Genomic DNA, 72,089 nt, shown 5'->3' on the forward strand with positions numbered 1-72,089 from the left:
GTTCTCATGCGTCACTGAATAGTGTGCGGTCACAGGTCACTGTGCCATCAGCCCACACTGAAGGGCACTATGATAAGCAGCACCAGGAAATCACTGCTGAGTTTCCTACAAGATATGAGAGAATGCAGACCCACAGTAAAAAAAAAATCTCCCTAATCACAGTACCAGAAATAACTGAGCTGCTTCTAAGCAGTTGGAGTTTTTTTCACCTAATGAAGACAATTGTGTAATCAGAGTTTTTCAACCTAATTTAAGAAAGATATGGGATGATTTTATAAGTTGAATAAACCTAAGCAAGAAAGATATTCCCTTTGCATTTTTCTTTCAGTTTTACTAAAGTGATCAAGAGAGCATTCCTGCTTGGTAGTGATACGACTAGCATTTCTTTATCTCCCCAGGAAGACAGAGGCTGAGACACAGAGCCTTGGAAGGTGATAGTTAATATCTAGTGAGATTTCAATAACTCAGTTTTATTTTATTTTATTTATTTTTGTAATTACCTTCCATCTATAGCCAACTATACTGATTTTCCATTTATAAGTGACATAAGTTTCCTTTTTAAAGTTATTTCAGTAAAAATTTGAGTTCATTTAAAGAAAAATGTTAGGTAAATAGTGGTACAGGTGGTAGGAAACCTAACAAGGAAACGAAAATCATGAGAGTGTTTTGGGAAACTCTGACTTCAGTGCCCTCTTTGCCTCAGACGCTGGAAAGACCAGAGTTAATTCACGGGTCATTGATCTCCAGGGTGCAGTGCCAGGCTCCATGATTTCACCTTTTAATCTAACTCCTGGCTTTCTCTTCTATCTCCTCCCTCACTTTCCCGTCTGCCTTCCTGTCTTGCTACTCTATATCCTTTCAGAAAAAAATACTAGGGGTGTGGGGGTGGGGTGGGGGCGAGGGACACTCCTGTTCTTGGACACCGTGCCCAAAGAGTAGAAGTGACCCGGGCTACCTCTTCGCTATGTAAGGAGCAGGGAGCTCTCAGAAAGCCCAGCGCATCAGATTTCCTCTGGTCCTGGGAAGTTTTAGTTCTTCAAACTGGGCAGGAAACTGCGTTTCTAAAACTGCTTGGACAGCGGGTTCTTTGGCCCTCCTCGGTCCCAGCTTCGAGTCACTCTGAGAGCCTGTTCTTAGAAGAAGCGTGAATGAATTCAAGTCCTGCAGTGTTTGAAAGGCAAGGAGGAGGTGCCACAGATGCATGCCACTCCCCTTTTCTGATTAAGCTGCATCCTGACCTTCAGTCCACCTCCCTCCTCTTTCCAATCCCTCAGAGTGGGGGAGTTCTTGGGGACCCCATGGAGGCCTGGGGGTGGGGTGGGGGTAGAGGGCAGGGATGGAGACTGGCTCCCGGGATTGGGAGGGGGATGGGCAGCGCTGGAGAATGACGCCCAGAAGTCGGGGCAGCGCAGCCCCAGAGTCTCTGGAAAGCCCAGCAATCTAGAAAAGCGAGCTTTAGATTCTCCCCCAAGAGTTCTCAGGAAGTTTGGGGGAGGGGCGAGCCGCCCTCTCCTGCTCCACGGCGCGGGAGGGTGCAGAGGGACGATTGCAGCGGCGGGTCTCGGAGCTGTCACGTTCCGCCCAAGGGCGGGCTCGGGTGCTCCTGGCGGGGTCCGCCGGGCGCAGGCGAGGGGCCGCGGGCAGAGCGCGCCGGCCGGCATGGAGGGACTGGTGCTGCTCAACGCCCTGGCCACCCGCCTGCTGTTCGTGCTTCACTCGCTGGTTGGGGTCTGGCGAGTGACCGAGGTGAAGAAGGAACCGTGGTACTGGCTGCTCGCGCTGCTCAACCTCTTGCTCCTTCTGGAGACTGCGCTTACCCTCAAGTTCAAGCGCGGCAGAGGCTACAAATGGTGAGCGTACCCCGGGAGAGGGAGGGCGCGCGGGGTCCCCAGGTACCGTCCCCCATGGCACTCGCAGCCCAAGAGCCCATCTCCTAGCAGCCCGCCGATTCTTTCCTCGGATTCGGACCCCCTTTGTCCTTGCTGGGAGCTTCAAAGGAGCGCGAGATGCTTGCGTGTCTCGTGGGCAAGCCAGGAGTACCCGCAGGGTCCCAGGGCAACACTGGGAAGGCTCGAGCCGTGAACGCAGCCGCGCGTCACCCAGTCCCAGGTTTGGGAACTTGGAAGATGAGAAAAAAGAAGGAAAGGGCTTGCCTGCTCTGCAGAAAGTGCTCCGAAGTGGGGGAGTTGTGGGGCAAGGAGAGTGGCGTGTGCCTTGTTCTTCGAATTGGGAATGTGTGGGTGTGCACGGGTTAGTCTGCGTTCATGCAGATGTGGGAATGCCCTTCGCTGAGCATCAGTGACTTTTGCAAGAGCTTGTCGTTTTCCGGCAGCCTCCCAGGGCGAGAAGCCCTCGCAGCACGTCTGTGATTTCAGACTCTTCGCTTCCTTCCAGCCTCTGGCGCCCTGGCATGGCACCAGCCTCAGATGTCCCCGGTTGGTTGCTTCTTCGGAGCTTGGTTAATAGGCCATCTTGTCAAAGACGAGTTGGGACGCTGGTGGAGGGACCAGTAGGTAGTGGTTCAGACTTAACCTCAACGTGCAAGGACTGTTGGAGGCTCTGCATGGTGCTTTATTTCCTTCCCAAAGACTTGAATGGCAATAGAAGAATTGGAAAAAGATTCTCTCGCCCTTTACAAACAGCCTCCACCTCCATCCCTCCACATCCAGTAGATTTTCATCCCAAACTTCTCCAAGTTAGTCCTCTTCCTGTATTGATTTTTAAAAACAACGAGGCTGTGTTTTCTTATATGTCAATACTTTTTAAAATACCTAATGCTATGAGAAGGAAGAAAATAGTATTAGCCAATTCAAGAGTTACATATACTATGGCATTATACTTAGCCACCATATTCAGGAAAAAAAACCAACAAAAAACCCAAACTTTCTCTACCGTTTTACGTATTAAACTGCAAAAGGCGGTGTATTTCGTGACAGTCCCAGGAAGAGAACGTGTCTCTTAAAATGTGAATCTTGCTTAAATTTTCCACTGTTAAAAAATTTCTAGAATTATCAATGAAAAAATTATTCAGTAGAATCCTACTTGAATACGATGAGCATTGGAATGTTACTGTTCTCTACCCCACGCCCCCGGTGAACAGCTTACTAAACAATAGAGATCTGAGGTACTTTCCAGTGTGTCTCCTGGAAATCTCAAAGAAAAATGGCATTAGCTTCCTAAATAAGCCTTAGGGTTAAAGAAACAAAATGAGTGAAAAGTGTTCACCCAGCAGGTCAGATGACATTGATTTACTTTTTACTGAGTAGCTTTAGTATGCTAGGGTAGAAATACCTTCAGTAACAGGAGGATGAACTCTGAGGGTGAAAAATGTTGCATTTAAGTAGTCCTGCTACCAACCATCAGAGCTTCTGGGAGAAATGTCAACCTCAGAAAAGGGACCAGCTCAACAGCACCGAAATATTCCACCTCCCTCTCCAAGGGTAGACCACAGACCTTAGCTCAGGTTAAGTCAAAATTCCACTCCAGTTATGTAGAATTACTGTAGCCAATGGAAGTTTACCTCCATGTCTATATCATCATTGACAGCTGACTCAGACTGACGTGTAATTTACAAGCAAGAGTGGAAAAAAGATTGGGGCAAAGTGGGTGATGGTCAATGCGACAAGTTCAATAAAGAACTGAGGACATCGTTGTGTTTAGAGTGTGGCCTCAAAATCAGAGACACAATGGAGTAAAATCAGAGCTTTTCTACTTGCTGTGAGGCATTGAGCAAGTTACTTAACCTTTCTGAGCCTCAGTTTCCTCATCTCAGAGGTTATAAAAGAATTAAATGAAATAATATATCTTGATGGTCAACAAATAAAAAAGAAATGGTCTTTTCTAGATCCTAAGGTTTTTCTTTTTTTTTCTTATTAAAAAATATTCTGTGTCAACTGGACACATTTTCAGTCTGCACAAGTCAAAAAAATTTACTTGAGAGACTGGCCAATAAACCATTAGTTCAGAGCCAAAAAGTAGAAAAGAAATTCTCATCTTTATTTCAGAACAGGCCCATGATGTACATTATAGCACTACTTAAAAAAAATCTTGCTGGCTTAGTATCTAGGCTAACATTTGAAAATAAGCAGAGAAACAAAGCTGATAGATTTGGCTTATTATAAAATTTCAGGAACAAATGAGTCTTTGTAAATGATCTAAATAGAAGTACGATGTAATGCTTTGTTCTACTGATGTTACCAAATGCAACTAAGTCTGCAGATATGGTCATTTTTATGGTGGACAAAGCCCACATGCCATTGTGTCACAAGTTTGAAAAAAAATTAGAGGATAGAGTGCTAAAAAAGAAAAAAAGGAAATTGTCCTTGAAATAACATGGCAACAATTAAAAAGGGTTTGATTTGGGGCATATTTCATTTCTGAGTCCAAGTTTTCTGAGTAAAACAAGGCATAATGTTTTGTTGTTTTTGAGTGTTAAAAAATGTTTTCATCAGAAAATCTAGGCCGATAGAATAAAAAAAAGATAAAGTAAATATTATGGCAGTATCTATAACTTTATACAGGAAAATGTTAATATATAGAGATCTAGATAAATATAGATATATAGATATGTCTTTCGATCCATTGGTCTTACATTTTGGAATCTACATTATAGAACCAAAAGTACCAATGTGTGAAGACATATGTATAAAAATATTAATTTCCATCATGTTAGTGGAAACTAAGCCCAAAGCAACCTGATTATCCATCAATAGAATGGTTGAAAAATTGTATTATACCCACACTATAGAATATTTTGCTGGTATTAAAAATAATGAACTAGATTTTAGCTATTGACCTAGAAGGATGTCCATGGTATGTTGTCAGGAGAGTAAAGTTACGGGGTTATGTATATTATGGTCTCATTTTCTTAAAAAAAGGACTTGTCAAAGAATTCCCTTTGTATCAACTGAATACATTATCTATTAAGTCAAGAAAAAGAAGAAGGAGAAACTCCCCCATACTGAAAATCAACCAACCAATCAATCGATCAATCAAATAATGCCTGAATGGTAGACTAAACTCTGTACACACATGAGGTGAAAATTTCTTTTCGGGAACATCAGACCCATGAACCTCCTTTAGACTATTCCGGGCTAGTTTGAACATTGTTCTTTTTACTAAAATTTGCACCTGGCCCCAAACAAATCAAATCTACAGACATCATGGAACAATAAACAGAGCTATAGAGGAAAATGTGAGCCAAATTTCTTGAACTGTAGCAAACATATCACACTTGTCCAAAGAATGTTTCTTTAGCTATCCTTTGGAAAGGAAAAATGGAACTAAAGCTGCTGAACTCAGCTGTCCAGGGACAGGCAACATTACGTCAACACTCATAACTTGCCAGTTGGAGAAGTTTAATTTGCTGAAATCCTATAGGATAGAGAGAGTAAGCCAACGACACGTCCCTTGTTAAGTCCTATCAATGTGTGCTAGCGAAATTTGCTCCTTTTCACCTAGTATTTATTTATTTCACCTGCATTTTCACTTACATTTCTATAAGATGGATATTAGTATCACTTTGCTTTATTTTTTTGTGATTTTATTTTCTATGGACTGGGCAACAATCCAATGGATCTGTGAATTATGATTTAGGTAAAGTCAAATAGAAGACAATATTTTAGTTGCTTTCCAGCCAATACTGATAAAATATTCCTTAGGGGATAGAAAAATTACCAAGAATGTGACAAGTTTGAAGCCTGTTCACTTGAACGCAGGAGGTATCTGAGAATAAGTAGAAATCTAAGTTGAATTTACTGGCAAAAGGACAGAATTTTAAGCACTGAGTTTTATTCATCAGAATTGCAAGAATACAAGGGAAATATAATTGAGTTAATACAAATACCGCACCTATGTGGTCACCTTTCTTTGTTATCTCTCTTTCCCTCTTCCTTTATTAAGTTCAGTCAGACAACTGTTTGTTGAATTGCCAACTAAGTAAGCATGATACTGTGCTAGACACTGCGTGACAAGGCAGAAGAAACAGAAAACAAACACATTTGAAATTTTAAAATAAAAGGTAGCATTTTGATTAAGTGCTCACGTGCATGGGAATAAGAAGGATTATAAACATTTAGCATTTACTCTGTTTAGGCTCTTTCACATGTTCTACACTGATAATCCCATTTGATCGTGATAACATTTGTAATTATTTTCTGTTTCTCTGTTTCCTCCCATTTTTAGTTGAGAAAACTGAGGCACAGAGCTATTAAATCATTTTACCTAGGATCATTTAGTTGGCAATTGGGAGAGCAGGGATATTAAGACTCCAAGCTCACGCTCTGACCCACTGCTGTCTTTAACAATTTAAAGAAAAGATATGATGAGGAGTACTGTGGGGGGGGGAGCGAAGAGATGAGACTTTAGGGCATCTGAGCTGTAGCATGAAAAATGGATAAGATCTACATCTGGAGAGAGGAGTGCAAAGGCTGCGTAGGTAAAAGACGTCCTGAGGGAGGAGAGTGTAGGGAAACATGAGCAGATTTCTCTCGAGGAATCACAGAGCTCTATCATTCTTCATTCAACACATATATCTGGAACATATAATATGTGTTAGACGTTGTTTGAGTGCCAAGAATATGGAATTGAATAAAACAGGTAAGATCCTGCCCTGAAATAACTCACATTTTTGTCAGGGGACTCAGAAAATAAAGTAAATGATAAATAAAGGAGCTAATAAGTAACAACAAGCAAGTAAACAAATGAGTGACCAGAACTGTGAAGGCCTAGGTGATGTGGGTTATAGAGGGATGGAGTACCCAGGGAAGCTTGCACTGGGTGGTCAGAGGCCTCACTGGGGAGGTGATATTTGAGCTGGGTCTGTTAGAGAAGAGAAGGAGCCAGGCATGAGAAGAACCAAGTGTGCCTTGGGACATTCTGACATCGTCCCAGAAGACAGACAAATACTGACTTTCTTTTCTACTGTTCCTTGTCTCTTCTCCTCCCCATGTTCCCCTGCCTCCAAGTGAAAAATTCCTTCTAAATTTTATGTCTTTACCACACCTCATTTGAAACATCATATGTTAGGAAATGTCTGGGTGGCTCCTGACTGAAAACAGGAAATAAAAATTAGAAATCAGAAAAGATTCTATCCTAGATTGATTTCAAGTTCAAATAAATTTTGTAAAAGCTCAAAGAAATCTGTTTTGATTACTCAATTGTATTTAGAAGGTTCAACAGTAGAAACGAAAAACCTAGACTTGACAGATACCATCTAAAGTCTGATCTTGAACAAGTTTTGAGTAGTGTAGGAGAACCTCTTTGTATGATGTAATTCTGTAGTATTTGGTAATATATATCTTCCTCCACCAAAACTGTCTACAGAAATGCCAGAGAGAAAGTTGGGAAATAAAAGTACTCTTCTGCTGATCTTTTTTAGATATCAGAGAGGATGAAATGGAGGGATTTGGAAGGAGATCCTGTGATTTCCATATGGCCAACTTGGGCGCTGGCAATTCTCCCAGCAGATAGACTATTTCTCTCCTTGTTCACACTTGCTGTCCATATTTCCCAAAATCTCTCCTTAGCTTTTTAGTTATTCCAGTAGCACTTTACACTGTGCATTGGGTTTATCAGCCCTGCCTGCAGTGTGCATACAGTTTAATTATATTCATTATCCTCACATGTGTTCGTGTGTATGCGTTTTATATCCTGAGCCTTGCGGTCAATGCAAAAGGGTAACTTACATTTGCATCCTTTTTAGAAGCACACACCGAATAATACCAGAAAATGACTTTGCTTTTCCTTGATCTGAGTCATGGTTTAGGAGGAAGAGTCTTAGCCTATCTTGAATTACCAAGAAAAAGTCATATTTTCATTTATTTCACAAGGGACTTGGGGTCAAAGCAATAATTATGTCTGTATTTAGAATGGGACTCCCAAGAAATTGAGCCATTGAATGATGTCCATGCTTTCTCCATGGGTGTGTGGACCCTATGACTGAGACATTTAGAACTGAAAATTAAAGTTATAATATTTTGTAACTTCCTCTACTTGACTGGAAGAAAAACAACATGCAAATTAGTGTGGGCAGCTCCCATGAGTCGGCATAAATATATCCCTACTTCTAAATTTCACGCATTTCTCCTTCTCACCTCAGTAGCATTATTATGCATACAGCAACAGGACAAATCTGAATAGTTGAACTTCTTTTCCGACAATGGAAAATTCACCTTTACGTTAAGATTCATTCTCCCCATGTGCGTGTCCCTTATTACTCTGGAAATTCCTCTGAAGGACTGGTATCGGGAGAGTTAGACCCCATGTGTATAAATCATTTTGCTAAAGAAAACCAGTGTTTTTTTTTTTTTTTTTTTTTAAATAAAATAGTTTTATATTCAGGTATCAAAAAATGAACTTTCTTTGAAAGTCTCATTGAAATAATACTAAGGACGTACACAGATTGTTAATATAAAATGCCAAGGTAGGGACTGATTTTGTTTCTTTTCTCTGAATATAAACCTACCACCTATGGTTGTTTAGGGAAGGGGTTTATGTTTTATCTTTCATTTGTCTGACTGACCTCAAAGAGGTAGCTGGTGTACCACTGACTGAATGTTCTATGCTTATTAGAATAAAAGTTAGTAATCTTTAAGAAAAAAAAGGTCCTCTCTACCATGAGTGCTGCTGCCAGCCCTGGGCAGGTCCTACAGTATCCTTTGCTTTCTTATTACCCTGATGGAGCCTCCTGCTCCACACACCTATTTTAATCCACCTGGAATAACTTCCTAATAAATTGGCTACGCCATTTTCTGACAGTCTGTTAATAATAGTAATGAGAATGATGATGAAGGTGATGGTGATGGTGATAATGGAGGTGGTAACAGTCATCAATTATTGAGCGCTGACAATGCTCCAAGCCAGCTTTACATCCATTATCTCATGTAATCCTCACAATGACCCTATGACTTAGTTTTCATCTTTATCACCCTTTTATGATGAAGACACTGCTGCATAGCAAGGCTAGATCACTTATCTAAAGTCACAACTAGTAATAATAAATTGTAAAAACAATTCCTAGCATCTGGTGAGCAGTTATTGAGCCAGGCATTTGCATTGCATGCATTACCTCATTCACTCCTCACAATAGCACTGGTGGTACTGTTCTTGACTCCTACTTGTACCTGAGGAAGCCAAGGTTTAGAGAAGATTTCCCATCCCAGGACTGAACTCCATCAGCCTATTGTGCTCTGCTTTCAATAAACAAGCTGGGTTTTGCTTGTGGACAGTACAACTACATCAATTTTTAGGGTCAACGATTCCCTATATTGGAGAAAGGGTGGAAGCATTTTTTCTTTTTCAAAATTGGGTAGGTAAATCCCAGATAACCTGCCAATGAGCACTGAGATGATTTTGGTTAGAATAGAATGTAGAAAAGTTCAGACTACACACGGACATGGCTCAGAGACGCTGCCGTACAAGCAGACATCCTGATAAAAGCAAACAGGAGGGGGCCGGCCCCCTGGCGTAGCGGTTGGGTGCGTGCGCTCCGCTGCTGGCGACCCGGGTTCGGATCCCGGGCATGCACCGACGCACTGCTTGTCCGGCCATGCTGAGGCGGCGTCCCACGTGCAGCAACTAGAAGGATGTTCAACTATGACATACAACTAACTGCTGGGGCTTTGGGGAGAAAAAGGGAAAGAAAGGGAGGAGGCTTGGTTAATGGATGTCAGCTCGGGGCCGGTCTTCCTCAGCAAAAGGAGGAGGATTGGCATGGATGTTAGCTCAGCGATGATCTTCCTCACAAAAAAAATGAAATAAAATAATAAAATAAAATAAAAAAAGCAAACAGGATATAAAAGAAAACAGAAGAGGGGGAAAATTCTAGATTGTCTTTATTTTTGGTCCTAAAGTGAAGAACAATTTCTTCTACAGAACAGAAATACACACCATTGTCTTTTGTAGAATGAAATAAATTAAAACATTACAAAAATAATTCCATAGTGCATTTTATCCTCTCAGAGACCATTAAAATTCCAGTAGTCATTAGTGCTTAAGTTCACTTATTCATTAAATAACCATTTATTGTATTAGGTACTATGATGGTATTCTTGAAGGAATATAAAATATATGCAGTTATAGGAGGACAGGACAAAACAACACTCTGAGAACCAAATAATTTCCCACAAATTAGGCCCAAGAGTGCAGAAAGGCTGAAGAATAAAGATACAGTACAGTAGAATAAAAATCAGTACAGTAGGCTTGTTAGACAAGGAAAATTTCTCAGGTAAGTGATTTATGTACTGCCCTTTGAAGTAGCTGATGGTTTACCAGAGTGGAGGAAAGAGAGAAGGATTTTTCAGGTCGACAGAATATCATGATGGCAGCACTTAGAGTTTCATTTGGAACCAATTCTTTTAGAAAGATGTCATGATTTTCTTTGCTTCAGAAATTTTATGAGAAAAATAGGATGTAGATCCTAAAATTGATGCATATTTTGTTCCTATAACTAGTTTAGTCATACTGAAGCATCCTGCTAAGGTTTGAATATGAGCAACTTTAATTTTAATAAAGCTTGTTCTTGCTTTAGATATACTCTTGGACAATTTTAAGTTAAGTGAGGTATATAGTACTAATATTGCTACTGGTTTATATCATAGTTTGGGAATATGACTTTATTAAAAAAAAACTGGCAACATGCAATGAAAACTATCAGTAAGACCCCTAATATTCACCCTCAGAAGTGTTTTCCTTTTTGCAAAACCTAAATGTGGGCATTCTTCAAAGGCTTTGGAAGTATAAAAAATGATTCCATTGCAGTGGATAGTCCCAACCCATTTGAAACTCCTCCCTGTCTCTTCTGTTCTTGTTGTTAGTCTGCTCCCCTGCAAGATCAGGGACAAAACCTATCGTTTGATCTTGGCACCTATTAAAACATACACACTCCATATTCAATTTTCCCTTTTGGAAGGAGTTCTCATGGGCTTATGGCCATTTAGTTGTGGCATTCCTCCCTCCCCAGTGGGCAGATACAGAGAAAGGGCTCTGGGAGAGAGGTGATTGTCAGGGGCATGCTAGTTAAGAAGACATATAGGTGGTGGCTGGGATCAGATTACTGACTTCCCAGGCGTTCAGGGGTTGTGTTCTGCAAAAGCATTGGGTGCACTTTGAGGGGCTGCAAAGTGGTAGCTGATACGTTGAGGCTGTCATTTTGGCCACTCTTTCCCCATGTACTAATAGAAAGCCCTTGCTAGGTAGCCCAGGTGGAAATCATGGATGTTAAGGCCTACTTAGAGAAAGCAGTCTACATATAAGGAGGACAGACAATCTTTAAATTATTAGACAGGGTTTAGGGGCTCACGAAAGGGTGTCCTGACCTAGTTTCTTGATTTCCATGAAAGTAGGCCTATTATTATAAAGTGTTCCAGAAATTTTATTGAGGACACTCAAGGAGGTTTAAGGTAAGATTTTGAAACTTGGGTCTAGTATCCTTACAACTCCACTCTGCCTCTGTAGAGTAGGAAATACTGAGACGTGAAATACAAATAAAATTACAATTCACATCAAAGTAATTTTGGAAAATTTTGGTTCACTTAAATATTATCTATTTTCAGATTTATGCATATTATTAGAAGACTAGAATCATCTGTTCGTAGAGAGAAAAGTTAAACAGGGTAGTGGGTGATACTATGCTTAATTTTTCTTCTGTTTGCTTATTTATATTGTTATATGTTTCTAAAATGTTACTTTGGCTTCTAAAAGTAACCAATGTTACTTTTTCAATGTGAAAACAACAATAACTGTCATTTTTAGAAAGAGGAAAATGGAATCCTAATGCTAGAATAATGGTGAGTTGAAGTAAATAGAATCCATTGCAGGGCTAAATTGCTAAATGTCATGACATAATCATTTTGTGAAAAACATTATAATTTGTTGAAATCACAACTTTGTATGATAAATCATATCTTATTTTTGGATGAAATGAACTGAAAAAAAAACAATGGGTATAGCTCTTTAAGAGTGGAGTGGTGTCTAGCATGTACCAACAACTATAAACATATTTGATTAGTAAACAAATAAGTACACAAACAAATAAAGAAAAAATCCTTTAGGATGGTACTCCTGCTGTGTACTTTAGAGATAAGAGGTATGTTGGCTAAAGGCTGTGCAATAAAAAATAAACAAACAGAAATTTACATGGAGAGAAAGACTATCTTTAGGAAGGTTTTGATTTAGAAAAAATAGCTGAGCAAAGGCCAAGTAATTTGGCATTAAAGTATTAATATTGGAGATCTTCTGTATTCTGACAGGATTGTGGTAATTGGTATTCTAATAAATCTGAGTCTCTAAGGGCAGATAACTCATTAGTAATAGGGTATTATCAATTTTGTAAAAAATTCCCACTTGGATGTGACTTATTTAATCATACATTTATCAGTTTCTGTTAGTCTATGAACAGTATGTCTTATTTTTATAAACAAGTATCAAGAAAGCTGATTTAAGTTATTTCTGAGTTGGCTAGACCCTTCTATGGTATTAGTCTTCACACAAAGTACTTGGCATCTATTTACTTCCGATGCCATTAAGATGTGAAGACTGGAGTAAAATGATTTGGTAGCTCCTAAGAAAGGGCATACAATTTGATTAATTACACAGAAAAGAGTGGGATCAGGCCTACTTTTTATTTTCTAAAATTCACATTCTCCTTGGTTCCAAAAATGAATTGCACTGACAATGCATCATCAAGAATATGGCAAACCTTCAAAACAGTAAGTAACGGCTAAAATGTCACCTTGAAATACTATATCTTTCCTAGTAGCAAAACAATATTAAATTCATACGAGAACAGAATAATTTGTTTCCCTCAGTAAAACTTCTGATAAGAATCAGTTTATCAAGATATTTCTAGAAGAGATTTTTAGTTAAACCAACCACAGAGCATCAAGAAAGTAGGAACTGTAGGGCCGGCCCCGTGGCTCAGCGGTTAAGTGCGCAGGCTCCGCTACTGGCGGCCTGGGTTCGGATCCTGGGTGTGCACCGAGGCACCACTTCTCCAGCCATGCTGAGGCCGAGTCCCACATACAGCAACTAGAAGGATGTGCAGCTATGACATACAACTATCTACTGGGACTTTGGGGGGAAAAAAAAAGAGAAGGATTGGCAATAGATGTTAGCTCAGAGCCGGTATTCCTCAGAAAAAGAGGAGGATTAGCACGGATGTTAGCTCAGGGCTGATCTTCCTCACAAAAAAAAAAAAGAAAGTAGGAACTGTAAATCAACTGGGGCCTATTCAAATCACTGAACATTTGTGGGGAGCCCACCATGTGCTGGGCCCTGTGCAAGCTGCCGAGGGTGTAATGATGAGCAGACAGACACAGTTCTTTTGTTTGCACTACTTAGAGTTGCTGGGAGACAATAAAGCAACAGCAAACATACACACACATATACATGTGCACATATATAATTATGAGTTTTGAAAATCTATGGGTAAAAGTGAAGAGTCCTATGGGACAAGCATAACAAGGAGATCTAATTTAGACTGGAGGGATGAGGAAAGTTTTCTGTGGAGTCCCCTATAGCTGACAGGAACTATGAGAAGGAGATAATCAGGTGAAAAGTGAGGGAGAGAGGCATTTCAAGGGAAAGAAACACATGCGTGAAGGCCTGAGTTAGGAAGGCGCTTAGCTTTTTTCCAGAACTGAAAGAAAAGCGCTGTGATAGGAACACAGTGAGGAAGAATGGTAAGCAACAGAACCCACGAGGTGGGCAAGCATTGTGCAGCATTTTATAGGTCATGGTGGGCAAATGGTCCATGCAAACCATGAGGGCATGACAGCAATTGCCTTAACGTTGAGTGTGAATTTAGGCATAATGACATCCTCAGCAGTATAAACAACTCCCCTTTATTCAAGGAGTCTCAAATAGGTTTAGTTTTGAGAATCACAGTTTAAAAATAGGAGTGATTGTGAGTTATTTGAAGAAATAGTGTTCTAGACTGGGGTCCTCTGGGTCCTCTTTAAGTGTAGGTACTAACTATGCAGCTGTGAGTTTATTTGCAGAGTGGAACCTAGAAAAGGCAGCTACTCACATGCACTGAGCATGTAAAATATCAAGCCCATGGCACACACTGCCTCATTTAATCTTCACAACCACCCTATCAGGTAGATATTATTATCTCCATGTTATAGATAGGGACATTGAGTCTCAGGGAAGGTAGCGAATGTCCACAACCTTGGAAGAGGCAAGATTCAAATTTGGGTCTCCTAGGTTTGTGAAATGTCTACTGCAGTGTAACAATTCCTCAAGGGACACCAGGAGCGTACTTGCTACTAGACCTCCTGAAATGGAAATAAAATGTCCTTGTAGAGGCCAGTAGCCTCCATTCACTTCATTTGCTCAGTCCTCTCTTTATTCATAAATTAAGGCGTTCAAGCATTTAAGCATTTGCTTAATAAGCATTAACTAAAGACTTACTAAGACACCTGATATTCCTGAGGATAAGAAAAGATGAAGGAAAGGGAAGAGGAAAGAGATGTAAGACTCAGGATCTGCCTTTAAGGAACTTAGTAGGAAAGCTAAGTCATATACACATAAATAGAAAACAGTGGAGAATGTGTTGGGTCATAAGGTAAATATAAGTTAAGATTAACTCCTGCTATGCCTTTGAAATACAGGCGGGATTTTGATGAGTAGAGTTGTGAGAGGAGAGCATTCCAAAACAGGCAGTCATAATTTGGAGGGACATTTGCTCTGAAGCCATTTCAGAACCTCTCTTCTCAGATCAACCAAGCTGAAAAGACAGAGAGCACTTTGTTCTTAACAGGAATCCATGGTTAGTTAAACAAAATGTGTGCTATATATGGCTGAAACTTATTCTTCATATCCAAAATAAAATCTATTTATCCATTTTTCAATACTTCTTCAGATAATGGAGATTTTACGTTCTCCATAAGCTTTTTAAAGATTTCACTGCATAACTACCACAGCCTGCTACTGGGGAGTTAGAGAGAGAGGAAGTAGAGAAGGAAACTCCTGATTCTGATCACTCTGTGGCACTATGTACTTCATTGGTAACTCTACCTGGAAGCCACTTGAAATTCCAGCGAATCCTCTTAGGTGTAGCGTTAAGAGGTGGGAAATATGGGGAAAGAGTCTATGGACTGAGTCGAATATCATTAATTCTTGCGCCCTCAATGTGATTCCTTCTTTCTAACTCTCTTTTCATTCAGGTCAAAAAAGTTTAATAAAGAGGCATTAAAGTGAGGGAAACTTTCCAATACATTTCATTTCTTTTTTTTGCTTTAAATTCACAGTAGGTTGGAATTACTGAGTTGCTCAGCTTGATAGGATGTGGTGAGGGAAGAGTCAGGGGAAGTGGAGGTAAGACTAGACAATAGAGCCTTCAAGTATCAGACTATGGAATTTAAGTTTTCTGTAATAGGCAACTCAGAAAATCTTGGATCTTGAAGTTTTTTGTTTTTGATGTAATCAGACAAATTGAAACAGGATGGTAATTTTTTTGCAATTATAGAAATAAATCTTATACATAGAAGATGTTAAGGGTTATTGTTTGTTTTATTTTTAACCTCTTTCAAGAGCTATTATATGTTCAGTCTCTGATTTCCCTAGATTATTATTCTAACAGTACTGTTAGGGGAGTTAATCCCAAAATTAATCCCCAAAGAGTCAACAAAATTGCAGTCCAGCCAACAGATATTTACATATTCTAACTGTTCCTCCTACTAGTATTCATTTCCTTTCCCAATTTCACGAAGGAAATATTCTCTCCTGATATTTCCCTTGACATGTAAGGTCAAAGAATTAATTGTTCCTTTTCTTTTTAAGAACATGTTCAACATGGGGGTTTTTGATATCTCTCTGCAGCCCAGCCATTTTCCAAGTCAGATTTTAATAATATCATAACCCATAACCTTTTGTTTCAAAATTGCTTTTTGCAGGAAATCAAAGGTGGGGTAGTGTTTATATTAAATATTGATTTTTTTTCAAGACCCTTCTTTTTCCTACCCTTTTTCCCTCCCTCTCCCCAGAAGTTGAAAGGAGACATTAGTGAAAGGGTTAATAGCTTTAAAAAAGTCTGTTCTAAATGTTCTCTTCCATTTAGGTTGGTTCACTTTTCCCTCCTGGCTTATAATATTATGGTTTAGGACCATTTCATCTTAAATAACTCTATTTGTTGAACAATTAGCATTTCTATTTTTCAGGCCATTTTAAACCATCACATGTGTATACTAAAGTATTTTAATAAAATTATATGAATAAAATAAAATTTAATAAAATTACAATTTTGACTTTGAGATGGTCTATAAAGAAAGAGTCCAACCTAAAATAAAATAAAATTTGAAGGAATAAATTTGGAAAGTGTATTATTTTTATCTTATTTCAAATTTCTAAGAACATGATTTCATTGCATAATGTCCCATAATAATACTAATAACAGCTGTCATTTATTGAATGCCCACGTCTGCCAGGCACTGCTTTATAGAAAGAGTAATAAAAACTCCTGTGAGATAAATATTGACTTCTGAGGACTGAATTGTGTTCCCCCAAAATTCAAATGTTGAAGCCCTAACCCCCAATGTGACTGTATTTAGAGGTAGAGCTTTTAGGAAGTTATTAAGGTTAAATGAGGTCATAAGATTGGAGTCCTACTCCAATAAGATTGGTGGCCTTATAAGAAGAGAAGAAAGAGAGAGAGATCTCTCTTTCTCTCCTTGTGATGTGCATGCACCGAGGAAAGGCACGTGAGGACACAGCGAGAAGGTGGTTGTCTACAAACCAGGCTGAGAGCCCTTGCCACACTCCCACCATACCATACTGGAATCCTCTCTTGGACTTCCTACTTCCAGAAGTGTGAGAAAATTAATTTCTGTTGTTTAAGCCACCCAGTCGATGGCATTTTGTTATGGCAACCCAAGCTGACTAATACAGTGACTGTCCCCATTTTGTGGATTAGGAAGCAAACTGAGAGGTCAATGGCAAAACTGACATTTGAAACTGAGCGTGTCTGACTACAGAAGCCCACTCTTTGGATTGCCCTCTGAATTTTGAGTCCGAAAATAATGAATATAGATAGCCTTTTAAAAAAATCCCAAACCTCTCATGTGCTGTTGTTTGTTGGTATTTTTATTTTTAGTAGGTTTAGCAGATACACATAAAGCCAGCTGACTTTTTCTTATTCCTATTCATTATCATCTGATTTTTGTGTTCTAGCAGGATGTTATTATTGGAGCTCTCAGAATTCCAGGTTAATGTTGAAAAATGTAGCAAATCTTCCTGAAATTGCAATGTTGAAAAATCTAAGATTTACTATTGCTGTGTTTGCTTTTTCTAAAACATATTAAATACAAAATATCCAGTTTTGTGCCTGAAACTAATTGGCAGTGTCCCATTAAACCTTGTTAAAATTAACATCTATTAATTGGATTAGAAATTCAGTGAGAATGACAGCTGCTAGTGCCTTTTACAGTTACTTTGTTTCTCTATAATCCATATGGCAGAAATCACATAATGCTTTCTTCCTCATTGAAATGAACACGAGGTAAAAAGGTTTGACACAGTGTGGTCAGGGTATGTGCATTTGTTCTTTCTTTTTTTAAATTTCTTGTAAAAGCTGAACTATCTTTTTCTTCCTCTTCACAGGTTTTCACCAGCCATATTTTTATATCTGATTAGCATCGTTCCATCATTATGGCTTCTTGAAATGCACCATGAGACCCAGGTATGTCTTTTGAAAAGCAGGAAAGTGGAATATTCAGCAATAAACTACTTTCATATTAAAATCTGATTTGTGCCAGAAATGCACTTTTCTAAGGAACTGGAGTTATCAAGAATTGAATAAATAAGAGGCCATCAGCAAAAGGAAGTGAATCCACGATCTGTCAAAACCAATAAAAATATTATGTTCATTTAAGACTTAAGATTACATAATTAATTAACAATTTGTCTTAGAGATCTTGTTCTTAAGACCCTCCTCCAATATGCTAGAGTTTATTTACATGGTTGGAGTATGTGTAAAAATTTGGTTTTAATCCTTGCAGCTTCAATGAGTTTCTATATTGTGCTAAGAATGGGCAGGGCTCAATAATCTAGAATCTATCAAATGACATTTTCAGGAACAACGAAAACAAAAGAGAAGCCCCATAATCTGTACTCTGCTACATAAATGCAATCAAACTTAGAGGGGCTATTTGAAATAGTCTGTCTGAAAATACAGGCTTTGCAGATTACAGGAGATTCACTTTTAGGGGTCCCATGAGCTGTCTTAATGAAAGAAGAATTTTACTCTAGAGCCCAGAAATAAGGATAAAGGAGGGGAGTCATGGGACCTAGCATTGGGAAAGGTGGGCTCTACGTATTAGGACCACATTGACCTAGAAAACAAACAGTGGCTTCCAATAAGAGTCCCTAATCCAAATATATAGAGAGGTACTGATTTTTAAGTGAGTTGCTTCTTGCATGGGTAACCCTAGGTAGCAAGATCTAGACTGGATTCTGCCATTTATTGTTGGGAATGCCCTTGCACAAGACTGGGGAGGTCAGTTAGTAAAGTCCATCAAACTCCAGCCTGGATTTCACATCTTCAAGGTTCAGGTACAAGACTATGTTTTACAGATAAATCGTAGTTTTGATATAATATTATCATATTACCTTCACTGATAAAATCCTTTAGGCAAGATCTGTGAGAATTTGCCCCTATACAGATTTCTTTGCTACAATCGGTCATTTCATAGCAAAGTTAAGCCTCTCATACATGTTCCAGATATTCAAATCTTATTTGGAAAGTGCTCGCTCCAAATTTTAGGCACACAGAGGGGAATTTCGCTCTGTGCACTATTTCTGAAGAATTCCACAAGCACATACTAGTAATATAGGCTTGAAGGAAACATTTGTTGCCTTAAATGTCCTGTTTAAAAAATATTAGTCATAGGCTCTGTGTCTGTAGCGAAAGTATTTTTGTAGCAGCAGATTGGTTGGTTCAAGTTACATGGCTTTTAAGAACTGTACAATAAGGAGTTAGGGGACTGTTTCAATTTCTTTACTGCTTACTACTTTCAGGGGTATGGAAATCAGCTCTGGTGATTGGAACCATTTTTTTCCTTCCTATACAATTCTGTGACATGGCTATCCTCCACAATAAAAATTCATTTCCCCAAATGCTTTTATAATGTAAATGCGTTGCACAGTTAATTGATATACAGGTCAAATCCCATTACAACAAATAGCATGCAACCAAAAGCTCTCTTTTTAATAAAAAAAGATTTTTGAGCCCCAGGCAGTGGCTCTCTAATTTTCATACTACAAAAGAAATTGGACCTTTAGTGGTAATGGTTTTTGACACTGAAAATTAAAATGAAAGCCCAGAGACTGAATTGGGCAGGGTGGGCAGAGATGGAAGTAGAAAAGGGTGAGAGAAAGAGAGGCAAAAAAGTATTGGAATTGTGTTTAAAGAGATAAGAAATGGCAGAATAAGGGGAGGTACAGCAAGTCTCTTAGTCCATTCATTTAGGAAATTTTGGTTGAGATAATAATCACTTTTCTTCGTAGAGCCCCTTTGTTTCAAAGTATTTTCAGAAACATTTTCTCATTTTTGAGCCCAACAACTCCAGAAGTTAGTCATGGTTTACATATTTCTATTTTATAGAAGAGGACCTGGACAGTCAGAAAGGTTAAGTAATTTTCTCAAAGCCACACAGCTAATCAACAACAGTTCTAGGGCTTAGAAGCTAAATCTTGACCTCTACTCTGTTAAACCACTCTGCCTTTCTCAGTCATGTGTTCTGTGTTTTAGAGGAGTTTGCATCAAAATCATCTGAATTTTTCATGACAGGAAGAGTAATTTAATTTCCTTTCACATTTTCCACTTACTCTGCATCCTAAATGTTCTAATCTATGACTTGGCATTAGGAAAACATCCTGACCTATTTCATGAAGACATTTCTCCTAGATGATCAATTCGGTACCTGCATTCCTGGATCTGGCTTGCTCTACACGAATGGAAACAAAATGGTTATGATAACAGTTAGGACCTTAACTCTTAGTCAGGTCTGTTGATGAAGTGTCATAATTAAAGCAATGGAAACTTTCTGGTCTTGATGGTGTCACAGTCTGGTTTGGCCCAAAGGAATATTTTTGAAGCTAGTAAGTGTTTTTAAGACAGAGCCCATGGAAAGTGACTTGGTGGCACCCAGACCATCTACATGAACTCACCTATACAATTCTGAATGTAAATAATATTACCATAAAAACACCACCAGTCAGGTTAGGTTTTAGGAGTCAAACCAGTTGTTCTTCATGATCTTACTGCAGCTGCCACTTAAAGGAAAGTCTCATCAATTTATAATAAATAGAATGACAAGAGTGGAGAGGGACTCAGGTCATAATATCATAATGTGGACTACAAAGCTATTTGCTACCAAGTTAACTCATACTGCAGTGCAGATAACTTTTTTTTTTAAATAACAAGATGTCTATGGATTTTTAGTGATAAGGATGTAAAAAACATATCCAGGTCACTGCTTTTAATAGACAATCTGCTTTCCTGCCTGCAAACAAAGTGGTTGAAGTTTGTTTCCTATTGACCATTTGGTTCTTAGATAGGGTCACAAAACCACTCTGCAGTGAGGATTTGTTGCTTAGTTCAAAGATTCAATTTTTTATCTTTAGTATCTTTTCTTGGAGCCTTAGCTGTACCAAAAAAAATGTGTAAACAGCTATATTTTTGCTCTTAGAGATATGGCACATGGCCATTTTTCTTAATTATTCTTGTCATTTCACCCATGACACTAGTTATTTTGATGAAGGGCAGGAAAAAATAGCTTCTTGACAGACTTTTCTGTTTTTTCAAGTAGCTCATAGAATGACCGATGAAGTATCCAGAATAATTAAGAAAAATATACTTCTTACAGCTTTAGCACTGAAAAAAAAATAGTTTCTCTCTAAATCCAAATGTGTGATGTGTGGTGCTGGTGGTGGTGGGGTGTGCGTGTGTGTTTTAAAAGTATGTTAGCCCTACAGATGTTTTAAAAAATCTTCATGCTTATTTTCTTTTTTTACTCATTTGTGAAATAATCATTGGCTACAGTTACATTTTCAAGTGCCCTCCTTTTTCTCTTTTATATACTTTTTCCTTCTCTTTCTCTACCTCAGATTCCCAGCATCTGGCTGGATAAAAATCTTGCACAGATCACTTGCAGAAATTTACATGCAAAATGAAGGAACAAGAGGGGAAAATATGTCATTTATTTTAGGCCTATTGTCAAATTTTCTATAGCTTAAAGTGATTTCTAAACTGACACTAAAATGTATATTTTGGTGGGGAACATGTTAATTTATCTGGTTGTTACAGTGCTTAACAGGCAAGATTGAAAGCAATTGGATTATCTACTTAAGTAAAATGGTATTTTAGATAAAGAGGCTTTAGGACAAGAAATAAACTCTTAGTATGAATGCTCTGACCAGGATCATACATGTTTTAATGCTGTCATTGGTCGTTGGTTTGTTTTACAACTGTTTCGGGGTTCAAGAAAGGAGCCCCAGCTATCAATCCATAAATTCTACAGCCCTCCACAATGAACTCAGAGAGTCTACATCCTCATAGACTTGTGGAAAAATAAGATATGTATAGTTGACTCTCTTCTCTTATTAATTTAAAAGTGCTTTTCTATCTCAAGCCTATAATCTGATTTTTGGAAATGTTTATGCTTACTGTTGAAAGTCCACATATCTGCTCATAATCTGTTAGCTACACCGAAGCCATTTTAAACTCTATTATGGTATTTTTTGACGTATTGCTTTTTTACAAAATTCCTAGTATTGCAGTAGCCAATCTGAAGGAATGTCACAGAATACCAGCAGCAAAGAAGACTTCAATCAAACTCTGATGTCACATGAACAAACCAACAGAGCAGATGATATCATTAAGACGGTGAGAGCTTTTCCTACCATACACTAAAGGATCTAGCAAAGCATCTTTTCACTGGGTGGGGAGAACATTCTGTACACCTTTCAGTTCATTCTTTCCTAAGGAAATTTTCCAATTGTTTAATTTTTTGGCTCAAGAATTTGCAAAAAGTTATATTTTTATATTTATTAAACTTATTTTACATGCATAATAGGCATATGTATCTTATATATATTAATAGATATATTTAACTTGTAGCCCTAAGGAACTTTTAACACTTAGGTCAGATAATATATGCACAAAGAGAGATACATATATTTGTGAAGGAATGATTTAATTAAAAGATGGAGATCTGCCCTATGTATTTTTTAGAGTGTTTATCTTAATAAAATAGGGAAGGTTTCCAGCCAAAATAGAATCGATTCTTTGTTCTTCACATGCCTGATATTTGGCAAACTAACCATGGCCTATTAGAAAATGGTACACAAGAGAGACTCAAGGCCAACACGCCTACCACTGAACCGTGTTTCAACAGTAAGATAGGCTATCCATTCTATGAGGTTTAACAGAAGTAGCCTTGGGTTCTAGTTCAAGCTCCAATCACCCTTTGAACAAATCACTTAATCTCTCTGTCTCTCAATTTATTATCTGACAATTGAAAATATTAACATTTACCCTGCTGGTCTGCTTTCTGTGAGAGTTAAATAAGATGTATGTAAAGTCTCCTAGAAGAAAAGTAAAGAAGTGTGCAAATGAAAGCTTACTGATCGTCTTGCATGGCTTCAATCATGTTGACATCCTGCCTCGTCTTTTATCCACCCTTCACTTTTATACTTGACATGAGCAAGTAATCAAGAGGCATAAATAGATTTCGCACAAACATAGTCAAGTCACTTGTATAAATCAGGTGGAATCACTATCCAATCCACTTGTGACCTATGCCCTTGTAGTCTTTAAAAGATCACAACCTATAAGGGCCAATAACATACTTTAAAACTTATTTAGAAGTTAAGTGGTCAAGAGACATCATCCAGAATACATGAATGGGAAGTAAATTTTTCTGAGTCCAAGAATAAGGGCAGAATAAAATTTAGATTCTAGCTTATGGGGCTTTGAATAATATGTTAAATATTCAGAATAAAAATAATTTTATAGTTATTCTCTTTCTTCACATTTAGGTAACGAATAAACATTTTATATATTTTCTTATTTGATATGGTAATGTTTTAAAGCAATAAAAAACAAAAGAGAAGATTTGTACCACACTAAAATATTCCCAGATTAGTAAATTCAGACTTGAAGTCTCTGAAAGAAAAATATAGGAATTTTTGTGTTTTTAATATGGGATTTAAAAATTTTTGCTATGTGTTATACTTTGCTACAGAGTATAATAAATTGAGAATTGATCTTTAAAACATTGTAAAATTGGCTCTTTAAATATCATATGGCACAATCCCACTAGCAAATGTAAGATTTAAATTACTTCTAGTTATAAAGCTACTCCATTTTAAGGACCACGTTAGTTTTTTTTTTTCAGTGTTCGGTTGAAAGGAGTTTTGCTTTCTTTAGTGAGTGAAGAATCATTTTCTGAAAATGACCTTCCGTAAAAGCTAACTCTTGATTGAAAGCCACGGTAAGAAGGCCTCTCTCTCCAAGGTGGTAGCTCACACTCCTTTTGTCTGCCTGACTTTTCTATTCAACAGGCCAGAGTTTTTGTAAATAACTTATCCACAGTATGTGAGAAAGTTTGGACTTTGGGCCTCCATCAGACGTTTTTGTTAATGTTAATAATTGGAAGATGGCTTCTACCCATCGGAGGCGGGATCACTCGGGACCAGCTCTCTCAGCTTCTCCTTCTGTTTGTGGGAACAGCTGCTGATATACTAGAGTTCACCAGTGATACCCTAGAAGAACAAAATGTGAGGTAAGCAGGCCCTGCAGGGGAAAGACCTTCCTTTCAAGGTCAGGCCCACACACCTATCTCTTTGTTCTATCATTTATATTCTGCATGAATAAGGATTTTCAGTATATCAAATGTCCAGTGGTAGAATCACAGAATTTGCTGCTCTTTAGATACGTATTACATACCAGCCCAGTTTATAATTATATGTATAATTACATATATATAATACACACACACACACACACACACACACACACACACATATAAAGGAAGTTTCTGCTAGAGAAAAGGGGCAAATAATATTTCCCATGGGTAGGAATAGAAAAGCTCTGCATGTCTGCATGACCACAAGTTAGGTGGAGCCATGGATATCTGAAAACCTTCTGGAGGTTCAGTGACCCTCCCTGGGTCCTCTTTCACATTCTCCAGTGTCCAGGAATGTAGCCAGTCATAAGACTCTCTTCTAGAGCAGAGCATAGCTGCAAGTCCAGGAAAGCACCTAGCAGAGACCTGGAGAAATGTTTCCACTAGCCATTTGGGGAATTATATTCCGTGGTGTGAACGGCAAATTGGGCAGATTAGGTTTTATTTTACTAAATTTTATTTTTAGTCAGTTTTGTTCAAAGTGCCCAAAGGCTTTCTGGTGTAGATGCCTATAAATTAAAACTTATTGAGTTGGTACTTTTATTTTTTGCCACAAGCAAATAAGCTCAGAATCCATGATCACATCTGTTTGTGGAACTACTTTCTTACCTTTAGGGATTTAGGTCTCAGTGCCCGAATGTACTTTCAGCTTGGGTTGTTTTGCACAATGCTATAAAAATAAATTGCAATGAGGCTGGCTTTTAATGCTACAGTTTACTTTATGTTATGTTTCTCAAACAACGAAACATAAAGCTGAGCAAAATACACTAACTTACTCAGTAAACTTAATATCCCAATTATAGCACAAAGTATATCTGTAATCATCGGTTACCTTTACATGATAATTTTCAGTTTCATTTATACTCATTTTTCTTATACCTTATTAAGTAGACATAGAATTTTAAAAAGAATTCAAAATAAGTTGATTCATTGTCCTCAAAATGTTGATTTTAGTTTTGTAGCTTTAATACCTTATATTTGTTCAGTGCTTTACATCGTATAACAAATGTTCAGAAACTTTAGGACACTTATAGTATGATGAGGTTACAAGAAAAACACGAAGAAATCATGACCAAGCACATAAAAACAATAAATAACTATAGGCACAGTGATGGGGAAATGAGAATATAAAGATGACTACACCTACATAGAAATAAACACATTCATGCTAAATATCTAGGGAGATGGGAGGGATATAGGACAAGAAATGAGGTATTCAGGAGGGATATATTTTGTGGGGCTGGTAATAAAAATGTGAGAAATGCCAAACTTGGCTATTTAATGGTATGCTTATTAGGTCCATCCACAAGTGACACCAAGGGGCATTTTATAGATCCGTGTTTGCCACTAGATGTTGAAATTAAATAAGTTAATGATTAAAATCTTAATTTCCCAGGGGAAAAAGAAAAAAAAAACCTTGAGAATCACGAGGTATTCATTCATTCACCAGCTATTGATCGATTATCTAGTATGTGCCAGGCAATATGTTGGTGAGACACTGGGGAGCAAATGGTGAGCAAGTGATGAGAGAAAGGACACACAGTCCTGTCCCAGCCCAGGCAATTTCAATTCAGCAATTTCTTCTGCCACCTACAAATTAATCCAAACGTTTCATAAATCTTTTTTATTTTCTCATTTTAAAGTTGTATCATGTCCCAAGAATTCGATAAAATAAACTATGCCATGGTTTTTGTTTTTAAATTTCTTTTCAAGTTTCATGGTCTCAGACTGAAGTCATTTTATTTTTAACACAACTGTGCTGTGTCAGTGACCTTCTGTCATCTCTACTCCACTCCTGTATGTCTCTATCACTACTCAAAGACCCCAAAATCAAGGCCCAGAAAGAACCTCAAGTTTTTTCTCTCTCTTAAAACCCACCTCCCGAGCTCTGATTTGCTGTCTCAGGCCCCGTCTATACTGCAAGAATTGACACTGCAAATGTCTGTCTTTTCAAAGATGACACAAACTCTCCTCACTTTTGGCCTCAAAAAAGACAATCAATCATGAAAAATGAATTTATTATACATGCAAAAGATGTTTACATGTAATAGCAAAAAGGGTTACTTCATTATAACCTATTTAGCATTACCTATTATCACCACATTTTATTTTCTATTTTATTTTATTCCATAATTTGGGCTGATAAATTTAGGAGAAACCCTGCAATGATGTCTACATCACAGGATGTTTACCCCTCTTTCTTGCATCCTGGCTAATACCTCAAAACCATTTTTTTTAACCTAAGTCAGTTTCCTTCCTTATGCCCACATTGAAGTTCATCTGCCTAATTCTTGTGAATTTACATGGACTCATGAGATGCTGTTAATTTGTCTTAAAACCTTGACCTTACACACCATAAAATTCAACTACTGTGATTCTGTGGTTCAATGATATTTAGTGAAGTTATAGATTTGTGTAACTATCATCAGAATCCAGATTTCCAGGACTATTTGCAGTCAATTCTCACTCCCACTACCAACCCTCGGCAACCACTGATATGTCTTCTGTCTCTATAGATTTTCCTTTTCTAGAAATTTGTTTCTTCTGTGGCACATCTGCTAGCAACAAATTCTCCTAGTCATTCTCCAGAAATGTGTTTATTTTGCCATCATGTTTGAAAAATAGTTTTGTTATATATAGAATTCTTGGTTGACAGTTTTTACTTTAGCATTATATGTATATCATTTTACTATCTTCTGGCCTTCACTGTTTGTGATGAGATGTTAGCCATTGTTTTGTTGTTACCCTGTACACAATAAGTCATTTTTCTCTTGCCGTTTTCAAGATTTTTTTCTTTCCCTTTGACTTTCAGTAGTTTGACTGTGATGTGTCTAGCTGGGGATCTCTTTGTCTTTAATCTTACTAGGCTTTGTTGATCCTCTTGATCTGTAAATTAATGTTTTTCCTCAAATTTAAAAATTTTCAGCCATTATTTCTTCAACCATCTTTTCCACTCCATTCTCTCTTCCTCCTTCTGGGATTCCTATTACAAATACATATGCTTGTTTGTATTTCACAAATCCTGAGGCTCTGTTCATTTTTCTCCCACCTGTTTTACTCTATGTTCTTCAATTTAATCATTTCCATTGATCTATCTTGCAGGTCACTGATTTTTTTCTCCTACCATCTCAAATCCACATGTAGAGTCAAATTGTAGAGTCCACCTAGTGAATTTTTCATTTCAGTTCCCATAATTTCAACTCTAGAATTTTTATTTAATTCTTTTTCATAGTTTATATTTCTTTATTTAGATTATCTATTTGTTGAGTCATTGTCAGCATATTTTTCTTTAATTTATGGAACATTTTTTTTTTTTATTCTTTGAACATATTTATAATAGGTGCTTTGATGTCTTTGTCTGCTAAATCCAACATGTGGACCCCTTTAGAATCAGTTTCTATTGATTTTTGTTTTTCTGAGTATGGATCACACATTCCTGTTTCTTTGCATATCTCATACTATTTTGTTGAAAACTGGACATTTGGATTATATTTTGTAGCAATATATTATCTCTGGCTTCCCCCCACCCTCCAGCTTCTTGTTGTTTTTGTTGTCTCAATAAATTGCCTGAACTTAATCTGAGTAATCTATCTCCCCTTGGATGGTGGCCGCTAATGTCTCTGCTCTGTTTTTTATTAATTTGTTATTCCTATTTTTGTTTTTAGCATGACTTGTGAGGGTCACACCTATAACCGCATAGGTTATGATCACCCAATGATGTGGGCAGTGTTTGTGACCAAGCATTTTGAGCCTTTATGACTTTCACCCTCTGCTAATGGATCTGTGTATGGGTTGGATAGCGCATTCAAAGTTCATAAGGTTTTTATATACACGTTGGTTTTTAATTTCTACTTGGCTTTCTTGGGTCTTCCCTGCACATGCCTGGCATACATGGAGACCTCATCTAGCCCTTATAAGTCTCTCTTATTTTTGGAATCTCTCCATTAAATTTCAAGTTAGTCCCCCGCTCACCCCAACTGGGACTGCAACCTCAAAGTAGCAAAGCTGTGGGCTTTCCCATTCATTTCCGAATTTGTTCCTTTTCCTGACCACACCTCTAACCATGGGATTTCACACTCCACTGCAAATCAAGTAAGCACACTCTGGCCACAAGGGGCTTCTGTTTTCATTGCCAAGTCTTTCCTAGTAAAACTACTGCTCTGGCTGACCGAGATGGCCTTAACATTTTCCCCAGCTTGACTAAACTTTGGAAAGGTTTACTCCTGAGTATAGGCTTCTGATCTCCCTTTCCTTAGAATATTTACTTTAGAAAACTTGAAAGTGTAAATTCTTTTCTGCCCCTTTGAGATGTAAGTCTTCTCCCAGGCTCTTTCCAGTTTTACCACCCAAGAACGTCTTTCTCAAGGATCTAGGAGCCATCCCTTTGAAATGTGATCCTCAAGAAAGATGGCATCCTATCTCCCACTCTCTTTGAGAGGATAGGAGCCTAACTTAGAGCAGTGCCAATTAGCAAACACAGATGTCCTAATCACATTGACCAACCTCCCTCTTTAATGTCCTCCAATACTTTCCCAATAGTTCACCCCAGTGCTTAATTCTCCTGCCTTTTGTTTCAGTGGGGATGAATTCAATCTCTCTCACCTTTTGCAATAGTCTCTTTCTCCTATTGTAATAGTCTTGAATAAAGTCCTCCTTGCCTGTTTAGCTTTGTCTGGTGCAGTTTTTCTTCAACATAGCCAAACTGGATGGATATGAGCACAAACATCCCATGGGCAAGAATGTCTCAGACTCCCACTCTTCTTAACTGACGTTCTATCAGCTTTTCATGAATAAATGTTACTCAATTTGTTATTTGCCTTTGGTTGATTTCCAGAGACCTGAAGTAGTTGTTTTTGACAATTTTGTCCAGTGTTAACATATGTTTGCTGGGGAGAGGATTTGCTGACCTTTTCATTCTGCGACAATCACCCTCCAACATTTTAAGAAGTCTGAATTTCAATATCATTGCCTAGAAGAGTTGTGATTATTTATAGCTTTGGAGATCACTCTTTGCAGTCTTTTTGTGAACATAGATCATTTATTAAAAAGAAAAAAAATATGTTCCCATAGCAGTACTGTTACTTCACTGTAAGCATTTGACCACAAAAAGTAGAATTTTCCTATGTTTACCCTGTGTTTTCTTTTTACTTAGCTCTTTTTGCTTGGTGAAACATTTCTTCCAGGCTAGATTAATACTTCCTTTTCTTTCTGTTTCTCAATCTCCTTTATTTTATTTTTATTTTTTTTTGCTGAGGAAGATTCACCCTGAGCTAACTTCTGTGCCAGTCTTCCTCTGTTTTGTATGTGGGTTGCTGCCACAGCATGGCCACTGATGAGTCGTGTAGGTCCGCGCCTGGGAACTGAACCCGGGCTACTGAAGCAGAGCACACTGAACTTAACCACTAGGCCACTGGGCTGGCCCCTCACTCTCCTTTATTTTTTTCCCTTCTCTGAAGAGATTTGTTGGATGCTCTTTTAAAAGCTAGATGAATTCCTTCCATTGATTATCTCTTATCTACAGGAATATTTACACTTCCAAAAAGAAATAGTTAAGCAAATTAGTGATGTATGACTTTATTTTTAATTTTCACTCAACAGATTTGAGCTACCAAATGCCAGTCTTTTATCCTCCCAGTTTTTCAAGTAGAGAAGTGATACTCACATCTATAATTATTCTTCTCAAGATCTTTTGTCTTTTTATGAATAGGGTCCATTGTCTGCTTATATGCTTCTCAGTTGACATTTATGAAGACAGATTCCACGTGAGAAAATAGGGAGAGACAATTGGGGGAGACAGTTACACAATGGAGACAATGTTGCATAAATTCACTCCAAAATTCCTTCACAAATTTTGAGTGTTCGCCATTTAAGCTCAGTGATTTATTTACATTCTAACGTTTAACTTTCTTGAGTAACTTTTACCATCTGATTTAATAATACAAATTTGTCTGCTTCCAAATTCTTCTGGCCAGCTTGTCCAAAGTTATTTTTGACAACTTTACTAATATGTTTCTCAACACCCACATTCTCCCATATTTTGTATGTGCCCAGATAATACTTGGATGCAAAAGACATAGATTCATTATTGTAGGGTAGGAATTTGGCTTATTTAGGGCTAGGGTTAGTTTATTATCTATCCCTATTTTGCACAATGATGAAATTAAAACACAAGGAGTTTAAGAAGTATGTTCATATAATAATAATAAAAATACTACTACTATTACTACTACTACTACTAGATAATGTTTATTTGTCACTTGCTGTGTTCCAAGCACTGTTCTAAGGGTTTTAATTGTGATAACTTGTTTAGTCTTTACAATAACACTATGAGGTAGATACTATCATTATCACCATTTTATAAGCTGAACAGTGGCAGGCAAGAGAAGTTGAGAAAGTCTCAAGGTTATGTGGTAATAACAATAATAACTAACGTTTAGTGAACTACCATACTTAGTCTGTATCAAATGCCTTTCTAAGAGCTTTGTATGTTTAACATATTTAAACGACATACTGAATAAAATTATCATATAAAATCCAACAGTTATTATTATCGTCATCTTCATATTGAAGATGGATAAACTAAAGCATGTAGATGTTAAATTACTTATTCATATTCGTCTAGCTAGCAAAGGATCAATTTGGGATTGGAGGCCCACATCCTATCTCTCTGGAGAGGACTGGAGCTGGTATTTGAACTCCAGTAACCTAGCATCAGAACTCATGCTTTACTTCTGCTTTCTGCTGCCTTGCAGACAAATTGCACATGAGTTTTTGGTAGAATTATTGAAGTTTGAGATGAGAAGAAACTTCAAAAGTGACCATCTATTGAAAAATCTATTTTACATCTGTTGCAAAATCCTCTCCAAAATTTTCTTACCCAGTTTTTGTCCAGATTTTCTTTGAAAATTTTCACTAATAGAGAATATACTAACCCCAGGGGCAACTCATTCTATTTTGAGTTCATATTATTAGAAAGTACTTTCCTCTATTGTGATGAAATTTGGATTCTTATAGGTGCCACTAAAATCCTTTGAACCTGAATTGGCCCTCTGAAGTCACGAGAAATAAGTTTAATTCCTTTTCCACATGATAGCTCTTTAAATGTATGAAATCAAAATTTTAAGGAATCTTCTCTAGTTTTCAGTTTCTTGAACTATCTCACATAGAATGTGGCTCTGAGTTCTTTCACCATCCTAGTCTCTCTCCTTTGGACCAAAAACTTTATAAATGTTTCTCCTAAAACATGAAGCACAACACATAATATTTCAGATATATTCTGAAGATCATAGAATAGAGCAGGGCTAAAACTTTACATTTCATGGAAATAGTATAGTGTAATGGTTAAAAATGTGGATGCTGTAATCAGCTATCTAGTTTTGATTTCTGCTCCCAACACTTATAACCACATTGCTGGGGACAAGTTTCTTCCTCTCTAAGCCTCAGTTTCCACACTGGCCAAATAGGAATAAGTGTACCTACTTGGTAGAGTTGGTATGAGGATTAAGCATGATTATAGAGTTCAACACTTAGAAAACTGCCTGGCACATAGTACGAACTCAGAAATTGTAGGTAAAATTATTTAAAAAATCAGGCACTTATTTAAGGTCTACTATATATAGACATTGACATTGCAATGAGGGAAAAGTTACAGACTGCATTCCCTAGGCATTTCCACTTAAAATTCTAGACTTTATACTTCTTGTGATGCAACTTACGATTGCATTTTATTTTGGAAAATCATAAATCATGTCACACTGTGGACTCATAATGAGATAATAGTAAGGGAAAATCCTTGAGCCTTTTTTATGGCTGCTGCTATGAAATGCTACCTCTGCTATCCTATTCTAGGTCCTCCAGTTACATCCTGTTAAGATCTTTTGGGATCTTGATTGTGTCTTCGGGGGTATTGGTTTCCTAGCTAAGCTCCATGTCATATGTGCATATGAGAAGCCTTCCATCAGTGTCGGCAACCAAGTCACTGATGAAATGTGAAGTAGAACAGAATCAAAGTCAGAGCCTGAAGCAACCCATTAGAGAGCTCCCTTTGGGGAGTCATTTACGCAGTTAGGAATTCATCTAACAGTACTCACACCCAGAACATTTCTTAATCTTGTTAATAAGAACACTATGGGAGGCTTTTTCATAAGCCTTGTTTAAATCCAGATGTCTATTATTAATTATATATCATTACCTGCTTGGTAATCCTAACTCTATTTAAAACAAGAGAGAGAGAAAATAATCTTGAATGCAAGATTGTTCTTAGGGAACTTCTGCTGATTCCTAGTAATTACTGTCGTCTTCTATAACGGCTCTCAGAAATCTTTTAAATAATAATTTATATAATCTAACTAGGGATTAATAGTAAATGTGCCTTTTGTAGTTTAAGATATATTTCTGCTTCATTTTCAAAGTTAAGACTTCATTTTTTTCGTTGCCAACCTTGTCTCCACCATTAACTGCCAAGGCAGATGATGATGGCTTCGAAATCTCATTTACAAATTCTCTTAGAGTTTTGAGATCAGTTTTTTCAGGGCCCCAACACTTGAAGCACTTAAAGATATCCCTTACAATCACCTCATTTGGTTTGGTTTCAATTACTCTTCCCTGATGCTTTTCTATTCCTTTCCAATCTGAAAATCTCCCTTGACAGAGAAGTTGGCAACAAAACCTATTATTACACCACTAACCTCAAATTGATAACTTCCTTTATATTTTGCTAAAAAAAATAAAGTTACTTTGATACTTCTTTAATATCCTGTGTATTTTTGTAACTTATATTCTTTCTGACTTTAGTCTTTGAGACCATTCTCCTGGGTCTATGACATTTGTATATTTGCCAAGTGTGGGTCCTTCCTTTGTACATTCACCAGTTCCTTCCACAAATATTTGTGGAGTGCCAGGCACTGTTCTAGACACAGGGGATACAGTGGTGAATGAAACAGACATATTCCTTGCCTGACATTCTAGTTTCTGGTATAAATCTGTTTTTTGCCTTTATCTCCCCACGTTTGTTCCAATCGAGGATAGCTTTCTTTTACATGCCGAGCTTTTAATTTTTGAGCATCATCTAGCCCTTATGAGATGTCTTTTTAAAGTCTCGGGATCTTTGAACAACTTTCACTTTTTTCTCCTTGAATTTTCTTGAAATTAGCCCTCTGAATGTCCAGGTCAATGTCTAACTTATTTCCTAGCATTTCTCTCCTACAATGTTTCCACGATTTTATAAGACTAAAAACAGCAATATTGGCTTTGCTATAATTCACACGGATGTCGGCACATGTCAGGTTGGATTTTAAGGCTCAGATTTTTTGTTTTTTTACTTCTTTTTCATTTTTGCGTTATAATCATGCATGGATTTTTCATGGATTTCTTATATCACCAAGATATCTTGACAACTCTCAAGAGGTTTATTAGGGTATACTCAAATATGAGCAAAAAGAGAAAAGATTTCTCTTTTCTGCATGTGATCATATTTTTTATTACTAAGTTAAAATTTTGTCTGCAATCTAGGAATAGCCCTTCACTGGTCTATGCCATCCTTATTATTTGGACCTGGAGCATGCTGCAGTTTCCACTTGACCTGGCAGGTAAGTGTGTTGACGTTTGCTCAAAGAAACAGAAAATTACAGATCTTGATTATAAACTGTACTAAAGTTAAGGAGGCATTTGAGAGGATTACCATTTTCATTGTTTTGAATTCTCAGTGTTAGCTCCAGTTCAGCTTAGAAGAAAAGTAGATTGAGACTGGAGAAAGCCACAAGCAGATCTACTCCAGTACATGGTGAGCCTGAGATAGTTGGGTGGATAAAAGCACAGCTGCACGTTCACATTATTCAATGGTTCCATCACTTATGAGTTGTAAAACCTCCTGCAAATTGGATGACTCATCTGCACCTCAGTTTTTCATCCATGAAATGAGATTGGTAATCATAGTAGCTAGGGTAGAGGGCTCTGGTGATGACCAGATAAGATATAGTTTGTAGAGTACTCAGCACAGTCGCTGGCATATGAATGTTATCTCCTGATATTTTTAAGAAGTCATTTTCATTTCTTTGTCAAACCCAAGTATTAGAACATCAGAGGGAGTACGAGCAGTTTCAGGGCCACACGGAAAATTAACATTTTCCTCAGTAGTGGCACTTGGAATCCTGGTGGTCTTACTTAAAGACATAAAGCCCTAAGACTTTGCAAGAAGTAAACTGTGTTCCAGGAATTTCATACTAGTGATGATCTGGAGCTGCATTGTCCAACATGGTACCTACTGGCCACATGTGGCTATTTAAATTTAAATTCATAGAAATTAAATGAAATTAGAAGCTCGTTTCCTCAGTCACATTAGCCACATTTCAAGTGCTCAATTGCCACATACGGCTACCATATTAGATGGCACAGATATAGAACATTTGTATTACCACAGAGGATTCTGTTGGATGGGATTGATCTGGAGTCATCATATAACTTCTAGATACCCTGGAACTTTGATTTGGCAGTTCTCCTGGATGCCACTTTACTCTGAAGAAATTCTAGGATTTAATAATTACATTTTCCTTAAGTCTGGCTTCTTTTTTATGGCACCCTACCTGATGGCCTCAGGATTAGAATTAATCTTAGGACAGGGATATTTAATTTTTTCTGCATCTTTTTTGGCTGACTTTGATAGGCCCAGAAGTTTCAGAGGCCATTTTAGACCTTAGCATCCACTTTCTGAAAGAAAATTGTCACCAGAAGAGATTGAAAGAGTGGCTGTGGCTTTTTTAGAAATACCAAAAACCTAATTACTAGTTAATAATTACGAACAAATGTCTGCCAATAACACACATGCGTGCGCGCACACACACACACACACACACAAATTTTGTCATGCCCTAGAGGGTACTCTACACCCATTGATCAGCTGATGTCTTCTGACAGAATATTAGGCACCACCACTTCAGATGTCAAATAATAGTGTTAAGAGATCCCCTGGGAGTTATTTCCTGACCCTCACGTCTTAGGAAAGGCTATTATTGATCTTATGTTGGTTTTTCTTTTGTCATTCGCTCTGCTGGTCCTCACCCTTCCATCTCTTGTGGTTTATAGCCTTGCTAAGAAAAATTTTATTTAAGAAAGAAATTCTGTAAACTTTTGGGGTGATAATATTATGCAGCTGTTTGTAAAACAAAGACCAAATGTTACTTCTGACTAAATCACTATTGTATTTTCCAACAAATAGTACATTATGTTCACCCATTTCAAAGCAGCTTCATAATATTTGCAGGCTCCAGTAGATGAAGGCATTCTTTGTTTGAAAATTCCAAATGGAAGTCTTCATTATTATTAAAAGGATTATTTTCTGCCCTTGACCTTGAATTAAGTTGACATTTTAGAAATTAAAACAAAAAGGTTCATCTGTTCATTTAACTGGAAAGTCAGTAATTATATCCAGTCTTCCTTGTAAACTGTGAAACAAAACCATAAGGAATTAGAAAAAACAAAATAACAATGGCATTTATTGGGGCCTTTTTCCCCCACCATTAGAAAAATATGTTTAACATGAATTAAGTTCAAATTTGAATATAAGCACTTGAGTTTTCACAACACAGTTTTCACATGTGGCCCAGTGAGTCAACCAGTAAATAGGAAAATCCCAAAGAGAGGATCCAGAAGGATCTGGGCCACGTATACTCTGTCCCGTCTCCCACAATTAGCAGTCAAGTAAGTCATTCATTATTCCAAGGGAAAGATAGAGTGAGAGAGCAGAGAGGAGCCAGGGGTCTGACTCTAACAGAAACAAAAAGAGTCAGTGAACATGCGCCTCCTGTTTCCTCACAGATACCATGGTTTTGCCAGTTTTCAAAGGAGGAAACCGAAGCCCAGGCAGGTTAAGCAAGCTGGCCAGCATCTTGCTGCTGGAAGATGAGGGAGCCAGGAGAGGCAGCGAGGCTCCTTGACTTGAGGCCTAGTGCGCCCTGCTATGCTACCTCGCATCACTGCAGACCCCAAGGGCAGACATGGTAGTTTCTTTTGTTCTTTGTTTTCTCGAGCTTAGTTAATTGTGCTTTCCCCCTTGGAGGACTAGAAGGTGATCTAAATTTTTGGACATTGATGTACATATGAGGACTGGCTTTCTTTGGTGTGTTTTATTGGAATTATAACTGATTACCAATTTTGAATATAAAATGACCGACGATGTTAAATGGTTAAGCATGGTTAAGGGTGATGTGAAATGTTAAGGGTGACTTCACTTGTACCACCCAGAATTAAATTACAGAATCACTCCCAGTCGTTGACTAGCATGGCGCCCATTGTTGAGGGCTTGTCCTCATTTCATTCTGTCTTACTTTTCCACATTTCAGAGAGATATATTAACCGGTCTTTCTCGTGTTTTCAGTCAAGTACGTCATGTGCCCCTTGTCTGTGACATCGAGGGGGTTCCCCAGCCTGTTCTTTTGCCAATACAGTGCCGATCTCTGGAACATTGGAATCAGCATCTTCATACAAGATGGTCCCTTCCTTGTCGTGCGTCTCATACTGATGACCTATTTCAAAGTGATAAACCAGATGCTGGTGTTCTTCGCTGCGAAAAATTTCCTTGTGGTGGTGTTACAGCTCTACCGCTTGGTGGTGCTGGCGTTGGCTGTCCGTACTTCCTTCCGAAATCAGCGAGGAGGCCTGAAAGAACAGCACAGCTGCCCAGGTGGCCCAGCTGCGAGTGGGGCATCTCCTGGGGACTGGGATGGTGGTTCTAAGGAGGGCTTGGCTATTCCTTTGCAGGCCTTGCCAGACACCTCAGACGACTCTCACCTCACACCATAGTTATTTATTGACAGCAGCATGCAACTAGAACATTCGACTTTCTGGTTCTTCTTACAGACAGAATCTCCCTCTCTCTCTCTCTTTTTTTTTTTCACCTTGGCATATAATAATTTTCAAAAGAACAACATAAAAAGTGATCTTAAACCAAAGCTTAGGAATTTTCTTTTTCAACTGAAAGGAAAGAACTTTGATTAGCGGCTCAGGCTACAACTTCTGTGTGATGGTATCAGATGTTACAGTTGTTCAACGACTAAGTGATTTGTTTGTCTTGAACTGTTTGAAAAGCTATGGACAGGGTTACAGTGACATGCCCTCAAAAGATTTAGTGCAGACAAACTGTCGCGGCTGTTACCTGAAAATAGAGAAGCTTTGAACTTCGGCTCTATTGTCAGACTATCTCATCTGATCTTTTCTGCAATGTCCCTCTGACATCAAAAAATGTACATTCAGTGAATGCAGAACAAATGAAGGGAAAAGTGCCTTTAAAATTACCTCACTGTGGGCTGGAAGCAGTGAAAATCTCTGCTTAGCTTCCATAGCATCGAGAGCCTTCTTCATCGCTGCACAGACCTTCCCAGGAAAATCATTTTTCTGGGCTGATGTGGTATTCTGTCATGGCGCATGTGCTCTTACAGAAATTTTATTGCTTTTGTCTTGGGCGTCGCAAAATTCACAGCAAGCCATTTCGGTTACAGATCTACTGGTTGCGAGGCAGGAAATACTGGTAATGCTAGCAAAGTCACAATTTCCACCCAGAACATGATTTGCGGTATTCGTCAGTATTTTTCTCAACTCCACTTTACTGTCTTCTATATTGCCAAGTCGAATTATGTGGGTTGATGTAAGGAAGCACCGAAGCAGTGAAAAAAGGTGTTTCAGGCCCTTTAAGTGTTACCATAGTTTCTGGGGTCTGCCAGCAGTCGCTGGAACTCCTCTGAACCGCCACTACTGGAGACAGCCTGTGGTCTCAGGGAAGACGTTGGTAATGGAGGCTCGCATCAGCCCTGTCCACGGCCAACAGCCCTTGATTAGTGACGGGGGTCAGAATATGCCCCTGCATTGTGGAAGTCAGGAAATTGGCTTTTCTTCCCTGCATTAAGATTTCATTTCCCCAGTATTGAAATAGCCGTACTTTTCTTTTGTACTTTCCAGATGGAGGTGATTCAGAACCTTTTAAAATGATTTTTGCTTTTAAAGATACAATGTGAAAATTTCCCTGGCTATCTAGCAGTAATTATATGAGGCAAACAGTTCCAAAACTGTTCTTTTGGGATTCAAAGCATATTTCCTCATTATTATTATGCTCAGGAATTCAAAGGGACATTAAAGGTAAGGCAGGGTACGACCTTACATTGGGTGTGACCTATTGACAACCAACTGGAACAATTTTATCTATAAATCTGTGTGAAAAGATATCTGTTCAAAACATGTGATAAAAAGTTTCATAGGCAAATTCTGTTTTTATACAGAGAAATTAATATTTTCCAACTAATGGCTTCTTCAGTGCCTGATATCATACGTTTCCATTTCTTTCTTTTCTTCCTTGTGTTTCTAATTTTAACAATATGATGATAAAATTACACATGAAACTAACGGAATACATTTATAATTTGCCATAATAATTTTATGAAAGTTAAGATCAGAACATTATATTTATATAAAGTAAAGAGCTTGACAACTTTTAAGAGCTTGTTATTTAAAATGCTTAGCAATTGAAAGCAAAATGATAACTGCTATTTATAAAACCGCCTCAGCAGAATCTGTTTTTATGTTGACTGTTCTCCGTTGACTGTTTTCCCCCACAACATGTATATGCTGCTTATTATTACAGATTTGCTCATGGCATACTTTTAATGTTTTAATTTTTTTCTTCCAGGAAAACAAACGTTGAGCCTCTAAAAATAGAGAAAGTATAAAGTAGTACGGCTGTTGCAAGGATATTTTTAAAGGCTTTCAAATCTGAGACTTGGCTTGGCTTCGGGAATGAGTTTCTAGTGTTGAAATATTTTGTAATTAGCACTCCTCCTCCCCCACAGACTTGGGAAATAGAAAGTCCAGAGTCAAGCTTTGCTTAGAGCGCCAGAAAGGCAAAGAGAACCCCGGACCATCTCAGCAATTAATGGTGGCAAAAATAGACACATGCTCTGCAAGCCTTTCCAGGAAAATCTGCTAAGGGCAGCGTTTGTGAACCTGACTGCCAGTACTCCCAATCTCTTGGACTCACTGTTTTTAGAGCAGGAAAAAAAATCTATATTCGTTTAGTTTATTTAAAAATAAAACCTAAGTCCAGGTGGTATCCCTAGGGCCCCTGATGAAAAGTTAAAAATTTATTCAGTTAATTGTATGTTTTTATTGTAGATTGCTAAGCATTGTAATGTTTGGAAACATCCAAGTGTTTGCTATAAAGTGGCTAGAACAGCAGTTAACCTCCCATTTGTTGACATCTTGGAATTTGCTTCCATTTTGTTTGTGATAAGATAACTGACTCAGATCGTCTGTATAATGTGATGTAAGCCATACCTCTCTACCACCCCCCACAGTCACACAGCACGCCAATCTCCAACCAGGGAAGAGAGTGGCTTATTTGTGGTTGTTCTTGCTGTTGTAATTTGTGATTGTTATTATTTAATTGCTTGGTTAAAGCTCAATCAAATGTCCTTCCTAAAAACACATCATTCCATTTGTGATAAAACACATTATACATGTTTTAATGATGCTGTGGAGAAACACACCTCATAACCACCCCGTGGGTTTTCCTTACTCTTACTGAATGCGTCTCAGAGGACATGACAACATTGCCAGATTAGTAAACTACATTTGTCTTTGATTATTCTGTTAATTTTTATTTAAGCTGGAAAGGACAACATAAGAAAATAAAAATTTGTATTTGCCAATAACATTCTTTCTAATCTTACAGAAGAAGATTCTTACATAAACTTATCACTTGGCTCTGTTTAGTTCTACTAACGTGTAGCAGCACGTCAGGCCTTATAAAGACCAGAAAGATTTGGCCAAGAAACATCAAGATTCAATATTATAATAGTAATTGTTTGGTCATTATTTAATAGAAACTTTTCAGGCACTGGGAAGGCATGCATTGTAGATGCACATGCTTTAGGATTCCCACCCGGGTTTCAGAGTACAACATTGACTCATTATCTTTGGCATTTAATCTCAATGACTCTTTATCAACTTTCCTGTTAAAAGACAGAAAGAACTGCAAACGGCCAAGCCTCTGTCCACCTTCTCTCTGTTCCAGTGCCAGGAAAGTGAGATGCTGAAATATATTGCAGAGGCTCAAAGATGTAAGTGAAAAACCAAACAGTCTTGAATTATAAGAAAAGAAGAGACTGTTACTGTAGTTCTAATTTCAGCCTTTGACTTTTACTTAGTGGACATTCTGATCCACTCTCAAAAACATCTGATTTGGGGCTACACTAGGCAGCTGGAGGATGTTTATAGCTTTGAGGCTTCAAATAACTTTCCATATGATGAGAGTAACTCTAACCAATGTTTGAATAATCAACTGCTACGGCCATATATTTTATGGGTGTCCATCCTCTGAATTTTTTTTACTAGACTATTTTATAAGAATATTTTCTCTGAATTATTTATATTTATACTATTTTGCTATGAAAGACCTTTGTATTTTCTTATAAACATTAAATAGTTTGTGTACAACTTTATTTTAATGTCTATTTTTTGCCTGCATTTCTCATCTTTGTTCTCTACTGTAATTCATTTCCTTTAGTTTTTAAGCTCTGGCTTAAAAAAAACCTGATCTATTTAGAATATGACTAAAGTGGCATTTCAAACTGGTGAGGAAAGACTGACCAATTTTATAAATGATGTTGAGAAATTTTGAAAACCATCTGGAAAAAATAAAGTTAGATTTTTATCTCACGCAATATATAGAAATAAATTCCAGATGGATTAAAGATCTAAATGTAAAAGTGAAAACTATAAAATATTAGAAGGAAACATGAAATGTGTCTTTAGCATTTGGGGAATGGGAAAGATTTTCCAAAGTAAGACATGAAACCCAGAAGCTATGAAAGAAAAAATTGACAGATTTGCCTTGTAAAAGTTTAAAATTTCTGAATGGCCAAAGGTATCATGGATACATCACTATTATTTTCTTTCCTGGAGAGAGATATCAGTGCACTTGGACGAGAAAAATGAGAGGTACAGAAATTAGAAAAGAGGACTTAGCACTCTTATTTGTAAAAGGTTGAGTCTTGAACATCCAAGAAAAGTATATAAAAACCTAAGGAACTATTAAAAATAATCTGAAATCATGCAAAAACCAATAGCTTTTCTATATATAAACAAACATCACAAAGAATATATATTTGAAGAAGAAATTTCTGTTACAATATGAACTAGAACCATAAAATACATAGGAACAAACTCAACAGGAAATGTACAAGATCCATGTAAAGAAAACTCTAAAATGATTTTGAGGACCATCAATGAATAATTTCACAAATAGAAAGATGTATTCTAAGGCCAGCCCCGTGGCTTCGCGGTTAAGTGCGCGCGCTCTGCTGCTGGCAGCCTGGCTTCGGATCCCGGGCGCCCACTGACGCACCGCTTCTCTGGCCATGCTGAGGCCGCGTCCCACATACAGCAACTAGAAGGATGTGCAGCTATGACATACAACTGTCTACTGGGGCTTTGGGGGAAAAAATAAATAAATAAAATTATAAAAAAAAAATAATAAAATAAAATAAAAACAACAAAAAAAAGAAAGATGTGTTCTATTGAGGAGTGGGAAGAAGACTTGCAATTTTAAAAAATATCAATTTCTCCTAAATTGATCTATAAATTTAACACAATCTCCATAATAATATCAATAAGATTTTAATTTTTAATGACTACACAAGCTGATTCTAAAGATTTACAAAAAAAGTAAGCATGAAAGAATAGCTAGAAAATACTAAAAGGAAGAAAAAAATGAGAAAGAATTTCCAATGTATTTATTTTATAGAGCTACAAAAACCAAGAGAATTTGATTCTGTCAGGTGGAAAAATGGAACAGAATAAGGTCAAGAAATAGACCAAAATACATAAGGATTTTGATATATGACAAATCATGGCTTGGGAGGAGATAAAATATTATAAGTGGTTTAAGGTTTGGAAAATATTAAAATGGATCCCTACCTCAATCCTTATGTCCAAAATTTTTCCAGATGGATCAAAGAATTAAACATTAAAAATAAAAAATAGAGAACTTGGGGGGCTGGCCCGGCGGCATAGCAGTTAAGTTCACGTGCTCCACTCTGGCGGCCCAGGGTTTGCAGGTTCAGATCCCGAGTGCAGACCTACGCACTGCTTATCGAGCCATGCTGTGGCAGGTGTCCCACATGTAAAGTAGAAGAAGATGGGCACGGATGTTAGCCCAGTGCCAATCTTCCTCAGCAAAAAGAGGAAGATTGGCAACAGATGTTAGCTCAGGGCTAATCTTCCTCACCAAAAAACAAAACAAAAAAAATAGACAATTTTGCTTTTATAATTACAATGGTGAGCATGTTTTCTATGCAAGATATAAAAGTAGAAACCATAAACAATTCATAAATTTCAACTCATAAAATTAAAAATTTTAGCATCATAAAATTACCATAAGCAAATTCAAAAGTTGAACAACAAACTGGTGAAGTTTTTGCAACAAGCATAACAAAGCTTTAGTTTCCTTAATGAGCAAACAGTTCCTACAAATAAGAAAAAGAGTAAACACTCATTGGAAAAATGAGCAAAAGATATAAGTATATGAATCACTGCAAAAGGAATAATTAAAGAAATGCAAATCAAACCACAATGAAATACCATTTTTCAAAAGCAGACTAAACCACAAGATGCCATTTTTCTATTATTGGGTTGGCAAAGATTCAAAAATTTTTTACCATGCTATATTAGAGGGGATTGAAGGAAGCAGGCGTTCTTATTCATTGCTAGTGAGGATGTAAATTGGTACAATTCCTTTGGAAGGCAAGTTGGCAATATCAGTCAGAATTAAAAATATATTTATCATCTGACCCAGCAACTCAACTTCTAAAGAATGTATCCTACAGATAAATGTGTGCAAAAATGTGGGTATAAAACTGTTCAGAGCAGTATTTTCTATAGTAGCAGCATAGTGTCCATCAATAAGGTCATTATTAAGTTATGGAACATCTATACTACATAATACCATGTAGCTTTTAAAAAGAATCAAGTAGACCCATAAGTGTTGATAAGGAACAATTACTTAGGCTTTTTGGTAGGTAGAAGTAAGAGAGCAAACCATGAGGTTAGTATGTCACCCTTTTTGTAAATGTTATCTAGACCTTTATGAGTGGCTAATAAATGTATGAAATGATGCTCAAGTTTCCAATGATTATGGACATTCTTACCTTTTATTTTCCTTTAATGCCTTTTATAGTTTGAAGGTTTTCTTTCTTTTTTTTTTTTTTTTGTGAGGAGATCAGCCCTGTGCTAACATCTGCCAATCCTCTTTTTTTTTTTTTTTTTTTTTTGCTGAGGAAGACTGGCCCTGGGCTACATCCGTGCCTATCTTCCTCCACTTTATATGGCACGCCACCACAGCATGGCTTGCCAAGCGGTGTGTCAGTACGCGCCCGGGATCCGAACCGGCGAACCCCGGGCCCCTGCAGCGGAGCGCGCGCACTTAACCACTTGTGCCACTGGGCAGGCCCCAGGTTTTCACTATTTTTGTAATTTTAAAAACAATTACTAACAAAAGGAAATCTCACTAGCTTATAGAGCCTGCTGCCATGTCCAGATACTCTGATATCATTTTCCAAATAAAGCAAATGCAAATCACTTTCACCCAAGAAAATAAAAGACTTTGCCATTATACCTAAGGATGATCTTTTTAGATCCTTAGATAAACCAAAAGTTAAACCATGTCAAATTTTGTTTGCCTTATGAAGCATCAGTCCTTGGGAAATGAAATAATGAATAGATCTATAAGACCACCAAACTGACCAAAACGATTCATTGGGTCTTGATGAGTACCATGGAGACTACTTCGCAACGGCCCGTCTGACAGTTTTACACTCCCTGTCATTTATGGAGCCACCAAAACAAACCATAGGGGCATTTCACATTGACTTACATCATCAAGCTGATTTACCCAGGAGGGAGAGAGAATTGAAGGAACTCTGAAAGAGAAAACTTCAGAAAAAATCTGTGCATCTGTTTCCAAGTCCATGTTCATAGCCCATCTGATTTGTATATGTAAGCTTTTTTGATTTTTGTCAAATATTTACTAAATTTACAACTGATTGTGGTAAGTGATCAAATGAATCATATGCAAATCTGATCAAATTATGGAGGAAAACAAAAATTCTTAACCCAGTCATATGTCAGATATCATAGTCTTTGTATCCAAACAGAATTTTGGGCAAGCAAAATTGTATCTACAAGACAAAATATGTTTTCTCTGCGGATGCTGTTGTTCAACTTCTGCCAAGTGCATAGCTGGAGAATTCAGATGGCTGTGGTTCTGGGATCTTGGGGGTTGTTTCTACCTTCTGGCAAAGACTGTTCTTCCCTATTAATCAAGAGTTCCCATATGACCTGAGTGACAGCTAACAGCTGGGTCAAAAGCTATAATTATTCCATCAGCTCTCTTGGTTTCAACTAACTCCTATAACTAGTGGTTTTTATTGGTATCTAACCTCAACCTCTTTCCTGGACTCCATGTCTGGATTTACATCTCCCCTGGATATTCTGGAAGTATGACACACTCAATATATCTAGAATACGTATCTTACCACACCCAACTCCCAATGTACTCCTCTCCCTGCACTCCCTATAATGGCTAATAGCATTGCCAGGCACTCATGCTAAAACTGGAGATATCGTTGACCCCTGGTTCTTCTTTCTTATCCCTCCTTACTCAGTAATGCCCAAATTCTTTTAGTTATACTGCTTATAATTCCTTTCAATCTTTGCCCTACCCTCTCTATTCCAACTGCTACTACCTTAATTTAGTGTCTCATCATTTCTTGCTTCAGTGACTGTGGTAATTTCTCAACTGGTTGTCTAACCTCCTGGTTTAATATCCCATAATAATATCCTAAAATGCATTCAGAGCCATTCTAAAATGCACATTTGATCACGTGTCTCTTCTATTTAAAACACTTTGGTGATGCCTCACTGTCAACAAGATCAAAAGTCCTTTCACAAGCTAGAAATCATTTAAGACCTTTCATAAGCTGGCCCCACCCAACTTTTCAGCTTTGTTTCCATTACTACACACACACACAGACACACACACATACATACACACAGCTATCACCATAACATACTCCTCATCCTCCCCTAAACTTGCCATTGTCCCTTACATCACTATATATTTGCACACACAGTTTCTTTTTTCAGTAATGCCTTCCATTGCCACCATTCCATTATCGATTCCTTGTCTACTCACCACTCACCCTTCCTGGGTAGGCCATTTCCATCCACAGTTGATGGCTAGGGGAAGAAAAACAGTCCTATCAGCCAAGATTGCTCTGCACCCTATGGGAACCCCAGAGGATAGACATCCTCTGAGAGTGGAGACATCCTCCAGTCCTGGGTCCCTGATTTCGCAGAAGCAATGCTGATGAGAAAACCAGATAAGACAATGTGATGTAGGGCTATGTGATTTGTCATTTCTTGTGGTCCCAGACTAAAGGTTTGCAGGAATAATACTGGGTCAGTGGTCCCCAGAAGTTTTTCCCTATTCTTCTTAGGTTTGGCTGAACTGTGCAGTTTCTCCTGTATTTTCTAATCTGACCACTTCTATTCATATTGCCTTAGTAATGTCTTCCCTTGCTCCTTACAAAGATTCCCCCTTCTAGCAATATTTTCCACTCAACCTTGACAAAAATCTACACAAAACCTTCAGAAGGCTTAGTTCAAAGACCACCTCTGCCTGCTTCCAGAATTGAGAGCCTCTCCTCCTTTACTGTATACTCATAGCACTTTGTTCTTGTCTCTGTCCCAGTGTTTACCACAATAAATGTAATGATTTGTTTATGTGACTGTCTCCCCCAAGCCTGGGATCTGTCTGAGGGTATGGGCCATGTCTTATATGCTATTGTAATAACAATACAGCTCCAGACACACTGAAATTTTGTCTATTCCCAGAACTCACCAAGCTTCTTTCTGTCGTGGGGACTTTCTTCTTGCTGGTGCTTCTTCCTGGGACAACACCCAACTCACCCCCCATTTTCCCAGAGCTGGCTTCTTCTCTTCATTTAGATTCTAGCTTAAATGAAAGATCCTCAGAGAGGCCATCACTTTTTCCCTTCCTCAATAATCTCCATGATCGATCCTTATTTTATTCCTAGCATTTATCACTAGTCGAAATTATCTTTACTTAATATGTTTATTTATTTACTATCTTACCTACAATGAAAATGTAAAGGTCAAGGGTATCTGTCTTGCTCATCTCTGTGTCCCCAGTGGCTAGCACATAGTAGCTGCTCATAAACTACTGCTGAGTGCATTATTTTTTCTATGCTTATTTATACTTATAATCCTCTTACAAAACTAAAATCTTATGACATTTATGCATATACGCTGCTTTGTTCATTTATTATCATTTCTTGAGCTTTTCATAATGTTGACTGTTCTTTGAGAACATAATGCCTACCTCCTCCTCTGTGTGAATGTAGAAAAAGACCTAATCACCACATACCATAGGCTTTCCCAGCCATCATCTTCCTTGACACCCTGCCTTTGGTACTGTGGAATGTCTTTTCTTGGAGGCCTTCTCTGCTCCCATGGTGATGTAAGATTTTCATATTCCCTCATTATCGGTTCTTTCTATATCCTTGGGTCTGTTTACTTCTTCATTCTCTAAATGTACAACTCCTACCTTGTCCATCTGGGCTAATGTCTTCCTTTGCAATTTCACTGCCATCAATGACCCCGTTGAGTCTATATGGCCAGCTTTTCCCCAAGCCTCTCTTCCACATTTCCCTGCAGATGCTCTTCCGGCACTTCCCGCTCAACGTGTCCACAATTGGCTTCAAAACATGTCTTCTCCCAAATCAGTTTCTTTTCTTGAACCTTCAATTTCTGTTAACAGAATCACCACCCTTCCAGTCATTTTGGCTCAGACTAAGTTGTCATCTTTGACTGACTCTCCTCTTCACACATTTGCTGAATCTTATTTCTTGTTTTGCATAATGAATATAATTTCGTTGCTTTTCTCTGGTTATATGTCATATTTGATCAATGTAATGATTCCAAACAAACAAAAGAGTATAAGGAAGAGGGTAAAAATCACATGGAATCCCACCTCACAACAATGTTAGATAGATAGATTAGCTTACATAAATGGGATAATATACTAATTAAATCTTTAAAGATGAAAAAATCAAGAGTTGCAAAAATTGTGACAAGTTAATTTGTACGTAAATTTGTATTTTTAAACTTCAGCTCTCAATCTTGTCAGTATTACCTTATGAAGGTGTATACAACCTCAGGTGGAGAAATGAAAAATGTCTATATTTTAGGCCTTTTGTGAATTTGAAGCCTAGACCAAATGGTGCCCCTGTAGCAAACTCTGGAATTGGGACTTTATTTTATTCATCTTTCTATGACCCATGGAGACTCTCATACTCTCATGGTACATGTGGAATAATTTTTCACTCTATGAATGATCAATGGCATCAACAAATATCTTTTAATGCCTACAATATATGAGCCACTGCTAGCTATGTGAGGGACACACAAACAAATAAGACATTGCTCTTGCTTTTGAGGAAATTTATATCCATGGTCTTTCAAAAAAACATTGCTACTGTAACCTCCATAAACTTTGCTACCTACCACCTATCTTCTTGCCTGTGAAGGGCTCATTTTGGTTCTCTATGGGTTTTGTGTAGAAGCTAAAGTCCCCAGCCTTGCTCCCAACATGCCCTTTCAGATATGAGAGGGAATGCGAAAAAGAGAGGAGATCTGAGAGGGCTAATTTAAGAGAAATGAAAGTTGTTTGTTTTTTGAAAACACATTTTGTAGGTTGATGGCTCTTGATCACTGTGGGATGGCCACCGTAGGATCCCTCAAACATTGCAAGAGCCCATCTTGGACTTACAATGATTTTGGCTGCAATCTGCTGTTTTCTTTTCAAAGGATGTAGTTATTCTGGTGAGGCTTCCATCTGAACTCAGCCATATTTCTATGCTCAAAGGGTGAGACACCATGCATGTGAAAGCACCATGGAAGACTTCAAAGCATTGTATGGACCTTCAGAATATTCTAAAGTATATTCCTAACAGATGTTCAGGGCAGAAGATGCTCATTTGTCACGTTTGAGGGAGCAGTGAGATTTATTTTTACAGATTCACTGGGCTGGAAGGAAGAATACCTGGGGCCATCACATCCTAGCAATCTCAATTATGGCAAAACAATCTTAGGAAAAAAGACATACTTGGTCTATACTTGAGATTACAATCTTTTTTATTAACTCTTTGCAAATATTTTTCAAAAAGTTTAAGATTCTACTTAAGCGATATTTGGCATAAAAGCCTTAGAGAAAATGTTAGTTTGGAGAACACGTCAGTCATTTTTAAGAGCAGATGTCCACCATGTCTCTCTTTGGTGAAGCAGCCCATTAAGCTACATGCTGCTGAATCAGATGTGACAAAAAAGTTCATTCAGCCTGGTTTATTTTGGCTTGAGAGTCAGCAGCATGAGTGGCAATGGCTGGTATTTCTGGATCCACGTTGCTTCGTCTGTAAAGACTGTCGAGTCAGACCTGACTGAACTCGCAGACATCTCTAGTTCTGCTGCACACACATGCCTCTTCACAGCCTGAGTGCTGGTGATCTATAGCATCCTGGCAATTTGTGTTTTAAAATTGCACACCCACCTGCACAGATGTAAAACCAGCACCAAGCAAAATAAGCCTACCCCCGAATCTTTGTGTTCTGTGTTCTTCCATAGAAGACTAAACATCCAAGAGCTGATCCATTTATTATATCATACATGGCATCACTGGGGGTGACAGCCACATTCATCAAAGCCTCAGACCCTTGAAAGTGATAACATTCAGGAAATATTTGATCAGCTATCACAGAATTCATCCTTGCCTTATGGCTTTTCTAAAACTTAATAAAAACCCTCTTTCAATCAGAATCTTCCAAAGAATACAGACCTCATTTCTCCAACTTCTTGGAGAAGCCAAAGCAAACATCAACTACTATAATTTCTGTTTTTTAGTTTCAAGTGCCTCAAAAATGCTCTTTCACTTAGTGTCAAGCAGCCGACTTCCTTTGAGGCGGTGTCCACACAAGGATTTTACTCAACATAGATTCTGCTCTTTGTTTGCACTTGGAGTCACATACCTTTGGAGCTTTTGAGCTTGAAAGAGTGTTGGATCACCTTACTCTTTGAAAGCGAAGAAATGAAAGCTGGGAGAAGAGAAGAGTTGTCCTAGGTGTACTCTAGTGAATGAAAAATTCAAGACCACAATGACCTGTACACAAAAGCGAAGTACAAAGAAAAATATACAAGAAAAAATTAAACATTCTTAGTTTTCTGCTAACAACACATAATATCTATAATACTCTTAAAATAATCTTACTTGTCCAACATTTTAGAGTTTACACAATGCTTTCACACCAGTTGTTTCAATCCTCACAATCACTCTGGAGGCAAATTTTTTTCTTATACAAATGAGAAGATGAGCACTCAGTGTGGCCAAAAGACCGTGTCTTGTCTTTGGGTCTGAAAAGGAGCTCAGGTCCAAAGTTTCAGATCCCCAGGTAGGAATGCATTATGAAATGATTCTACTCCATCAGTGAGCAGCAGTGAGTACAAACCCACTTAAAAAATCTCAATAGACTTGCCTTCCTCATCGGTCTGAAATTTTACAAACTTAGCTTTGACCAGCAAAACTGTCCTGCTCACCCTGGAAGTGGGTCCAAATCCACTTCCATAAAACGACAACTACATCTGTCAGCATACTCAGAATGGGATTAAATCACCACTCTACTCCTTTGGGCCCTGAACCGGTTTGCTCCCAACAGCTTCCGTCCTCAGGAACATTAATGTAATTTGACTGCCTCTTCCCAAAGAAAGGTTCGTATTGTGCACATTTCTTCAAAGAAAACTGTTGCCGTTGTTTCTGTGGTACTGGGATTAATTATGTCAGAGAGTTCTCTTTTGATTGTCTCCTTTTCTATATTTAATGGAGCTAGGAAAAATAAAACTCATTTTTCCTCCTTCCCACACTGAAACCCTTACCACATTTTCTCAGACAATTAAGATAATCTTGACATGGTGACAGGGAGGATGTGGGGTTCCGTTACAGAAGACCTTTCAAGTTTCCCTGACACAGACTTCTCTCTTCTCTTCCCTTCCTAGCTCTTTCTCTTTCATACAAGCCCTTTAGGTCACGGGGGCAAGAGTCCATGGCAGGTAAAAGTGAAACTAAAATAGTAAGTCTTCCTTTCTCTGCTTTCTCTGACTTCTTCATTTGCATAAATTAAAACCTATTCTAAACTCGTTTCTTTCTTTCGCATGAAAATAAGTTCTTCAAGTGCTCATTAAATGCCCAGTTACCTCATCCTGTCTTCTGCTTCCTTAACTTTTTGTCCCTCAATTTCCCATGGATATCTCTTGTCAGACTCGTATAATTTTTTTCTGTAAAACCTGAATTAGTAACCTTGGAAAGTCTGAATTGCATCCAAAAGGAATTCATTACTGAGTGGGGGTGACTTTGACTTTCATGAAAATGAATGCTCTGAAACCATCAGCTTTGGACAATAATTCATTACAGGTTTTTTTTTTTGGTGGTGGGTGGATAAAGTGCCTTTCATAAAAGCTCCTCTTGTATGAGTATCCTGTGTGACCTCTCTCTTATGAAACAAAATGTTAGGACAGTCAGCTATTTGGAAACATTTTACGTGCAAGCTTTTATGCTGACTTTCAGTGAGAACAAGATGAATCATGAATACTTAAAATTTTTTCCCTGTGGTCTTGCCTAAGTCCTAGTTTAATTCTTTCTGAGTATGCGCCTGGGAGATGCCGTATGCAATATGGATTTGGGAGTTAGAGCTTCCAAGAATTGTCCAGCTTAGTGGCCAGTGGGAACGTAGCTCCCCGGAATTTTCATCTCAGTTCTCTCTTGTCTCATTATTTGGGCAGATACTTTCATGTCTCTCTTTCTCTTAAGGCAAAACACCACTTACCACTAGCCCCAGTATTTTGAAGGTTAACAAAAGTTAATCTCAAAAGTCTTAAGATTTTTCCTTACTTTAGAAAAATTACCTAAAATAACAAAGTGTAAGATTCAGGCATCTAACACCCACATCAGCAAACTTTAATATTTTGTCACATTTGTCAGGTTTTTTTCATATGAAATATATTAATAAAATAGGGATTAAGTGAAAATCCTCTTTGTACTCCTCTTCCATTATATTCCTCTTTCTCCCTCCCTAGAGGCATGTGATTGCATAAGCTTGGCATATATTCTCCCAGTCCACGTTTTTATATCTTTACTACCTATCTTCAAACATTATGTAATATTTGAGGCCGACAATTCTAATTGTCCATCTAATCATCTTTATTCCCTTCTTCCATTCTGTCAGAACCCTGGTCTTGTCCAGGAAACAGTAGCCCACCAAGTCTATTCACCCCCACTCCCAGGACTGGTACAGCTAAAGAGTGGAGGGGCGGGTAGAGAAAGACGTGACCCAGTTTTGGTCAAGGAGCTATAAAGAGAAGTTTAAAAGGTGGCAGCCCTTCTAGGAACACCATTGTTTTCTTAGTAAGAGGGGGCACGTTCAGATTCAGAGATATCTTTTACCTTCCCTCTCTTTGGATCTAAAGCATGGATGCAACGTGTGAGGAGAAAGCTATCATCTTGTAATCTTGAGGGCAAAAGGGAAGAAGATACAATAAGTCATGAGCCTTGAGAAAGCGACCCTGGTTGTAGCTTTGAGCCCTCCTGAAAAATAATTTTTCAAGCCCTCCAGGAAAGGTGGACTAATTAAACATATTTACACAGGTTGCACCCTGTCCCCCTTCTGGACAGCCAGATCTAGTTAATTTTATGTGTCCCCTCCCCTGCTTTGTGGGACTTGACTGATGGCATCTTGGAGCCACTTTCAGCTGACTCTGACAGGACAAAATTATAAACCCCTAATTTGTTAAGCCACTGTCGTTAAATTTCTTTAAATTTGCCAAACACAATCCTAACTGATAATGTACTATTTTGTTTTTAAGGCTTTTATAGAAACAGTGTTACCCTAACAAGTTGTTCTGCTACTTGCTTTTTTCACTCAATATTATGTTTGACTTCTATCCACTTACATACATATCTAGTCCATTTACTTTTGAGTTTATTTTTTCTGTCCATTTCTTTTTTATAGATATTTAGATTGTCTCTTACTTTTCACCATTACCAGTGATATTTTTCTGCATAGCCCTGGGGACTCACATTCACAAGAGTTTCTCTAGGATATATGCTAGATGTGGACTCTGATGGATCTTTTTGAAATTCTTAATTTGGGTCCAAGTGGCTTTTTGAAAATAGAATTGTTTGTGAATTTAGAGGCAGGTAGGTAATGGCAGTCTCCAGAACTCTTCAAGCCGTACTATGCCACAGTTCCTTGTTTTCTTATCATATTCGTTAAGCCTCTGACAAAAGTGAAAACTAAAATCTGAAAAAATAAACCCAGAAACAGCAGCAACTGAGTGAGAAAGATTTTGATTTCCACCAGCTCTATGACAGGTCCTTCTGTTACTCCCCTTTCGGCCGCGAAACTCTACACCAGCATTTTTCAACCCTGGTACTACTGCCATTTGGGGCCAGATCCTTCTCTGGTGTGGGGGGCTGTCCTGTGCATTGTAGGAGATTTAGCAGCCTTTCTGGCCTCTACCCACCAAATACCATTAGCACACCCCTCCCAAGTTGTGACAACCAAAAATGACTCCAGACCTTGCCAAATGTCCCCTGGGGGGCCAAATCACCCGGTTGAGAACTACTGCTCAACTGTAGCTAATCTTGTAGTTAGGACCAGTCTGTACAGAGAATCCCATGGAGGCAATAGCAGACGATGCAAATTTTTAAAAATGGCCATTTTAAGCCCATTTAAGAAGGCAACTATAGTACTCAGTTTCAATAAATCTATATTTCCAACCCTTAAGTTAGGGAAATTAATTTAGAATACTTATAAAATCTTCATAAAATAAAAATATAGGAAATAATAATAGCATTTTATTCTGTGTTGGGAATTTTCCTAAATATGTTACATATGCTTGTTTAATCCTCACAACCCACTAGTGATATAGGTACTATTTTATACCCATTTTACAGATGAGAAAACTGAGATGCAAGAAGGTTAAGACTTGCTCTTCATATGGATTCTCTTTAATTTTCACAAAAAGCCTTCAAGGTACATGTGATTACAACCATTTTATAGATGAATAATTTGAAACAGAGATTAAGAAACCAAGCAAGGCTCCCATAGTATTAAATTGTGAGGTGATATTCAATGTGGATTAGTATGCTTACACTCATGTACATGATACAAATTAGAATTGATATCTACTATCAAAGCTATTTAGTGTAAAGGATATGGATCCGTTAGGAGGAATTTAGTTACCATTTTTTAAATATAGAAAAATTAGATTTTAAAATTTGTCATAGAAGATTGTATTTATGTCTAAGTTTAAAAATTTCAACTTTCTTCCTCTTTCTCTTTCCTCCCTAACCCCACATTCTTTCCAGCAAAGATTTAGGTAAGGCAGCTAAGCAGATGTATAAAGCTAACTAAACATAATAAAATGCGGTATAGGAACATAAAATGGATTCAGAAATGATGAGAAAACACTTACTATTAGGATCTGTACAGTGCTATGGGAAGGCTATAAATGAGTTCCTAGGGCCCATTAAATAAACAACAAACCCATTACTCAGAAGAAGCACCACTGTTCTTGGCACCCAGATCAGACAGGAATTTCTCCCGTTGCGCCTGACAATGTTACACTGCACGTGGTGTTTGAACAGCATCCTCAACAGCAGGCAAACGATAAATCTAGTGACGAGTTTCGTAAGACTGGGTGGGTTGTAAGCCCAATCTGGCGAAAGCATGATTATCAATTGTGAGTTTTCCTTTTTATGCTAATTGTAATTTTATTCTCTCATAAATACTTCTGAAGTCATCAAAATATCAAATTATATAAGAATTTCAAAAATTATCCTGACCTTATTCTTTTTTTCTGATTTTTGGGAATCTCCATTAATTTCTATTTGATATTCTCTTTATAAGTCTTTAGACAAATTCACTTATTTTTTAATATACTTTCTCTTTTAGGGTTTTGAAAATTCCCAAGTAAGTCTGATCTCCTGAAACTACTGTATTGAGCCATCGTAGGGTCACTGTGGTTTGTGCTACTAACTTAATAGCGATTTATGTCACTTTATTTCCCCAGCCTGCTCAGTTGCTTATATTCTGTAAGGCTCAGGGCATTTTATAAATTAATAATTTTTAAAAAGCCTACAATAATAGTTGCAAAACCAGCAAAACCCGCAGCGGGCAGATTTCACTTTCTGTTCCAAATTGCTAGCACAGGTCTATTAGCAACTAGAACGATGGTGAGGATTATAATGGTTTTTCCTGTGTTACATCTTTAAAAGAAGATTCAGCAGGGTAGGTCCAGGTAAAAATAGCTGAAACTTCCAGTTCCTGTTGTAATTCAGGAAGTACTGATATTTATTATTATTATTAATATTATTATTATCATTATCATTACAAATAGTGAAAGCAGGGATGCATAAATAAAGGCCGCCCTAGGGGCAGCCTAAAGCCATATTCCAGCCAGCTATTGTGCTTCAGTATTATGAGAATTTTTATCCATGATCAATAAAAAATGAGCATAGCAGTTATTACGGCAGTTTCTACAGTGAAGACTGTTTCTGCTATTACATCTCTTAGTAAAAGGGTGATACACTCTCCATTATACGATGTCAACTCATCCACCTTTCGACATTAAAGTATAATGGACAATCTTTACATGGATTCTTCCCTAGCGAAGTCACATTTCCAAGAACTTGGGACAAGGACACAACGGGGCTAAATTAACTGTGGGCAGAAAGTAAAGTAAATTACATTTTTTATAAACCAATAGCAGCACTGAGCTGCCTCCATTTCTTTTTCAGAGAGGAATGAAGTTGAAAAAAATTTGATAAAATAAATATTTTACAGAGGAGGCCTGTGCTCACCAGTGGTGGAATTATGCCAGACCAATGCCCTTGATGCTCCACTGGGCACACTCTCTGGAACCACAAAAGAAGCAAATACTTCTCTATCCCCAAGCTCTCCAGAACCACAGATATGAATAAGCAGTCTGAGCAAACTGGCTGCTGCAGCCATCTTTCCAGCAGCAAGGTAGTTGGGGGTGGGTTCTCAGAATATCAAAGACTCCATCCTGATATGCTGACTTTTTCTTCTTCCTCTAAGCCCTTTTTATTTTATCCTTTAAAAAAAAAAAAACAAAAAACTAACTACTCTTGCTTATGATCATTAAAGGGATATAGATGCTTCACAGATAACTTACTCAAGAGTATGTGTGGGGGAGTTCGAGAAGCCCAAGATTTGGAACAGAAGATCCCAGTTCAAGCCTAGCCTCTGCCTCTCCTTAGATGTGTTACTTTCAGAAAATGTCTTTCCCAGTTTCTAATAGATAGTTTTAAGGGTATCCAACCAGTTCAAAATGATTCCCACTTCTCTGGGAAGCAATGTCTGTCTTGTCTGCATACTCCTTAGTCATAGTTGACTGGACCTTACCCATCAGGTTTTCTCCCCCAGCACTGTTGAAAAAAGGTAAGCTGTGGAAAACTTCTTTCTGCCATGTGGACAGAGGAGCAGAAAAAGCTAACCTGCAGGGAGAAAATAATGTAGTAGAAAGAAAGAAAAGAGCAAATACAGGAAAGAGAAACCGAGTCTTAATGCATTCTTTTTTTTTCTTTTCTTTTCTTCTTTTGTATTTCCGCCTTATTTCTTTTCTTTTTAATTATTTTGTTGAGATCATAATGGTTTATAACTGTGTAATTTCGGGTGTACATTATTATTTATCAATTTCTGAACAGACTTCATCATGCTCACCACAAGTAGTCTAATTTTTGTCCATCGCCATACATATGTGCCCTTTTGCCCCTTTCACCCACTCCCAGCCCCCTTCCGCTCTGGTAACCACTGATCTGTTCTCCTAAGACATCCTAGGGAATGAGGGAGAGTCGTCTGGGCAGTGTTCCCATCCCTCAGCCTCCATTTAGATCCTACCTGATATTTGGCTGCACATCTACCCTCTGGTTCTGTAAGACACCCTATGTCTTAGTGCTGGAGTTCTTTCTATTGTTTTTGTAGATTTTGTGGCTCTTTGTTACCTGAAACCACAAGAGTTCTAAGATACTCTTTGAAGTCTTGGTTTTTCTCTTCTACCATGGAACTAAGAATTCCTGACTCACAATCATCATGGGCTTGTTGTGAGGAGAAAGTGAGTTGATGGACAACGACATTCTTTGTTGTTGGTCATTTACAAGCTCATTCAAATGTTTACTGGGCATCCACTATGTGCCTTACACTGCTCTAGTTGTGAGAATAGAGCACTGAGCAAAAAAGCCAAACAAACATAAAACAAAACAAAACATTGCCAAATGGAATTTATATTCTGGGATAGGGAAACAGAAAGTAAAATTTTAAAAAGCAAGTAGATATATTGTATGACAGAAACCAAAAGGAAGTTAAAAAGTAGTGTAAAGGTGACAGGGAATGATGGAGGTGAGGGGGTTGTCATTTCACGTAGATTTGTTAGAGAAAGCCTCAATAACGCAATAACACCTGAGACATGAAGGGAATTAGGGAGTGAGATAGGGGGACATCCAGAGAGCAGGATTCCAGCAGAGGGAAGGAAAACGCAAAAGCCCTGAGCAAGGAGTGGACATGTTGTTTTTGAGCAACAGAAGGAAGACCAGAGTGACATGGTACATAATGAGTTCCTGTAGTGGCTGGTATGCTATGGTAAAGACTTTTAATTTTACCTTGGATGAGATGGGAAACCATTAGAGGCTTTTGAGTAGAGACACAACATGATTTGACATCCATTCTAAAAGGATTATTGGGATGCTGTGTTAAGAATAGACAGTAGAGAGGAAAAGTGAAGCAAGGAAACCTTTTTGGAAGCCACTGCAGTGGTCCAGATGAGAGATTTTGGTGGCTATAGAGGGATAAAGAAGTGCCAGATTCTTATTTAATTTGAAGGCAGAAGCTATAGGGTTTGCCGATGGTTTAGAGATGGGTTTGAGAGAAGAAAGGCATAAAGAAAGAGTAAAAATGTTGGCCAAATAGAAAGATGGAGCTGTCGTTGATGAAATGGGAAAGATTACAGGATCAGAAGTTAATTGATTGGGTAAAATTAAGAGTTTAATTTTGGATATGGTAAATTTCAAACAACTGTTAGATATCCAAGTAGAAAAGTCAAGTAAGAATTTGGATATGCAAGTCTGGAGGTTGGGAGAAAGCTCTAGACTGGAGATCTGGTTTATATTCCTGCCTCCCCACTCCCTGCCAACCCCCTTTCACCTCTAGATAAGCATCCCACTTGGACCTGCTAGAAAAATTGATATCTTCAGTCAGTGGTATTGGGAACTAAGGAGATTACAGAGGGCATGATACTTTGAGATCAAAGTGTTTGAAAGGGAAGCAAGAGAATTTTTTAAAGCCCTGATTGACTTTCTTAGCTTTCTGTAATTAATTTGGATCAACATGTCTTTTATCTTTGAGCAAAATACTATCAGCAGCAAAATATCTTTTACCTATAAATATATTTATTGGAAACATTTAGGACTTCTGAGTCAGAAAACAAATATAGAGATCACTGCAATAATAATTAACAAATTATTCTTTGATGCATGAATTGTTGGATGAGCGTATCAGTCATTGAACATTTATCAAGCACTGATTTTGCGCTGCTGAGAACAGCCTAACAAGGCTAAGACTGATAAAACTCAGTCCCTGTCTTCAAGGGGTTTAGAACAGAGAGCCTGAAATCTGGAATATTCCCAAGGTCAACTCACAGCAAATGGTAAATTTGCACAATCTGTTTTTGGTCCTTTTCCACCACCACATTTAGAATTTAACTTATCCTACAGCACATCCACTTTCCAAACCAATCTGTAAACTGGAGAGACGGTGTAGCAGGGCATACCCTGAAAATATATGCAACTAGAAAGAACCTATATTTACAACATGGAATACAGCTGAGAATCATGAAGACAATGCAGTTTGGTGTAAAGAGCACCAAAACAGAGCCAACTTCTTAATCCTACTTAGCATGTCACTTATCAATTGTGTCATATATGATAAATTTATTTATATGGAACACTTTAATGCCTCACTGATGCAAGAGAGAAATTATCCTGCACCAAAGACTTTAGAAATTTCTATCTCCAATCCTTCAAATCTTCATTGCTTTACACGGTTTTGTTTTTTAATCTTTATTTTAGTGGGGTTTACCTACCCAACTCCAAAATATTTTAATGTGTAATTATCATATGTGGCACTCATGAGCCCAGTAAACATTAATTGGGAACCTACTGTGCTACCCACTGGTGACACAAAGAATGAGATGCAGCTCTTCTTTCCAAGCAGGGAGGAGAAACGACATAAACAAAAAACATTACAGAAATTGCAAAGGTAGATCTTTGTACTAGATATCCTAAGAGCCCAGAAAAAGGCACTTATCAACCCAAGAGGGTCAGCGAAGGCTTGCTTAGGAAGTCTTAGAGAATAAACGGGAGTTCACCAGGCCAAGTGATAAGAAGCCCAAGGGCAGGAAGAAACATCATTCCTCTTGGACGGAGCAATAAGAAACAACGAGTCAGCTGCATGAGATTAAGTGTTAGAATACAAATTTCAAGATGGGGAGTCATGAGAGTTGCAACTGGAGGGACAAGTTAGAGTCTGATCATGAGGGGTTCTGATCTCTGAACTTAATTATGCTCTTGCTAGGGAGCCATTCTTCCCTAAACCAACTCAAATCCTTTTTTGGGGCAGTGGGCAGAGCATGTTGAACAACTAAGAACTAAATAAATGACTTTATACAACTGCAGGGGTTTCTTCTTTTATGTTTTCCTGATGCCTGGGGAGAAATGATGCAATAAATAAATATTATGGAAATTAATTAATTAGGAGATTACTTGTATTTAAAAATCATCAGAAATAATGATACATGCTAGAAGCATCTTTTAAATGATTATTAGAGATTACAATCAGAAAGCATAAATGATAAATCAATGACCTCTGGGGTCCCTTATAACAGTTGCAAAATTCCATAATTATGACCTTGCTTTTTTTCTAATGTCTGAGGAATTGCCAGAGGGGAAGTGTCTCTAAAGAAGGAATTAGAAACTCAGGCTCAGCTTGTGTTGCAATATCTCTGTTCTTAGAGTTCACTTCATAGCAAACAATGAGGATATTTACCAAGGGTTTCTCGGAAATGATTTCAAATTTCAAGAAAGTACATTATAGGAAATCAGGAGATTAGCCAGACGGAAGCTTACGAGAAAGAAGCAAATGATGTGAAAAACATGAATTTAAGTAATACAACAAACTAAGCTTACTATAGGTATATAATGATATATATATAAATATATAAACCATACCTCATTAGTGCTTTTTATGATGTGTGTCTGATTCTATGACTAAAAATATATCCAGTAATACACACATTTTGATCTGGTACATTTTCATTTAAAAAAATCATTGCCCAAATCCTATCATTACTGAGATTGCTGACCAGTGCTATTTGAAAACTCTTTGTAGCCCAGGTTACTTATCATCACTTTGGATAAAAATAGGCAAATGACATCTGCTCCCTTTTAAGAAATAGAGTTCCTGGCGTCATCTAACCTAATTAGCTGGTTAGAGTAGCCATCCATAAAAACAGAAACTAGCGCTTCAGGGCCCATTAGCATCGCCCCATGAATCTATTCTCCTTAGCTGCCTGATTGCTCTCTTTCCAAGCCTAGGGATCTTGCCCCTGAATACGTGGTAATCCCATTCAAGTTTCCTTTTACCTTTAATTCTGTAACTGGTTAGAGTAGGTTGCTAAAGAGGTTAAAAAATGAGCGGAAGTCCTAGGCAGATTTTCTGTTATTGTTGTTGTTCTTTGAGTTCACACCTTGACTCAGTTAGTTCCATCAAAGTTACGATGACAGTTAATTGTAGTTTATATTTATACGCTCTCTTTTTGAAAGCACATTCTAACTTTAAAAAAAAAAAATCGAACACAGAATTCTAAACATTTAAAATTTTAAAAAACATTTTAAATTGAAACATTTTAAAAATTTCAAACATTTGTTTCATAGAACACCAGTTCTCAAAAAACTATTCCTTGAAAAGCAAAGGAGGGAGGCTCCTTGAGTTGACCATTTCAAGCTCAACACTTGACATGTTGCATGGATGGCTCACTTGAGAAGACTTCCAACCACCAGCACATTAAAAGTTCTGAGACTTCTAGCAGTAAACAAATCTGTTTTCCTTCATTTAACCATAATTATCAAGCTTATTTGATCAAGGAAAGTTTGTTTTTTTCTCATCAAATATGTTGCTATTCCATGGAATTCCACAATTTTGGAAATGAGAGATATTAAATCAGAATTTTGGAGTCCACAGCAGTCAAAATTTATCCATTTTATATATCTACACAAATCCCAGTTGACAAATAACTTGAGGGTCATAGATATCATTCTAAGGTTTTGGCTTGCTCCAGTTACAGAACTGTAAATGGCAATAAGGTTTCCTTATTTCCATTCCAAATCATCTCATTGTTACCAAAGAATTTTGGTTAGTTGCCTGAAGATATTCTCCACTGCTTTATCTGGAGGCCTAACCTACTTGCTACCAGATTTGAAGGAGAAGCATATTTATAATTTTCGATCTAATAACATTTCCAAACACATGCAAAATGGAGCAGAGTTTACATTTTTACCACATGGATAGTTCCAAAATCATAGCAATAAGAGGTAAAATGTAATATTAGGCATTACAAATGTCATAAGGGGGCTCACCAAGATAAACCCCTATAGATATGAGAAATGGAGTAGAAAAGCAAAGTGGTAAGCAAGACTGAATCCATGAATCCAGATTCAGGTTGTAACAGCTACTGATGGGAAATTAAGAGTTCTAGATGATATTAGGACCAAAACTAGAATCATTACCTGAAAACAAAGGCCAGAGTGGAGTTCTCTTGCTCTGGAAAAATAAAGCTGGGGAAAAACAAAACAAAATAACTACTGTTGACTTCCTATCTGGAACTATGGCATTATAGAGATGAGGGAAGGCAATGGCACAATCTCAAATGAAAGAATAATTCTTATTTACCGAGAGCAAGAATCTGTAAAACATAAACACACGTAAATGAAACAAGTCCAAGGGGAGATGAAACAGACTGAACCATAGACTTTGGAAATAAAAAATATAGTCATTGAAATTAAAGAAAAAAACAACGCTCATGAGGTGAAACATTTCTAAAGATGGAGCAGTACTGTAGAAAAAGAGAGAGTTAATGAATCAGACGATTATACTGAGAAATTCACAAAGAATACATCACAGAGAGCAAAATAAATTTCTAAAGGACAAGGAAAAGCAAGTAAGAAATATGGATGACTGATTTGAGAGTCTCCAGAATAAGAGAATAGAAGGAATGGTGAAGAAACAATATCTAAACAGACATAATTGTGAATTTTCTGAAAGTGAAGAAAGACAAAAATGTTCATAATAAACTATTGAATTCTGAGACGTGTGCAAGATAAACATAAAGCTAGAACTAAAACACTGAAGATGTTAAAAATAACCCTAAAAGCTGGAGGCAAAACATTATCTGCAGAAAAATGGCACTTAAACTGTCAGGAGATTTCTCTCTAGCAATAAGAGACTCCAGAAGACAATGGAGTTATTTACTCAAGGTGCTGAGGACAATACCTGTGACCTAGAATTTTATACCCAGTTAAACTATAAGAGTGAAAGCAAAATGAAGACATTTTTGGATATACAAATGCTAGGACTAACCACCACAAATACTCAGCTTAAAAAAAAATTAAAGATTGTCATCAAGCAGAGAAGTGAACTCAGAAATTGATAAAATGTCACTAAATTTAATTATTTATTGACCGTAAAAACAACTTACTGTTTTATATATTTTTAGAAATGTAAAATATATGTCATTGAAAAAATGAGATGGTAGGTTGAAATGATAATGCATAGTTGTAGTATGATAGGTTCTGTGTTATGTATGAGAGAGAGAAAGAAATGCTGCCTTGCTATAGAATTTGTCAGAAAATAAAATTAACCATATGATTTTAAAAATTCCAGAATACCTAGTAAAATAATAATATAATTAGAGCTTCTAAGCCTATAAAGGAAAATAAAATGGACTATTAAAAATTTTATTAATTCAGAGACAACCCTGATGGCCTAGCGGTTAAAGTTAGGCGTGCTTTGCTTTGGTGGCCCAGGTTCAGTTCCCGGGCACAGAACCACACCACTCGTCTGTCAGTAGCCATGCTGTGGTAGCAGCTCACATAGAAGAAACAGAAGAACTTACAACTACACATGACTATGTACTGGGCCTTTGAGTGGGGGGATGAAGAAAAAGAATTCTATTAATTTAAAAGAAAGGAGGAGAAAAAAGGAACAAAGGAAAAGGATGTGAACAGAAAACACAAAATAAGATGATAGAAATAAAATTAAGTAGATCAATAAATATAATAAATGTAATAGATTTAACACTTAACAAAGCTAAAAATTAACAAAAGACTGACTTACTAAATTAAGTTTAGAAAACAAAATCCATCTAAGACAAAACTACCCTGAGAAATTAAGAATATGAGGATGGATATTTCATAAATTATAAATCATATATACATCATATTGTGTTATCCTACCACTGTTTTTTACTTAACCTTATGCTTTGGGCATTTATTAATCTTGATATATGTAGCTCTAGTACATTCATTTAAACTTCTGTGTTTAGTATTTGTAGACTATTGTTTGATATTAATAATAACTACAATAACTACAATTTATTTATCCATTCTCTTTTTAAAATCTTTTCAGGTTATTTCCAGTTTTATTGCTTTATAAACAATCCTACAATTTCCCATGTTGTATATACCACTGTGTGCATTTTTGCAAGAATTTTTTCTAGGTAATATGCCTAAAGGAGGAAATGTGGCATCATTAGGTGTACACTTCTGCAATTATATTGGGTGCTCCCCAATTGCTAAACAAAGTGTTTGTAGATGCAGCAATATACACTCCCACCAAAGCTAGAAATTCTAAACTTTGCAAGCTCCTCTCTGTTTTTGCCAATATTTGATATTGGCAGACTTCTTAAACTTAACCAACCCTATGTATGTAAAAATGTTCCTCATTTTGGTTTTGGTATTGATTGTGTATTATTCCCTGAATACTAGTGAGGTTTAATATCTATTAACACGTTTATAGGTTTTCTCTAATGTGAATTGCCTGCTCTTATTATTTTCCCTTTTTTCTATTGGATTCTTTTAAAGTTGAAATGTTTTTGATTTGTTGGACTAGGTATTATTTGATCGTGACATGTATATTAAGTCATTTAATTTCTTTTTCTAGTATTTTATTCAGGAACTTTATATCTATGTCCAAAATTTTCTCTTTCTTTTTCTCTCCTCATCTGGTTTTCATTTCAAGGTTACTCCTGCATTTTCTATTCTGTTAAATATTCTGTATGTGAGTTTTTTAGAGGTTGGTCAAAATTCACTCTGGGAATAGTCAGGTTCTGGAGTTTTTTGTGTTTTGTTGGAAGAGAGGAAAATAGAAACAGGAGACAATAATTTTGACTATAAATTAAGTTTATTTAAAAGCTACTGTTTATTACATCTTTCTGTTGTTTTTCTTTTCAATTTGTATAACATATTTTCTAGAAGTATTTATATTTAATCTAAGTTTTCAATTTTTTTTTACTTTTCTTTAATGTATTCTCTTATGATTTTAAAAAGTGATAAAACATCTGTAGTTATGTCTCTTTAGGTCAAAATATTTTAAATTTTTTTCATTTTTCTTGATCACTCTTTTTGGAAGAATGACTGTTTTATTAGTTCATTAAAGAACTATATTCAGTTTTGTTCATGTTCTCTTTTGTTTCTTCAACTTACTTTGCATTATTTCTAATCTTATTTTTGAAATTTTCTTCTCCTTAATTAAGAGTTTATTCTTTGTTACTTACCTAGCTTCTTGAGTTGAAAGCTAAACTCATTTATTTTCAAATATTCTTGTTTTCTTAATGTAGCCATTTAAGACTATAAATTTATTCTAATTACAATCTTAGTGAGATACTGTAAATTTGTATTATTTAATGCTCTTATATTTTTCAACTCTAAGTATTTTTAAATTTCTATTAGAAATTTGAAGTGCCCTCCCAAATTGCTAACTTTTCTCATTTTAATTATCAATTTTTTATTGAATTATTAATTTTGTTTTATCTTAGAGAGTGTGGAATGTATGAGTTCAATTTTAATAAATGTTTCCTGTGTACTTGAAATAAAAGTATACTTTCTATTTCTTCAGTGTAACATTCTCTCTCTCTCCCTCTCTGTATATGTGTTCCATTCAGAATGTCTGTCTCCTAACTACTTTACTTTCGGCTGCTTGGCCTATGGAGTTCCTTACAGACTTGAATTAAAATATCCCATCATGATTGTTAGTTTGTGAGATTTAACTTGAAATTCTGTGAGTTTTTGCTTTACACAGGTAAAGACTACACTTTTATTTGCACACAAACTCATAATTCTTATGTATTCCTTGCAAATAATTCTTTTTTTATTATTTTTTTTGTTCCCATTCAGTTCTTCTTGCCTTAAGTTCTGTTTTACCTGATATTAATAATTCCCTGCCAGTTTCCTTTTGGTTAATGCTTCTTTTGGTTAATGGTTTATATGGCATCTTATACAAATATACATTTACATATGCAAATATAAATTTATAAGCACACATAAAAATATCATATATTGTTTATGGATCCGTACATATGTAAAATGTATCAAAAATAGTCTTAGAGAGTGCTGAGACTGATAATAGTAGACTAACAATTTGAATCAATACACCCAAAGAGAAAATCTGTATGTCTGTATGTATGTATTCTGGAAGAGGCAGTTGAGAGGCAGTGGGTCAAAGAAAAAAATCAAAAGGAAAATTAGGATATATTAATATATTTTTAATTAATGATAATGAAAAGACTACATATCAAAACTTGTTTGCTGTAGCTAAAGTCATGTTAGAAAGACATTTTTATCATTAAATTTGTATATCAGAAAAGAATAAAAACTGAACATTCATGAGATAAGCACCCTTCTCAAGAAGTTAGAAAAAGTAAATTAAATTCATAGCAAGCACAAAAGAAATAACAAAGACAAAAGCAGAAACTTTAATGAGACTAGCAAAAAGAAAAGCACATTTAATGAGATATGTGAAATATCTGTACATGGAAAATTTAGAAAAATTAAAAATCTAAATAAATGGAGAAGTGCACTGTATTCATGAATCAGAATACTCAATGTCCTAAAAATTTAAATTAGAAATGCAAGTGCTAAGAATAACCAAAACACTCATGAAGAGTTAATTCTCTCATCTTTTTCTCTTGTACAAGAAGAAAAAATGTGAGGGAAATTGCCACATCAGGTATCAAAGCTACAAGATTACACAGTATAAAGATACAGTAGCTAATTAAACAATGTGGTATTAACACAAAGAAAGAAAATGGTTCAGAATAACGAAAACCAATCCTCTCATCTATGATTTATGATAAAAACACAATGAACAGCACTGGGTAAATAATAGCCTTTTCAATAAGTGCTGCTGAATCTATTGGATATCCATGGGGAAAAATAGAACTATACTTCTGCCACACACCATACACGAAAATCAATTCTAAGTAGTTTGAACATCTTAATGTCAAAGGAAAAGCAATAATGGTTCTAGAAGAAAACATGGGAAGATATCTTCATGACCTTGGGGTAGGGAAAAATATTTCTTAAATAAGATAAAGAAAGCCATATCCATAAAGGAAAATATTATAAATTGTACACATTAAAATTAAGAACCTCTATTTATTAAATAGAAAATTTTGTGAGTGAAAAGTCAAGTTGGGGAATATACTTCTAACATACATAATTTGATAAAGGGCGTGTATACATAATAGATAAAAATTTCTACAAATTAATAAGAGAAAAAACAGACAATCCGATCGAATACTGGGCAAGGCCCTTGAGTAGGCACTTCACCTGAATGGACCAATAAACATATAAGAAAAGGGTTCAACCTCATTAGTCATCAGCGAAATGCCAATAAAATCACAATAACACTTTATATTCATCAAAATAGCTAAAATTAAAAGGCTGATAATGGAAGTATTGGCAAGAATGCAGAGCAATGGCAACTCTCATACACTGCTGGTAGGAGTGTGACTTTTAGAATCACTTTGGAAATTTTGGCATTATCCACTAATTCCACAATTTCCTTCTTTGATATATACCCAAGTGATTAAATCAATTCTGGTATATCGATACAATTGAATACTATAAAGCAATGAAAATGAACAATTAAAGCCATATGCAACAACAAGATGAGTCTCACAAATATCATTTTGAGCAAAAGAAGCCGAACACAAGGAAACATATAGTTTGACTCCTAATATATCAAGTTCCAAAACAGGCAAAATTGATCTATGGTGGTAGAAGACAGAATATTGGTTACTTTTTGAGGAGAAAGTTAGGGCATAGCGGTTGTTAGGAGGTACAAGTTTGGGTGGGGGTGCTCCTTGGAAGCTCATAATGTTCTATTTTCTAAACTGGATAGTGTTTGCATTAGCCTCTTCACTTTGTGGAAATTAATTGAGCTATACACTTAACATTTATACACTTCTTTAACATGTATTTAAAATTCAACTAACAAGTAAATTTTTTTAAATGCTTGGAAATAACAAATATCAAAATCATAACCACATATCAAAAAGTGGTTACTTCTGGAGAAAGAGGGTAGTAACTGAGATTTGGGTGGGGCTGATGATGAAGGAAGAGAGTCCAACTCTATGTCTTATTTAATTTTAAAAGAATATAATGCAAATACAGCAAAATATTAAGATGTAACTGAGCTGAGGATTTGTTATGTTGATATTTGTTATATTACCACAAATCTGTATACAGTTCTATAAATTCAAAATCCTTCCCACACAAATATAAACCAATCAGTTAGGTTATCCTAAGTAGTACGTTCATCAATGCCAGAGACACTGGCATTGTCCAGGATTGTGCCATCATGATCTCCAAACTGCCCTCAGAGACTGGAATTGCAGCATCTGAAGATGTCGTTGAAGACTGTGTTCATTACATTTCAGAGTGCACTTTACTAGCCTTGGGAGAAACTTCTCCCTGGCCTGAAAACTGGGAATATTTGGGCTTCCCTTCCCCTAAGGTAAATAGTAGACATTTTGAATTATCATATAATTGGTCCTATTTTTGCTTTTGTATTATTAATTAGAAACCTCAGAGTTAAATTTGTATCCTTTCCCTATCGTACAAGTTTTCAGTACTAATCTAAATCTTAGTTTAATTTTACTTATTTTAAAGTTAATTATTATTTGCCCCATCCAGTTTTTAATTTTATTTAATCTTGAATTGCTTCTTAAAGCCCTCCTGGAATATGACTGGTTAAAAATTATTAAATATGATGAATTTGACCTAATTATTTTTTTAAAATGTCCTTTCTATCATTTATCTTCTGTATTTGTATACTTGAAGAGATTTGCCTGACACAAGAACTGGTTGAAGCACAAGGGGCGATGAGTCTCCTTTCTAGTCACAAATGATATACTGTTCTGTGGCCTGATATACTATTCTGTTCTCTGTAGGGAAATATGAAATCTTGGTGACTCTTAGGATAAACACCTTTATGAACTCTTCATTAGACCCACAAACCCTTCTGCGTGGAGAAAATTTATACACTTATGTATAGTTGATATGGAAGGCAAAACTAGTTTTCTGACTCTCTTTTCTGAATATCTTGTATTGATGTCATGTTTGTAGTTTTATTACATTTGTGTTATTATATATTATTTTGTTATAATTATTTTATTTCATTATTATTTTATTATATTTTATTACATTGATTTGCTGCAATTAAGTTATAATTGATAGATGCTCTGGTTTCTCCTGTTCCCCCTATATTCCTTTCAAGTGTACACACACACACCACACACGTGCACACACACACACACATATATCTTTCAAATAACCATGGATGGTTTGTAAACTACTTCTCACCCCGTTTTCCATTTCAGTCTCTTTAAAATTTCCAAAGTCTGCTCTAGAGTTCAAGCTTTCTCAAAGATCAATGCAGACTTCACTTACCATTGGGTTTTGTTGATCCATCCTTCAAGAAGCTAATTTAAATTTCTTCCCGCTAGGTAATATGGTAAGTCACTACTCTATGTCAATATTTGCTTTAAGTTTTTTTCCACTTGATGGAGTTCATGAGATGTGTAAAGCATTTTCTTGGCTCTTCAAGAGTGGGTTATATATGTATGTAAAAATAGAAAGGAAATGAGTGTAAACTTTTCCAAAAGGCCTTTCTGAAATGAATGATCATTTTATTATTTTCTCAGATAAAATTAACTCAGTCACTTGAAAGAAATACAACGCTCATATTTAAGGCAAAGTATTGAGATGAGAGAATGAAATATATCTGTATTTATAATTCATCATAACATTTTATATTCAATTTTCACTTTGCCAAAATGCATTCATCACTGTATTTTAGAAAAATAGAGGAATTCTAATACTTGAATAAAAGTCTGAGGGGGAGGAATTCCCTCTGGGAGTAGTTTTGTTTCAATACAAGTTGTATCTTCAATTCTTTGATGCAGGCAAAAATCCCAAAGAAAAGGTTTAAATGTTGCAACATCCTCTTACTATTTAAAATATTAGAGAAGTGATTCCCTAGACTTAGAAACATAGCTACAATAGCAATCTCCCACCTCTGGGCCCATCAACTTTAGGTCCTGACTATAGGATGACAGGAGTTGGCCAGTGGAAGAATAACGTTTCTGAGAGTTCATTTTACTCTTGAGTCACTTTCGCATGAAATGATAGCATCCCTTTTGGGGACCAGCCTCAATGCATCTTTCTGTAAATTACTTACCCTGTATCAGTCTTGATTCAATAGACTATAAAATATAGGTGTTTTTTATTGGCAAGAACTTAGGGCATTTTTACAATGAAAAATAATGCTCCCCAGCAGGAAAACTTAAAAGAATTAAGAGTTATGGGACTCCAAGGAGAAACTGACCACTTCTTCCCTTGAAAAACCTCTTTCCTTTTTTTTCCCCCAGATCTCCGACGTATGACCTTCTAATTCTGTTGAAGAAAAGAAGACTAACGTTTGAAAAATAATTTCAATTCAAACTTCTTTTATTCAACTTACATAATTAATTTAACAGTAGCTCAAGGTTTCTTTCTTCTTGAAACCACTCTTTTTTTCCTAATTGCCTAATTTTCTAATAGGAATTGGAATCTTCCATTTGAGGCTTCTCAGAGCCTGATTTCATCTATGTCGGAACATTGGAGACTAAAAAATTGGATTACATATTAAACTTATTCTACTTTAAAGCTTCTTGAATTTGGTTCCTATTAGATATTAGATTCCTTTAATAGCTAAGAAACCATGGAGACGATAGTACAGAATGCTGTGATATAATCAAGAAGGATTTGTGTCTGCCTCCTCAGCCATTATAAAGCATTTCTCTCTAAAATAAAATTGCATATCTGGAGCATAATTCTGTTTTTTAAATTTTATTGCTGTGTTTAGTTTAGATGTAGTTTAAAGGGTTCAAAATGAAAAGTGGGCTCACCCTTTAAAGAAGCTGTGGCATAAATCCAGGTTCACACACAGGCAAATCCAAATAGAGGTTCAACAAAGAGCCATTTAGTGCAAATGAGCTCTTAATCAGGTATAAATATGATTCAGTTTGGAAATAAAAAAGGGTGGTGTGGTTCCTAGAGGAAAGTCTTCACTATTGGAAAAAGATAGTCATGAAAGAGGCACACTGCTGACCAAAGTATTTAGCTTGTCTCTACTTTCCTTTTTTGTTTTTTCTCTTGAAACGAAGAGGAAAAAAAGCAAGCAGAAAAGAAATAAGAAATAAGTAAGGCTGGCGGACCTAAAATTGAGAGAGAAAGGAAGAAAGATAGAATCCCCAAAACTGGATAATGAGACACAAAGTTAAGCAAATATGATAGTTCCTCAATATCTTCATTCTAGCAAGCTAAACTTTGGGCAATAAATTGCCTGGAGCTGGAATAAAATGTGTGTCTACAAAGAAGATAAAGTCCAAGCTTTTCATTTCATAAACGAAAAACAAGGCTGAATTTAGTCAAAAGTCACCAATGATGGAAAGATCTTTAGCAAATCCAATCACCTTATTAGAAGAGAGATCTGGGGATCAGAGGAATTCAATGACATACCCAAGTTTACACACTTGTTAATGATGGGGCTAGGACTAGAACCAACATCTCTGGAAATTTCCACTGGCACCTCAATACCTAAAAGATGGTGTCTTTAAACTGTTCATCAATTTGCATTTATTCCATAGTTAACGTATTCAGCATTTTCTATGTGCCAGGAATTATATTCGGTCCTGAGGATACAGGATACAGAAGTATTATACAAAAAATACAGTCCTTGTTCTCATGGAGCTTATAGTCTTTGAGGAAAACCAACGTCAAACCATTTTTTTTTTTTTTTTTTTTAGAATCAGCTGTTACTGGTTTGGTAACCAGTAACTTTTTTTTTATTTATTGATGTTTTAATAGCTTTCAATTCTGTTCCATTGATCTGTGTGTCTGTTTTTGTACCAGTACCATACCATTTTGATTACTATTGCTTTGTAGTATGTTTTGAAGTCAGGGATTGTGATGCCTCCTGCTTTGTTCTTTATTCTTAGGATGGCTTTAGCTATTCAGGGTCTTTTGTTCCCCCATATAAATTTTAGTATTCTTTTTTCTATTCCCGTGAAGAATGTCATTGGGATTCTGATTGGGATTGCATTGGATCTGTAGATTGCTTTAGGTAATATAGACATTTTAACTATGTTTATTCTTCCAATCCATGTGCATGGGATATCTTTCCATTTCTTTATGTCATCATCGATTTCTTTCAATAATGTCTTGTAGTTCTCATTGTATAGGTCATTAACCTCCTTGGTAAGATTTATTCCTAGGTATTTTATTCTTTGTGATGCAATTGTAAATGGTATTATCTTTTTGAGCTCTCTTTCTGTTAGTTCATTATTAGCATACAGAAATGCAACTGATTTTTTTAGATTGGTTTTGTACCCTGCAACTTTGCTGTAGTTGTTGATTATTTCTAATAGTTTTCCAACAGATTCTTTAGGGTTTTCTATATATAAAATCATGTCATCTGCAAATAGTGAGAGTTTCACTTCTTCGTTATATTTGGATTCCTTTTATTCCTTTTTCTTGCCTAATTGCTCTGGCCAAAACCTCCAGTACTATGTTGAACAAGAGTGGTGAGAGTAGGCAGCGCTGCCTCATTCCTGTTCTCAGAGGACTGGCTTTCAGTCTTTCCCTGTTGAGTATGATGTTGGCTGTGGGTTTGTCATACATAGCCTTTATTATGTTGAGGTACTTTCCTTCTATTCCCATTTCGTTGAGAGTTTTTATCATAAATGGATGTTGTATCTTGTCAAATGCCTTCTCTGCATCTATTGAGATGACCACGTGGTTTTTATTCTTTGTTTTGGTCAAACCATTTTTTACATCATGAATTACACCTGGAATGAGTGCCACAAAGAAGTGCAGGCTAATATAAAAATTTTGAAAGTATAAGCTATTTATCTATGACTTCTAGCTCTACTGCTCTGCTGAAATTTCTCTCGTTAAAGTCCTTAAGACACATTTGTTTCCTAATTTTACCTGAACTTTCCTCAACTTTTGATGTTGCTATAGTTTCTTCCTTCAGGACCCTTTTTTAGGTGGTGTTTCATTTATGTTTCAAACAAAGTAATAGAAGGGGTTTGGGATCCAGGCCAAGCTAGAGAGTTATTGCAGGGTAGGCTTGTAACCTAGGCTGCAAACCTTGGGCAAGACAGGAGCTAAAACACAGCTTTGGGGGCCGAGGCATCAACGGAGCTAAATGGATGGTCATAGTAAAAGTTACTGACAGCACGCTGAAGGAGTCATCAAGAATGAAGCCATGGGAAAAGAAATAACTTGGAGAACATGAATACGGGATACGTAGACTGGGTGGAACTTTTTCCCAAAGATCTTCA

At 36.9% G+C, this 72,089-nt stretch overlaps 1 protein-coding gene across 1 annotated transcript; it reads left to right on the forward strand.

Annotated features, from left to right (window-relative positions):
- Nucleotides 1–1,370: 1,370 nt before the first annotated feature.
- On the forward strand, nucleotides 1,371–40,371 carry TMEM26 (transmembrane protein 26). The gene is made up of 6 exons (XM_004427097.3): nucleotides 1,371–1,850; nucleotides 17,599–17,677; nucleotides 21,770–21,883; nucleotides 23,563–23,783; nucleotides 33,417–33,493; nucleotides 36,277–40,371. Exons 1-6 carry the CDS (start codon nucleotides 1,660–1,662, stop codon nucleotides 36,699–36,701), a joined length of 1,107 nt encoding a protein of 368 aa, XP_004427154.1. The 5' UTR covers nucleotides 1,371–1,659; the 3' UTR covers nucleotides 36,702–40,371.
- Nucleotides 40,372–72,089: the final 31,718 nt, after the last annotated feature.

This window comes from Ceratotherium simum, chromosome 6 (genome assembly GCF_057802395.1).
Source record: "Ceratotherium simum simum isolate JZ-2026a chromosome 6, ASM5780239v1, whole genome shotgun sequence".
Taxonomy (NCBI): domain Eukaryota; kingdom Metazoa; phylum Chordata; class Mammalia; order Perissodactyla; family Rhinocerotidae; genus Ceratotherium; species Ceratotherium simum.

Coding starts and splice junctions, on each gene's coding strand:
- TMEM26 (XM_004427097.3), top strand. CDS start 1,660: ATGGAGGGACTGGTGCTGCTCAACGCCCTGGCCACCCGCCTGCTGTTC. Junction 1,851..17,598: donor CGCGGCAGAGGCTACAAATG/GTGAGCGTACCC, acceptor TCCTCTTCACAG/GTTTTCACCAGCCATATTTT. Junction 17,678..21,769: donor AAATGCACCATGAGACCCAG/GTATGTCTTTTG, acceptor CAAAATTCCTAG/TATTGCAGTAGCCAATCTGA.